Below are 72,089 nucleotides of genomic sequence, written 5' to 3'. Positions count from 1 at the left end.
GAACTTAATTGGAATGGAATTACACATCATGTACTCTTTTCACGGTGATCTTTTTAAAAACACAAAACTGGATCATGTAAATCCTCTGTTGAAAACCTTTAATGGCTCCCTACTACTCTTGGAATAAAATCCAGATTTCTCCTTGTGTCCAGAAAGGGCCTGTATCCCTCTTAATCCTCCAGCACTGCCTCCCAACTCTCTCCCGTGCTTACTATGATGGTGATCTAGCGACCCTGGTTACCCTTCCTAGCTCCTTCCTACCTGGGGACTTGGCTCAGCTGTATTCCCGTTAACTCCTACTCACTTTCAGGCGTTGTCTTAAATATTACCTCCTCTCAGAGGCATTCCCTGGTGCCCCAATTCTAAATTAGGTTCTCCTTAGGTTTCATTTCTGTCACTATCACAGTTAGTAATTATATATTTACACATACTTGTTTTAAAAAATTTTGTCTGTGCTGCATGGTATGCTGGATCTTAGTTACATGTATTTATTCTACTTTAAAACTGTCTATCTCCTTCACTTTACCCACAAGGGTAGGGGCCATGTCTGTTTTGTCCACCACTCTATTTCCAGCTCGTAGCCCAGAGCCTGAAACATATTAGGTGTTCAATAAATATTTGATAAAATAAATGAATAAAATGGTTTAATTTGACTCTTGAACCTACTGAGTTGCAAAATGATAAAAAAAAAAAAAAAAAAGAGATGGGGAAGAAAGGCAAGAAAGATGTGGGCAGGTAAGAGTGGGATTCCGAAGGAGAACTGCTCCTCTTTAATCTTGAACAGTGAGAGTGAGGAGTGTGTTATATACAACAATGGAAAGAACACTCGGGAAGAAGTCAGATCACCTAGTTTGCTGACTTCTCTGGACCTGTAACCCATCTCCTCATTTATAAAATGCAGGATCTGGACTAGAACATTTCATCAGTACTGCCTCTCCTCCACGTAGCACGTGGAAATATATGGGGGTATTTTCCACAGTTCCACAATAATTGGAGACCACTATCGGCAGTTATTAACTCAGAGCACCAGGAATGTTAAATGTCTTGCATTGTATGACACAGTCTCAACCCTGTATTTTCCAAAGTATGTGTTGAGAAACACTATAATACAATTCTATGAATCTAGTAGGCATGGCCTGTGGTTCCTCATTTCGTGATACTTCATAGACTATCATACAGGTAAAAGCTTACTGCATTTAAATTACCTTACTTAGAAAATTATCTATTTATGTCAGACTGCTTGCTTTAGTCTGTGATAAAAACTTAATGGTGTGGGACTTTCCTGGTGGCACAGTGGTTAAGAATCTGCCTGCCAATGCAGGGGACACGGGTTCGAGCCCTGGTCCAGGAAGACCCCACATGCCGCAGAGCAACTAAGCCTGTGCGCCGCAACTACTGAGCCTGCGCTCTAGAGCCTTCGAGCCACAACTACTGAGCCTGCGCTCTAGAGCCCGCGAGCCACAACTACTGAAGCCCGCGCACCTAAAGCCCATGCTCCGCAGCAAAGAGAAGCCACTGCAATGAGAAGCCCGCGCACCGCAACGAAGAGTAGCCACTGCTCGCCACAACTAGAGAAAGCCCTCGAGAAGAAACGAAGACCCAACGCAGCCAAAAACAAACAAATAAATAAATTTATTTAAAAAAAACCTTAAAGGTAGACATACTATCAGGGAATAATTGATATTTGAGGTATATATTCCACTGGAACTACGTAGAAGATATCATATTTATTAGTTTCTTCCCCTTCCTTTTTTTTCTTAAAGAGCACAGTAGTGGTAAGCATTTCTCCAAGAAATTAAAAGAGCTTGATGCTATTTCATTCTTCCTTAGTAGAAGTGTAGGTAGACGTCAATTTACATTTGGGAAACTGTTATGGACTGAATGTTTGTGTCCCCCCAAAATCATACAATGAAACCCTAACACTCAATGTGATGGTATTTGGAGGTGGGGCCTTTAGCAGGTAATTAGGTTTAGATGAGGTCATGAGGGTGTAATCCCCATGATGGGATTAATGTCCTTATGGGAAGACTTCTTATTAGAGGAAGAGAGACCAGTGCTCCCACTTTCTGCCATGTGAGGACAGTGAGAAGGTGGTCCTCTGCAAGAGAGAAGTCTCTTACCAGGGAACGAAATTGGCTGGCACCTTGATCTTGGACTTCCCAGCCTCTAGAACTGTGAGAAATAAATTCCTGTTGTTTAAACCACCCAGTGTATGGTATTTTGTTAAGGCAGCCTGAGCTAATACAGAAACTAAGGCTCAAAGAAGACAAACATTAAAATTACACAGAGAACCCTCCTGTGGTAAGGCTGATATTTTTAGTGTTGTGCTTCCTAGGCTAATGTTTTACCCACCAGAACTGACTCTCAATTATAGTAATTAAGGAGACTATTTGTTAAGTGTAGTCTTATTGTCACAATTCTAGGGCCCTTGCCCACTCTAAAATTCTATGTTGTTAAAAATATATATATATGGTGGAAACAACACAAATGTCCATCAAATGACAAATGGATTTAAAAATATTTATTCATACCATGGAATATTATTTGGCCATAAAAGGGAATGAAGTACCAAAGCATGATACAACACGGATGAATCTTAAAATCGTTAATACTAAGTGGAAGAAGCCTCTCACAAAAACCTACTCATTATATGATTCCATTTATATGCAATGTCCAGAAAACGCAAATCTATAGAGAAAGTAGATTTGTGGTTTCTTAGGTCTGGGGGTAATGGAGGGATGGGGACTGACATCTATAGGATATGGGTTTCTTTTTGAGGTGACACAAATGTTCTAAAATTGACTGTGGGGGGGGTAGGGATAAATTAGGAGGTTGGGATTGCCATATACACACTACTATATGTAAAATAGATAACTAATATGAACCTACTGTATAGCACAGGGAACTCTACTCAGTACTCTGTAATGGGAATATGGGAATAGAATCTAAAAGAGTAGATATATGTGTATGTATAACTGATTCACTTTGCTGTACAGCAGAAACTAACACAACATTGTAAATCAACTATGCTCCAATAAAAATTAATAAAAAAATAAAATTAACTGTGGTGATGGTTGTGAATATACTGAAAACCATTCAACTGTATACTTTAAGTGGGTGAATTACACGGTTATGTGAACTTACATCGATAAAGCTATTTTAAAAATATGAAAAGGTATTCAACTTCATGCATACTTAGAGAAATGAAAATAAGAATAACAACCATTTTTCATCCATCAGATTGGCAAACATTTTCAAGCCTATAATATTTAGGACTTGGCGAGGGTGTGGGGAAGTTGGTGCTCTTGTACACTGCTGGTGGGAGTAGAAACTGAGGCAGCCTTCTTGGAGGGAAATCTGGTAAGACATTTCATGATTCTATATATATATGAACCTGTATCAGTAGGTGTACATATATACACATACACACACCTATTGATTTAGTCATTCCACTCCCAGGAATTTATGCCACTGTACAGTTATCAAGCATAAAAATGATTACCAAAACATTGATTACAATAACAAAAATTGAAAACAACCAAAAGTCAATCAATAGAGAATTGAGCAAAATAAATGATAGATCCATATAAATTATGAATACCGTGCAGCTGTTAAAAAATGAAGGTGCAGAACAGTATATATATAATATGCTACTGTTTTGTGCAAAAAAGGGATGAAAATAAGAATAAAAAAATATATGTGGGCTTCCCTGGTGGCGCAGTGGTTGAGAGTCCGCCTGCCGATGCAGGGGATACGGGTTCGTGCCCTGGTCCGGGAAGATCCCACATGCCGCGGAGCGGCTGGGCCCGTGAGCCATGGCCGCTGAGCCTGCGCATCTGGAGCCTGTGCTCCGCAACGGGAGAGGCCACAACAGTGAGAGGCCCACGTACCGCAAAAAACAAAAATAAATAAATAAATATATATATGTGTGTGTTTGCATAAAGAAGGATACACAAAAACTAATATAATATAAATGGTTACCTGGTTGAGTAGGTACTAAGTAGCTATTAGGCAGAAATGGATGTCGGACTTTCCACTGAATACTTCTTACATTGTTTTATTTTTGAGGCTTTTGAATATCTAACCAGAATAAATTAAATTTAAAAATTAAGGATATGACTGAAATAAAAGAATAAGCTTATCTACAGTAAGTAAAATACAACTTATATAAGATACTTTTTTTTTTTTACATCCCCTCTCTAGTTTTCTAGTTTTCATTTTTCCCATCTATTTCATTTTTGGGGACATGCTTCCATTTGTTCTGAATTCTCTATAAACCTTATCATCTCAAGATACTTTAAGTGAATAGTATGTACAGCACTCTTTCATGTACTTATTCAATTAACAAATACTTTTAGGTCCTTAATTTATGCTCTAGATACTACTGATATGGAAGAAAATAAGGTAGCCAAGGTTCCTGCTATGATGGAGATTACAGTTTAGTAATGAGTAGGTAGGCAATCACATAAATAAACAAGGTAATTTCAAACAGTGATAGAAGAAAATAAAACATGGTGGTGGGGAGAGACTTGGGTTGGGGAATAGTTACTTGATGGGTGTCACGAAGATCTCTCTGAGGAAATAACCTATGAACTAACCCCTGAGTGAGGATAACCTGGGAGAAGAGAGTGGTCCAGGAAGATAATGTAGCGAGTGCAAAGGTCTTGAGAATGGAACAAGTTGGCAAGTTTGAAGATCTAGAATATAGTCTGTAGAGCAGGCAGAGAGTGGTAGGAGATGAAGTCAGAATGGTAGTCAGGGGACAAATCATGGGTTTAAATAAAAGAATAGTACGTATGTTTGCATATCAATTGAAAATATCTGGAAGGACACACAAAATCTTATTAACATTATTAAGTGGCTATTTTATGGGGATAATGGTTAGTAGTACTCTAATTTCCTACACTCCAGCAGGATTTGGATTTTTAAAAGTATTTTAAAGTGCATAAAAGAAATATGCTTCAAAGGAAAAAAATGTTAACAGTGTTGAAGTAGGAATCTAGGAAAGTGAATTTTGTACCTAGAAGCTTGATGATTCCTTTGGTCCTAGTCCCTCTAGTGGCGGCTGTGGGGCAGTGCTGGTGACAGTGTCTAAGCACAAGCATCTCCATGGTGAGATGCTAAAGTTAATGAACTCTGAAATACTCAGAAGTTTGAATTCTTGAAATCGTGTAATCCTTGCCACAGGGTGAGTGGGAAAAATCCAAAAATCGCTACAGTGATTGTTAGTCACCTACTGTATACCATAAAGCAGGGGACAGCAAAGTCTTCAGATTTTAAAATCAAAACACGAGGGAAACCCTCCAGTGCAGTAGTCTCACAACTGTGTGGCTTAAACATCCAGGCCCTGGTCACAGCATCTCTTCTGAGCCTTTCCTCAGGCCTATACTGCCCTGTCTTCTCTCCACCTGGACGAGCTACATCTCCCACCCCTCTTGGTCAGCTCACTCCTTCTACATAGCTTCCCCCGACAACTTGCTTTCCCCCTCAACTCATCCCTTGGCATTTCCTGACCAGGATAAAAATAGCTGACATTTAGGGAGCTGTCACTGGGTACCAGACACCGTTAATGTTACCTTGTTCAATCCTCAAATCAATCCTGTGAGGTGGTCCTGTTATTACCTGCCTCATACAGATGAAGAAGGTAGACCTGAGGCATCGGGGCATAAAGTAGGATCAGGGCTGCTAAGTGATGGCTTGGAATTGAATCCCTGTCTGACTCTAGACCACAGGCATTTAGCCAGCAATCGATACTCGAATATAGTTTTTTATTTGGATAGTGACTATATAATCAGTGTAGATCACAGGGCATAAATTCAGATGTATATAGGGACCAGGATGTGAGTACAGAGAACCTGACATAATAGTCTTATATATATATATATATAAATTTTATTTATTTATTGGTTGCATTGGGTCTTCGTTGCTGCGTGTGGGCTTTCTCTAGTTGCGGCGAGCAGGGGCTAGTCTTCGCTGTGGTGCGTGGGCTTCTCATTGCAGTGGCTTCTCTTGTTGAGGAGCACAGGCTCTAGGTGCGCAGGCTTCAGTAGTTGTGGCACACAGGCTCAGTAGTTGTGGCACATGGGCTTAGTTGCTCCGCAGTATGTGGGATCTTCCCAGACCAGGGCTCGAACCCTTGTCCCCTGCATTGGCAGGCAGATTCTTAACCACTGCGCCACCAGGGAAGGCCCATAATTGTCTTTATTTTCTCAAAGGGATATGTCCTCCCTTGTTTTTCTTGAAACATGTGGCTTTTGTGCTCTATTTTTTGTTCTACGTTTCATAAAATAGGGATCAAAAATATTTCACTTTCCTCTTATAAAGATTTGTGATAATGCCTGGCAACTGACACTTGGCCTCAGTATCAGAGAGCAACAGAGTTAGGAGACTGTGGCAAACTCAACAGCATGGGCCCCATCTAAAGGGGGTGTTCCCAGCTCAGCTCCAGACAAATGCTGCCGTTGGGAATGGTAATTGAATCCCAAATCATCAGATCTTTCAATTTCTCAAGAGAAGGTAGAAGTCTGGAATTTTATGCAAAACTTCCCAATTTAAAAATGTTGCACAGGGAGATCAGCTCGGTGCTTTGTGACCACCTAGAGGGGTGGGATAGGGAGAGTGGGAGGGAGATGCAAGAGGGAGGGGATATGGGGATATATGTATACATAGAACTGATTCACTTTGTTATACCAGCAACTAACACAATAATATAAAGCAATTGTACTCCAATAAAGATGCTAAAAAAATGTTGGCAATGATTTCACAACATTTTAGGAACATGGTTTGGTAGGACCAAATTTTGATTTGATCAGTCGGTCACAAGTTCAATCTTGTCTCTTTAATTGCAATGCAAGTTCCTTGTGAGGAACTGCTAAAACAGATTTCATTTACATCTCTCACAGTGCTAGGCACAAACCAAGTACTCAGAGATTTTTTGCTCAGCCGTGAAGCTGCTCATGAGTATTATTCTATATTTAGATTTCAATTCCTTTTGGCAAACATTTATCTGGCAAGTGTGGGCTTTTACAGAATCACAGTATCTATGAACTTATCACTGAATCAAATGGATTCTCTGAATTTACTAAAGAGAACAATGGGGCCTACGACACAGAAAGTATTCATTAAAAGTTTCTTGTTTTTTTAAAATAAATTTATTTATTTTATTATTATCATAATTTTTCTGGCTGCATTGGGTCTTTGTTGCTGCAGGCGGGCTTTCTCTAGTTGCAGCAAGATGGGTCTAACTCTTCGTTGCAGTGTGTGGTCTTCTCATTGTGGTGGCTTCTCTTGCTGTGGAGCATGGGCTCTAGGTGCACAAGCTTCAGTAGTTGTGGCACACGGGCTCTAGAGCGCAGGCTCAGTAGTTGTGGTACACGGGCTTAGTTGCTCTGTGGCATGTGGGATCTTCCTGGACCAGGGCTTGAACTCGTGTCCCCTGCATTGGCAGGCGGATTCTTAACCACTGCACCACCAGGGAAGGCCAAGTTTCTTGTTTTTATTCCATTCATATTTCCTGAGTATCAGATTAATATCCTTGGTCTAGGTCATGCCTTGATGCACATTATAATCACTGGCCATAGCTTAAAAAAAAAAAAAATCCATGCCCCGCCCCTAGAAACTCCATTTTAATTGACCTACAGAAGGGTCCTGGCACTGGTATGTGTGTATATATGTATATACATATATGTGTATGTACATGTGTGTGTGTATATACATATACTCACCAAGTGATTTCTTTTTGGCTGGGCCACCAGCTTGTGGGATCAAACCTGGGCCCCTTGCAGTGGAAGCCCAGAGTTCTAACCACTGGAGTGCCAGGGAATTCCCCACCAAGTGATTTTAATGTGTAGCCAGACTAGAGGATCACTGGTCTAGGTTCTGGGAATCAGAACTCATAGGACCAGATAATCTCAGATCTTACTGCCAGAAGTTATGAGTTATTTGGCCCAGTTTCATGCACTTAAGTCACTATTTTCCTAAAATTACCATCATATCTGATTTGACTACTATATTACCAATATACTCCACTGCAATTCTATTTGAGAAGAGAGGAAGAAAGCTGAAATGTCAGGGAGATATTCAAGTGCTTGTTTCCCAAACATAATCAAGTGACTGTTCAAGTAATTTCTTTCTGTTTAAAAGAAATCTGTTACAGTAATAGTAGGTCCAAACTAATAACTCAGTGACTTCTGCCTCACTAACGAGTGGCATATTAACCACTTTTCCATGATAATTAAAAATGAATTATTCTTTTAACGTTTTTATTGGAGTATAATTGCTTTACAATGGTGTGTTTGTTTCTGCTTTATAACAAAGTGAATCAGTTATACATATACATATATCGCTATCTCTTCCCTCTTGCGTCTCCCTCCCTCCCACCCTCCCTATCCCACCCTTCTAGCTGGTCACAAAGCACCCAGCTGATCTCCCTGTGCTATGCGACTGCTTCCCACTAGCTATCTATTTTACGTTTGGTAGTGTATATATGTCCATGTCACTCTCTCACTTTGTCCCAGCTTACCCTTCCCCCTCCCAGTGTCCTCAAGTCCATTCTCTAGTAGGTCTGTGTCTTTATTCCCATCTTGCCCCAGGTTCTTCATGACCTTTTTTTTTAGATTCCATATATATGTGTTAGCATATGGTATTTTTCTCTTTCTGACTTACTTCACTCTGTATGACAGACTCTAGGTACATCCACCTCACTACAAATAACTCAATTTCGTTCCTTTTTATGGCTGAGTAATATTCCATTGTATACATGTGCTACATCTTCTTTATCCATTCATCTGTCCATGGGCACTTAGGTTGCTTCCATGTCCTGGCTATTGTAAATAGAGCTGCAATGAACATTGTGGTACATGACTAAAAATATGGAACGCTTCACGAATTTGCGTGTGATCCTTGCACAGGGGTCATGGTAATCTTCTCTGCATCGTTCCAATTTTAGTATATGTGCTGCCGAAGCGAGCACAAAAATGAATTATTTTTTAAAAAGAGAGCACACACACATAGTAAAAATGAGAAAGGTATAAAAGTACACAGTAAAGTTTACCTGCCATTCCTGTCCTTGAGCCATCAAGCCTGCCTCCCTGAAGGCAGCTACTCTTATGGGTTTCCTGGGTATCTTTCCAGAGACACTATAAAGTTATTTTTTATTTTCATATGTTGGCTTCAGTTAAGAATCTTTACTTCTGTAACTCTTTTTTTTTTTTTTTTTTTGCGGTACGCAGGCCTCTCACTGTTGCGGCGTCTCCCGTTGCGGAGCACAGGCTCCGGGTGCGTAGGCTCAGCAGCCATGGCTCACGGGCCCAGCCGCTCCGCGGCATGTGGGATCTTCCCGGATCGTGGGATCTTCCCGGATCGGAGCACGAACCCGTGTCCCCTGCATCGGCAGGCGGACTCTCAACCACTGCGCCACCAGAGAGGCCCCTGTCACTCTCTTTTTTTGACAGATCCTTCAATATTTCCTTAAGAGCAAAGGTGCTAAGGTTAGAGGGGGGAAAGAGCGATCCACTGTGAGAGTGTTAGAACTTGAAAGGATCTCAGAGATCATCCTGCCCTCTGCTATTCCAAGTGTGGCTCCTGGATTAACAGGGACTTCACCTGGGGGCTTGTCAGAAATGCAGAATCTCAGACCTCACCTAGACATCCTGAAGCAGATGTTTTATCTTCACCAAATCACCAGGTGATTCGTGTGCAGTTTTAAGTTTGAGAATCATTGCTCTGATCTGACATCCTCCTTCTCAAATCAAGGAAGTGTGGGTCAACAAGGAGCCAGTAGAGAGCTGATACGACAAATCAGGTCTCTTAACAGCCTTGTCAAGTGCATTTTCTGAAATGCCTAAATTCTGGCCAGATAATCTGGTGCAGTGTTTTAATGCATTTTATTCACTATGAGCTTTGGAGTCAGACACAGCACGGTTCAAATGCTAGCTTTACCAATGGAACAGAGTAGGAGCTCAATAATGGTGATTATACTTCCTGTTATTACCATTATTTTTAAAAAATAAAGAATTTTTCAGAGCAGTTTTAGGTTCACAGCCAAACTAAGCAGAGTTCCCATTTACTCCCGTCCCCCACTATCGCTATTCGCACACATTAACAAGTGAATTACTAGCATTTGTCATTGCACTTTGCACTTGATTAAAACCTCAAAGCAATGTTTCGACAGCCTTTAACGAATCATTTACAGATTCTATGTCTGACTTAACACAAAGACTTTTTAAAAAAATTTTAAATATATCCTGTTCTTGTCTCAGAATGCTGTTTTACTCTGGCAGTCACGGAGGGATTTTATCAGGCAGCCTAATAAAATGCAGGGACTAAAACATAGGGAGGCTAAGGTCCTGGCAGGTTCCGTTTTCTTTCCACTGGATCTTATGTTGGAACAGAGCAGCAGGTTCTGAGGAAAAGACGTTGGGAGGTAGGAGCTAAATCGGAAACTAGGCCTTTTTATCAGAGAGCTCAGCTGGTGTCCAAAATTCCAGCCTGAGCCGGGAGCAGGGAAATCAGAACGAATGGTTGCAGGTACTTTCTGGAACTTGGGGTTTGGCGCCTTGGAAGCTCAGGTTCCGAAGAACCTCAAGGGAAAAGTGCCGATTTTGCCCTGCACGACAGAACTTAGCGTGAGACTGGAAGGAAAAGGGACAAGCAGGAGGAGAGCTGCACATCTGAGAACGACTCTGGTAGCTAGCCGCGCAGAGATCACCTATGGGCTGCCTAATCTCTGTCCTCGTTCGGAGCTTCTAGAGCTTGTAAACTCTTACCTTCCAGCCTTTCTCCTTCACTTTTGAACAGTTAGCTTTCTTCTTCCCACTTAAAGCCTACGACCTGTGACGTTAAAAAAAAAAAAGCACTTCCGGAGGGACGTTTCCTGGAGACCAGAAGTAACTGGGCTGTCTCCTGTCGCTCCTTTATACGCAGTTTTCGCGATGCCTTGTGGGAGTTGTAGGCCAGGGGCCGAGGAGACTGGGCGGTTTTTCTGGTCCTGAGGTTAGGGCCCTGACGCTGCGCGTCTTGAGGTGCAAAGAACTTCAGCGATGTTAAAAAGTTCTATGAGATTTCTATGCTATATTTTGTACTATGTATTTTTAAAGTTTTTTTTAAAACCAGCATTTGTAAGTTAAGTTATATTTGCTCTTTTAAAAAGCATACCAACAAAGCATAAAGAAGAAAACAAAAGTGGTGAGATGACTATATTGACTTCGTACAAACAGTTCAGAAAGATGTTAGCTGAAGCTAAAAGCCTTTCTTCTGTACCTGCCCAGCTCCCTCTCTGAAAAGGAATCCACATATATGATTTTTAAAGAAAAAAATCAGGTGCAAATGTACATACAGTTGACCCTTGAACAAAACGGATTTGAAATTCAGGGGTCCACTTTTGCAGGGATTTTTTTCCCAATAAATATATGAATTATGAAAAAGTGCCCAGAAGAGATAATGCTATCATACTCTTCTCAACCTTCCTTTTTCATGTGATAATCCATCATAGAGATCTCTCCATACTGCACAAAAAGAGTTATCTTACTCTTTTTTTAATGGCTTTATAGTAGTAGTTCATAACACAAATACCGTACTTTATTCATCCACTGATCTCTTCTTCTCCATCCCATTGAGGGACATTTTGGTTGTTTCCAATTTTTTTCTGTTGCAAAGAATTTTGCAATGACCTCCTTGAACATATTTTGGTGTACATCACAGGGTAAATTTGTAGAGAAAAATTGTCCAGTCAACAAGATATAAGTTTTATAAAAGTTGATAAATACCACCAAATTGCTAAATTGTACCAATTTACACTCATATCCGACAATGTATGAAGGTGTTTACTTTCTCACTTCTGCTCTAGCACCGGGTATTATCAAACTTTAGACATTTTGCTTCTCTGAGAGGTGAACAATTTATCTTCCTTTGAGTGATTAGCAGTTTCATAATTATGACTGAGGTTGCACTTATAGTTATATGTTTATTGGTTATTTATGTTTCTGAAAGTAGTCATATTCTTGACCCAATTTTCTGTTGGGTTGTTAATATTTTTTTTAAATAAATTTATTTATTTATTTTTGGCTGCATTGGGTCTTCGTTGCTGCACTCAGGCTTTCCCTAGCTGTGGCGAGTGGGGGCTACTCTTAGTTGTGGTGCACGGCTTCTCATTGTGGTGGATTCTATTGTTGCAGAGCACGAGCTCTAGGTGCACAGGCTTCAGTAGTTGTGGTACGTGGGCTCTAGAGAGCAGGCTCAGTCGTTGTGGAACATGGGCTTAGTTGCTCCACGGTATGTGGGATCTTCCAGGACCAGGGCTCGAACCCGTGCCCCTTCATTGGCAGGTGGATTCTTTTTTTTTTTTTTGGCAGGTGGATTCTTAACCACTGTGTCACCGAGGAAGTCCTGTTAATCTTTTACTTACTGATTTGTTTGCACTTTTTTTAAACTGGGGAAGTCAGCCTTTTGTCTGTTACGGGAATTGTGAAATTTTTTTCCTTGTACATTATTTATCTCCTGATTTTGCTTTTGTATTTTTATGCCACACACATGTGCTTAATTTTTTTTAGAGAAAATCCTTTCTTTATTATTATTATTTTTAAAATATTTATTTATTTATTTGGCTGTGTCAGGTCTTAGTTGCAGCACACGGGATCTTTTGTTGTGGTGCACGGTCTCTCTGGTTGTGGCGCATGGGCTCTAGAGTGTGTGGTCTTAGTTGCTCCTTGGCATGTGGGATATTAATACGACCAGGGATCGAACCCACGTCCCCTGCATTGGAAGGGGGATTCTTAACCACTGGATCACCAGGGAAGTCCTTTTTCTTTTTCTTTTAAGGTAAGAAGTGGATTTATTTAGAGAGAAACACTCCACAGAGAGAGTGTAGGCCATCTCAGAAGGTGAGAGGCCCACATGTGCTTAATTTTTGCATAGTCATGTTTATTAATTTTTTTCTATGGCTTCTGAGTTATTTGGTTATCTGTAATTTATTTTGATATAAGGAGGAATGGCTGTAGCTTTATCATTTATCATTTCTTCAAAATACTAGATAGTGGTCCCAACATGATTTTTATTACCTTTACCATTAGAGGGAAAAACCCAGTGAACATTAAAAATACACCCTATCATAAGGTGCTGCAACAAGTTTAAATTTTTTTAATTAATTAATTATTTTTGGCTGCGTTGGGCCTTCGTTTCTGTGCGTGGGCTTTCTCTAGTTGTGGGGAGCGGGGGCTTCTCTTGTTGCAGAGCACGGGCTCTAGGTGCGTAGGCTTCAGTAGTTGCAGCACGCGGGTTTCAGTAGTTGTGGTTCGTGGGCTCTAGAGCACAGGCTCAGTAGTCGTGGTGCATGGGCTTAGTTGCTCTGAGGCATGTGGTATCTTCCTGGACCAGGGATCGAACCCGTGTCCCCTGCATTGCCAGGCGTATTCTTAACCACTGCACCACCAGGGAAGTCCTGCAGCAAGTTTAAAGGTTAGTTTTGGGGAAAAGAGTAGAAATAAATAAGTGCACTCTACTTTTCTCAAAACACATGCTTACCTGTATTAAATAATACTCCAAAAAGGTGCTAATATTTATTAAAATAAGTAATGAAGACTTTTCTAATCAATATACAACTTAAAAAAGAGAATAAATTGTGAAAATGATTTAAAAAATTAAAATGATTGAAGAATTCCCAAATTGAGGAAGTATTATGTATGTTCAAATATAAAGCAAAGTTTTTCCCCAGATCATCCTTTAGAAAAAAATGTAGATACCTCATACTTGTAACCTTACAAAGTTTCTCATACAATGGAAGAATAGCACTATTCTTAAATTAATACAGTTTTTCATAATATAGTATTTTAAATATGTATAAGTAAATTTAAAAAGTTGAATATTACATGTCATTTGATCATTTTATATATAACTAAATAATGAAATTTAAGTATTACATGTAGGCATTTGACTATTTTATATATAATATATACACTATATTCATATGTAATATGTACAAATATGGCCCTAAACTCATTTTTTGTTTTTGTTTTTGCATTGTCTCATTGGTGAAACTTAGACTTGGCTTTTATTCAGGCCTGGATGATGTATTCTTGCCATTTTGTTATTGTTTGATCAAGGCTTTAGTGCGGATACAGCGGTGCAATACATTAAACTTAAAAGAAGTTCTGAAGTAGAAACATCATTTAGAAAAATGGTGAAAAATACAAGAAGAAATAGCTAAATGTTTTACCCTATTTGCCTCTAGGCAGAGGGAGGTATGAGGCAAGTCTTCCACTTTTTTGTTAAAAACTTGGAATACTATGTCCTTTAAAAAACCCAAAACTCATGAGGATGTACAACACTGATGTAAATAAAAATTAATTTGAAAACAGGAATGTGAAGTTTGTGTTAGTTTTTATAATAAGAAAAACATGAAGATGTTTGGTTGGGCACTTCCTTTTAAGATTTTCTTTTTCTCTGATTATAAAATCACACTGTAAGCATTTTCATCAAGGGCTTATCAAATTCAACGTTTTATGTAAATATATATAAATATATATTTAAATATATATAATTAAGTTATATGTAACATACAATAATACATTAGTTTCAAGTGTAAAACATAGTGATTCAATTTTTTTTTTCCCCGCACCGCATGGCTTGCGGCATCTCAGTTCCCCAACCAGGGATTGAACCTGGGCCAAGGCACTGAAAGCACTGAATTCTAACCACTAGACCACCAGGGAACTCCCATGATTCGATATACATATATATATTTTTAAATGCCAGGTGCTACTATTTTATTTTTTTAATATTTATTTATTTATTTTTATTTGGTTGCGCCGAGTCTTAGTTGCAGCACGTGTGTTCCTTAGTTGCGGCTTGGGGGCTCCTTAGTAGTGGCAGGCAAACTATCAGTTGCGGCATGCATGTGGGATCTAGTTCCTTGACCAGGGATCAAACCTAGGCTCCCTGCATTGGGAGAACGGAGTCCTACCTACTGCACCACCAGAGAAGTCCCTCGATATTTTTATACATTATAAAATAATCACCACAATAAGTCAAGTTACCATCCATTACCATGCAAAGTTGTTACAATTTATATTTTTATTTGGGGGATGTGATCTTGTAAGTAAGCCAGTCAGTACTATTATTAAAAAATAACAAAACCTCAAAGGCTTAAAACAAGTTGAGAAGGAGATTTTTACTGAATTCTGATAGTGACAATAAATATGGAGATATCAAAATGAGGAAACTAATCGGTAATGCTGTGTAAACCTGTAACATCACAATATAAAGGACACCTTCAACTGGGTGCTTATTGAATTGTGAGCTCTTTATCTTGGGATACAGGTAAGGACCTGTATCCCAAGGGGTGCTGTGAATTGGGGACACTAAGGAGGGAGGAGCCATTCAGAGCCAAGGTGTCAGATATGTAAGCCACAGTTTAGTAAATAATATGATAGATAATACAATATGATGCAGGTGTAGTCTATTACTAGAATTGCCTAATTCCAGATTTTTGAGGAAAGGAATGAAACCTTTAGTCGATTTTATTCTGTCACATACATTATGCCTACATGAAATAATAACTTTGGTAAAACTCAGTTACAAGATGTAGGGGGAGCAAAGGAAATTATCAGAATTCTTTATTTTTTTAAAGAAGCAAAAACTACAGGTACTTTGTGAGTACATATTCAATAGGCTCTCAGTAAATCCCTACTGACTTACACATGTTAAGTTTCTTTTCTAAAACATGTGCCAACATGAGTGAAAGACCATAAGAACAAGAGGATTCAGTGCAGTATTCTCTGTAAGAGCCGAAGATTGGAAGTGTCTGACACTAAGGAACTGAGATACACACACACACACACACACACACACACACATATATATATGTAAATATATTTGTAAATGCAATGACTGCAAAAATGAAACTCTGTTAGCAGTGGTTACCTCAGTTACCTTGGGAAGAAAACTGGGAGCTGGAAGACCAAGGGTGGAGGGACACTAACCTTTCATGCCTACCGTTTTGTACCCTTAAAATTTTGTTCTGACTACAGTCCTGAAGCCTGTGGAAAAAAAATCCACATTCACAGAAATGTAGACAAGATGAAAAGGCAGAGGGCTATGTACCAGGTGAAGGAATGAGATAAAACCTCAGAAAAACAACTAAATGAAGTGGAGAAAGGCAGTCTTCCAGAAAAAGAATTCAGAATAATGATAGTGAAGATGATCCAGGACCTCGGAAAAAGAATGGAGGCAAAGACCGAGAAGATGCAAGAAATGTTTAACAAAGACCTAGAAGAATTAAAGAACAAACAAACAGAGATGAACAATACAATAACTGAAATGAAAACTACACTAGAAGGAATCAATAGAAGAAAAACTGAGGCAGAAGAACGGATAAGTGACCTGGAAGACAGAATGGTGGAATTCACTGCTGCAGAACAGACTAAAGAAAAAAGAATAAAAAGAAATGAAGGCAGCCTAAGAGACCTCTGGGACATTAAACGCAACAACATTCGCACTATAGGGGTCCCAGGAGGAGAAGAGAGAAAGGACCAGAGAAAATATTTGAAGAGATTATAGTCGAAAATTTCCCTAACATGGGAAAGGATATAGCCACCCAAGTCCAGGAAGCACAGTGAGACCCATACAGGAAAAATCCAAAGAGAAACATGCCGAGACACATAATAATCAAATTGGCAAAAATTAAAGACAAGGAAAAATTATTAAAAGCAGCAAAGGAAAAACGACAAATAACATACAAGGGAACTCCCATAAGGTTAACAGCTGATTTCTCAGCAGAAACTCTACAAGCCAGAAGGGAGTGGCATGATATACTTAAAGTGATGAAAGGAAAGAACCTACAACCAAGATTACTCTACCCGGCAAGAATCTCATTCAGATTCGATGGAGAAATCAAAAGCTTTACAGATAAGCAAAAGATGAGAATTCAGCACCGCCAAACCAGCTCTACAACAAATGCTAAAGGAACTTCTCTAAGTGGGACACACAAGAAAGGAAAAGGGGGCTTCCCTGGTGGTGCAGTGGTTGAGAGTCCACCTGCTGATGCAGGGGACACGGGTTTGTGCCCCGGTCTGGGAGGATCCCGCGTGCCGTGGAGCGGCTGGGCCCGTGAGCCATGGCTGCTGAGCCTGCGCGTCTGGAGCAGGAGGGGCCACAACAGTGAGAGGCCCGCATACCGCAAAAAAAAAAAAAAAAAGAAAGAAAGGAAAAGGACCTACAAAAACAAACCCAAAACAATTAAGAAAATGGTCATAGGAACATACATATCGATAATTACCTTAAACGTGAATGGATTAAATGCTCCAACCAAAAGACACAGGTTTGCTGAATGGATACAAAAACAAGACCCATATATATGCTGTCTACAAGAGACCCACTTCAGACCTAGAGACACATACAGACTGAAAGTGAGGGAATGGAAAAAGATATTCCATGCAAATGTAAATCAAAAGAAAGCTGGAGTAGCAATCCTTGTATCAGATAAAATAGACTTTAAAATAAAGAATGCTACAAGAGACAAGAAAGGACACTATGTAATGATCAAGGGATCAATCCAAGAAGAAGATATAACAATTATAAATATATATGCACCCAACATAGGTGCACCTCAATACATAAGGCAACTGCTAGCAGCTATAAAAGAGAAAATCGACAGTAACACAGTAATAGTGGGGGACTTTAACACCTCACTTACACCAATGGACAGATCATCCAAAGTGAAAATTAATAAGGAAGCACAAGCTTTAAATGACACAATAGACCAGATATATTTAATTGATATTTATAGGACATTCCATCCAAAACCAGCAGATTACACTTTCTTCTCAAGTGCACATGGAACACTCTCCAGGATAGATCACATCTTGGGGCACAAATCAAGCCTCAGTAAATTTAACAAAATTGAAATCATATCAAGCATCTTTTCTGACCACAATGCTATGAGATTAGAAATGAATTACAGGGGAAAAAAACGTAAAAAACACAAACGCATGGAGGCTAAACAGTACGTTGATAAATAACCAAGAGATCACTGAAGAAATCAAAGAGGAAATCAAAAAATACCTAGAGACAAATGGCAATGAAAACACGATGATCCAAAACCTATGGAATGCAGCAAAAGCAGTTCTAAGAGGGAAGTTTATAGCTATACAAGCCTACCTCAAGAAACAAGAAAAATCTCAAATAAACAATTTAACCTTACACCTAAAGGAACTAGAGAAAGAAGAACAAGCAAAACCCAAAGTTAGCAGAAGGAAAGAAATCATAAATATCAGAGCAGAAATAAATGAAATAGAAACAAAGAAAACAATAGCAAATATCAATAAAACTAAACCTGGTTCTTTGAGAAGATAAACAAAATTGATAAACCATTAGCCAGACCCATCAAGAAAAAGAGGGAGAGAACTCAAATCAATAAAGTTAGAAATGAAAAAGGAGAAGTTACAACAGACACCGCAGAAATACAAAGCATCCTAAGAGACTACTACAAACAACTCTATGCCAATAAAATGGACAACCAGGAAGAAATGGACAAATTCTTAGAAAGGTATAACCTTCCAAGACTGAACCAGGAAGAAACAGAAAATATGAAGAGACCAATCACAAGTAATGAAATTGAAACTGTGATTAAAAATCTTCCAACAAACAAAAGTCCAGGACCAGATGGATTCACAGGTGAATTCTATCAAACATTTAGAGAAGAGTTAACACTCAGCCTTCTGAAACTCTTCCAAAAAATTATGGAGGAAGGAACACTCCCAAACTCATTCTATGAGGCCACCATCACCCTGATACCAAAACCAGACAAAGATACTACAAAAAAAAAAATTGCAGACCAATATCACTGATGAATATAGATGCAAAAATCCTCAACAAAATACTAGCAAACAGAATCCAACAACACATTAAAAGGATCATACACCATGATCAAGTGGGATTTATCCCAGGGATGCAAGGATTCTTCAATATATGCAAATCAATCAATGTGATACACCATATTAACAAATTGAAGAATGAAAACCATATGATCATCTCAGTAGATGCAGAAAAAGCTTTTGACAAAATTCAACACCCATTTATGATAAAAACTCTCCAGAAAGTAGGCATAGAGGGAACCTACCTCAACATAATAAAGGCCATATATGACAAACTCACAGCAAACATCATTCTCAATGGTGAAAAACTGAAAGCATTTCCTCTAAGATTAGGAGCAAGACAAGGATGTCCACTCTCGCCACTATTATTCAACATAGTTTTGGAAGTCCTAGCCACGGCAATCAGAGAAGCAAAAGAAATAAAAGGAATACAAATTGGAAAAGAAGTAACATGTCACTCTTTGCAGATGACATGATACTATACGTAGAGAATCCTAAAGATGCCACCAGAAAACTACTAGAGCTAATCAATGAATTTGGTAAAGTTGCAGGATACAAAATTAATGCACAGAAATCTCTTGCATTCCTATACACTAATGATGACAAATCTGAAAGAGAAATTAAGGAAACACTCCCATTTACCACCGCAAAAAAAAGAATAAAATACCTAGGAATAAACAAACCTAGGGAGACAAATGACCTGTATGCAGAAAACTATAAGACACTGATGAAAGAAATGAAAGATGATACAAACAGATGGAGAGATATACCATATTCTTGGATTGGAAGAATCAATATTGTGGAAATGACTATACTACCCAAAGCAATCTACAGATTCAATGCAATCCCTATCAAATTACCAATGGCATTTTTTACGGAACTAGAACAAAAAATCTTAAAATTTGTATGGAGACACAAATACCCCGAATAGCCAAAGAAGTCTTGAGGGAAAAAAACGGAGCTGGAGGAATCAGAATCCCTGACTTCAGGCTATAGTATAAAGCTACAGTAATCAAGACAATATGGTACTGGCACAAAAACAGAAACATAGATCAATGGCACAAGATAGAAAGCCCAGGGATAAACCCATGCACCTATGGTCAACTAATCTATGATAAAGGAGGCAGGGATATACAATGGAGAAAAGACAGTCTCTTCAATAAGTGGTGCTAGGAAAACTGGACAGCTACATGTAAAAGAATGAAATTAGAACACTCCCTAACACCACATGCAAAAATAAACTCAAAATGGATTAGAGACCTAAATGTTAGACCGGACACTATAAAACTCTTGGAGGAAAACATAGGAAGAACACTCTTTGACATAAATCACAGCAAGATCTTTTTTGATCCACCTCCTAGAGTAATGGAAATAAAAACAAAAATAAACAAATGGCCCCTAATGAAACTTCAAAGCTTTTGCACAGCAAAGGAAACCATAAACAAGACGAAAAGACAACCCTTAGAATGGGAGAAAATATTTGCAAACGAATCAATGAACAAAGGATTAATCTCCAAAATACATACACAGCTCATGCAGCTCAATATTAAAAAAACAAACAACCCAATCCAAAAATGGGCAGAAGATGTAAACAGAGATTTCTCCAAAGAAGACATACAGATGGCCAAGAAGCACATGAAAAGCTGCTCAACATCACTAATTATTAGAGAAATGCAAATCAAAACTACAAAGAGGTATCACCTCACGCCAGTTAGAATGGGCATCATCAGGGCTTCCCTGGTGGCGCAGTGGTTGAGAGTCCGCCTGCCGATGCAGGGGACATGGGTTCGTGCCCCGGTCCGGGAAGATCCCACATCCCACGGAGTGGCTAGGCCTGTGAGCCATGGCCACTGAGCCTGCGCGTCTGGAGCCTGTGCTCCGCAATGGGAGAGGCCACAACAGTGAGAAGCCCGCGTACCGCAAAAAAAAAAAAAAAAAAAAAAAAAGAATGGGCATCATCAGAAAATCTACAAAGAACAAATGCTGGAGAGGGTGTGGAGAAAAGGGAACCCTCTTACACTGTTGGTGGGAATGTAAATTGATACAGCCACTATGGAGAACAGTATGGAGGTCCCTTAAAAAACTAAAAATAGAACTACCATACGACCCAGCAATCCCACTATGAGCATATACCCAGAGGAAACCATAAGTCAAAAAGACACATGCACCTCAATGTTCATTTCAGCACTATTTACAATAGCCAGGTCATGGAAGCAACCTAAATGTCCATTGACAGACGAATGGATAAAGAAGAAGTGGTACATATATACAATGGAATATTACTCAGCCATAAAAAGGAACGAAATTGGGTCATTTGTTGAGACGTGAATGGATCTAGAGACTGTCATACAGAGTGAAGTAAGTCAGAAAGAGAAAAACACATATCGTATATTAACGCATATATATGTGGAACTTAGAAAAATGGTACAGATGAACTGGTTTTCAGGGCAGAAATTGAGACACAGATGTAGAGAAAAAACGTATGGACACCAAGGGGGGAAGGCGGTGGGGTGGTGGGTATGGTGGTGTGATGAACTGGGAGATTGGGATTGACATTTATACACTGATGTGTATAAAATGGAAGACTAATAAGAACGTGCTGTATAAAAAAATAAATAAAATAAAATTCAAAAATTCAAAAAAAAAAAAAGAGCGACAGTATAACATGGGAAGTCTCCTCAACACTCTGTAATAACCTAAATGGGAAGAGGATCTGTAGATGAATAGATATGTATATGTACAAATGAATCAGATTGTATATTCCTAGAACAAGCAATATTGTAATCAAATTACTCTGATAAAAAATTAAAAATAAAAAAAGCGAAAAATAAGTCATGAGACATAAAAAAAAAAAAGAATTGCAGGTGTATTAGGGTTCTCCAGAGAAACCGAACCAATAAGATTTGTGTGTGGATAGAGACAGAGATAGATAGATAGAGAGAGAGAGAGAGAGAGAGAGAGAGAGAGAGAGAGAAAGAGAGAGAGAGAGAGAGAGAACAAAAAAGATTTTTTGTTCTATGTGAATGTAGTGCCCATTAAAAAATAAAATTTAAAATAAAATTCAAATTCAGGGTTAAACCACATTTGTCATTGTTTTCCAGCTATTCCTTCCTTCAAATGCACACAGCCACCAGATTTAATCTTCATAAAACTTCACTTTTAACATGTCACATGCTTGAGAAACTAGAGCAGTTCCCTGTTACCTCCACACTTGCTCAGTGTTCTTGGCCTGATCATCAAGGCTCTCAACATTCTGGCCCAGGGCTCATCTTCAACACTAGTCTTAAAGGCTTTTCAACACATTCTGCTGTAAAGTTGTTTTCCTCACCTTTCCCTGAACATGCTATGGACATTTTCATCTCTCTTCGACAGCTTTTGCATTTTGCCCCTTCCTCCTTTTTTCCATGTAATTTGTGAATGCGTCTATGAATTTCTTTTAAATTTTCCCTCAAAACCACACAATTTAGCATCTGATTATGTAATGTGCTAAAGCTTAATTTGAGTTAATCTTGTGTTCTCAACGAAATTAATTTTCTGGTATGTGAGGTGTGGTGATTAAAGCATAGTCCTATTCAAGGAATAAGGAGCAGGGTTCAGCATTGTTTCCATTGCACTGTGATTCCTGTAAGCAAGGGATCACTCAGAAGAGACAACAATTGGACCTGCCAGTGGCCAAGACCCCTGTGAGAGGGGAAGCTCTGCGATGGCAGGATTCATTTCGTTCTTCTTTGTTCAACCCACTGCACAGTGTTAGCTGCTTCGAAGGGTGAATAAATTGGCTTATTACATGCAGTAGAGCATGCAACAAACCAAAGCAACTGAAGAACAAATTCTTGAATAGCGCCCTCTGAATTGTCATCTCTACTAAGTCAGTAAATAGCTATGTGATGTTTGGTGTTTTGTAGTTTTTACTGACTTATTTTTTTATATCTTTATTGGATTATAATTGCTTTACAGTGTTGTTAGTTTCTGCTTTATAACAAAGTGAATCAGCTATATGTATACATATATCCCCATATCCCCTCCCTATTGCGTCTCCCTCCCACCCTCCCTATCCCACCCCTCTAGGGGGTCACAGAGCATCCAGCTGATCTCCCTGTGCTGTGCAGCAGCTTCCCACTAGCCGTCCATTTTACATTTGGTAGTGTATGCATGAACTGACTTGTTTTTTATTGCTTTTTTCTTATTACTCGAATATTACATGTTTATCTTAGCAAATGAATGAAATATAAACATAGGTGACCCTGTTACCTAGTGACAATTGGTCTATTTTGGTGTATATGCTTCTGCATATTTTATAAATATACATACCATATACAGATGGTCCCTGACTTACAATGGTTCAGTTTAGGATTTTTCAAGTTAACAATGGTGTAAAAGAGATACGCGTACAGTAGAAACCGTACTTTGAACTTTGAATTTGGATCTTTTCCCAGGCTAGTGACATGTGGTATGATACTCAATAAGTATTTAATAAGTTACATGAAATATTCAACACTTTATTATAAAATAGGCTTCTGTTAGGTGATTTTTCCCAACTGTAGGCTAATGTAAGTGTTTTGAGCACATTTAAGGTAGGCTAGGCTAAGTTATGGTGTTCAGCAATTTAGGTGGGTTAAAAGCATTTTTGACTTAGGAGGGGTTTATCGTGTTGTAACCCCACGGTAAGGGGTCAAGGAAGATCTGTATATTTATAAAACAGGAATCATACCATACTTCTAAAACTTAACTTTTATATTTTTTTCCTTTTTAAATTATACCCAATAATGTGCATAAGTCTCAATGCTCAGTGAATGTTTACAATAATGCATATTGTTTGTAACCTTTTTATTCATCTGACAATGTGTGAACGTTTCCCAGGCATTAAATATTTTTCTATATCATTTAAAATGACTACACGGTGTACTACTGTGGGTCATTATTTAAATGATTGTTGGACATTTAATTTTCCTAAAAAATTTTCATTATTGTAACTGTGTTTTGGTAAAGATAACCAGCTGTATCTTTGTACACATTCTTGATTATAATCTTTGCATAAATTCCTAGGTATGGAATTGCCTAGACAATATTATGTAAAATTCTGACTTTTGAAATGCCAATTTCCATTTCAGAAAGGATGTACCAATTTCTTCTGCTGCCAGTAGATTTTTCTTTTAAATATTCATTTATTTATTTGTCTGTGCCTGTTCTTAGTTGTAGCACGTGTGATCTTCGTTTTGGCATGTGGGATCTTAGTTGAGGAATGTGGGATCTAGCTCCCTGACCAGGGATCAGACCCAGGCTCCCTGCATTGGGAGTGCGGAGACTTAGTCACTGAACCACCAGGGAAGTCCCCTGTTGCCGGCAGATGTTGAATGTGTCTAGGACTCTTTACTAACTTTAATATGCAGAAGGTGAGAACAATATTGGTCTAGGAAAAGAGCCTTCCATTGCATTTAATAAAACATGAGTGGCTGCTTTACCAAAATTCCTTTCTTAATCATCTTTTCTCTTTGTTCTTTAGAACAACATCAAAGCATTGTCCTGCCTGTTCTCAGGATAGAGAGTAACGGCAGCAAACTTTTTTTTCTGGGCAAGGTTGTCTAGTGTTCGAGGGATATAACTTTTCTTTTTGATTGTGGTAAAGTATATATAACATAAAATGTACCATTTTAAGTGTACAGTTCAATGGCATTAAGAACATTCACACTGTTGTGCAACCATCATCCCCATCCAACTCCAGGACTTTTTTCATCTTCCCAAACTGAAACTCCATACCCATTAAACAGTAACTCCCCATTTGTCCCTCCCCCCAGCCTCCTGGTAACCTCTCTTTTTCTTTCTGTCTCTATGAATTTGACTACTCTAGGTATCTCATATAAGTGAAACCATACAGAATTTGTCTTTTGTGATTGGTTTATTTCACTTAGCATGTCTTCAAGGTTCATCCATGTAGCATGTGTCAGAATTTCCTTCCCTTTTAAGGCTGAATAATATCCCATTGTATGTATATACCACATTTTGTTTATCCTTCTGTTAATGGACACTTGGGTTGCTTCTACGTCTTGGCTATCGTGAATAGTGATGCTATGATCATGGGTGTACAAATATCTGTTTGAGTTCCTTTTTTCAATTCTTTTGGGTATACCAGAAGTGGAATTGCTGGATCATATGGTAATTCTATGTTTAATTTGTTGAGGAATCACTACTGTTTTTCACAGCTGTAACTTCATATCCTTTTAAGACCATTCTGGTCATGATTTTGTGATGCCCAAATGGGCCTCCAAATACCTCAAGGGTTGTGAAATTTCCAAAACAAAATTTGTACTTCGTTTTAAAATTCCACACCAAACTTTCAGCAAGAAATGATATATAATGAAGGATTAGTAAAAATGGGACTTCAGTGATTTCTCTTTAGAAATAAACCTTAAAAAACGTATATTGGTGAGCTCAATGAAAAAGTATTTTTTTAAGGCAATAGTTTATGGAGGCATTTAAAGGGTTAAGGCAGTTAAAATGTATCCCTGACCACTCACTTTCTTCTCTAAGTCCTGCATTTCTTAGGGCCACAGTGAGCTGAAATACAGGCACCCTGGACCCACCCTAGGCCAGACACACTCCTGAGTGTGGAGAGAGCCAGCCCAGGAGAAATGGCCCAGTGATCAGACCCCAGTCATCATACAGTTCTCCTTCTCACTGGCATATTTTATTTCCTTTATGACACAAATCACTATTTTAAATAATCCTCTTTGTTTGCATGTGTCTTGTCTGCCTCCCTCTGTCAGAATGTAAGCTCCCTAAAAACAGAGACTTGTTTACCACACCTTTTTCTACAATTGTGCTGAACATAAAATAGGTCCTCAATAAATATTTATTGAATGAATAGATTGTCAAATGAATACAAATTTGCCTTCTTAGTCTATTTCTTTCTACTCTTAAACTATTTTAAAACTTATGAAATACTGTAAAAACACTCAGAAAAGCGCCTACTACTCATATTTAACAAACCCTAAGATTTTACCATAATGCTTCAATTTTTTTTCTATCCCTTAAAAAAAATGGAAAAAGATAAAAATATATAGGAGATGAAGAGATGGCCAATTTGGGGAGTGTGTAAAAATGGACAGTCTTTGTCGACTCATGAGAGGAATGGTTCATCTACGTCGCTTACATAAATTCAAACTACAGATCCCAGGCAGCACTGCAACAGTTCTGCTCGTGGGCTATTCTTTTCTCTTGTATAAACAGCCAATGAAAGGTAGAGTTTACAAAGGTCTAGGATGACATCTGGTGTGTTGACTGTGGCCAGACTTAAATCTAGTTATTGTCGTTTGGAACGCGCAGCTGTAAACCAGACCTCATAAGGCTTTTCCTGTTAATTCGCAGCTCATTGTGCCTCTTGTTTCAGAGGGAAGAAAAGCTGATTTAGTAATCTAAATGGACGCGATACTGAATTACAGGTTGGAAGATACTGAAGATTACTACACGTTACTGGGATGTGATGAACTGTCTTCGGTAAGGCAGTGAATAATGCCGTTCTTTTTCACAACAGTATTTCAAGTTTTTATTTAAGGTTTTAATTTGGAACTTGCGTTGCCTAAAAATCTAATCTTGTATTATTTTAAAGCACTTTTGGCTCAGAGAAAGTTAAGGACTTAAATATTTGCTGGGTCTTTACTTGAATAATGTCCTTTTTCAGTTTTATGGAAGCTTCTGATTGAATATGTGTATTCTGTCACATGGCCATAGACTATTTCAAATATACTAAAAATACATATTTGAAATTTAATTGTAATTGCTATTGGCAGTGTTTCATAGTATACATAAGCTATTTCTTTATTATGGTAATTTACACTGTAATTGAGATGAGATGTAATTTTCCAGTAATTAGTGATTTTAAAATGTTTTATTAAAATATGTAGTTTTATGTGAGCAGTTAAATTATATAAACCAAGAAACATCGTTTTATGTTAATATTTCAAATTGTGTGAGAGAAATTACTTCTTTAAAGTCTGGCTTCTGAAACAAAATGTGTGAAAACTCTGTAATTGTTCACTTGATCTATAATGGAACAATGTTTTTAAAAGTCCCCATAGATAATTATAAAGGTTGTAAAAGTTTTTTAAATTATGGAAAGCTCATTTATAATTCTACCTCCCAAGGGTAACACTATTAATGTCTGGTATATTAATCACCAGTCTTTTTCCTATATATGTATTTTTGAAGACAAGTTCGCTTTTTATCTGTTAACATTATAACAAGGATTTCTCCAGGCTACTAAAGATTCTTCATATATATGTTAATGATTGCATATTTCATTTTACTATTGTACCACAATTGGTTATTCTCTTATTGTTAAATATTTCATTTATTTACAGTTTTTTAATATTTTAAGTATTGAGATGAATATGAAATATATTTCAATTATATTATTAAATATGTTCATATTATTTTATATTTATATAACAAGTATGAAAATATTTATTTTATTTTATTACTAAAATATAGCTATTAATATTAAAATAGTTTAAAGCAAATTATTTTTCTATTCATCTTTGTTTCATAAGGCTGGAGTTAAGTAATAAAATGTACTTCATTTTGTTTGGAGAATAGAATAATATTGGACACAAAGGATTATCTCTAATTTCGTCACCCTGAGGAAGTTATCTTAGGTACCTTGTAGTTAAACACACTTAGAGCAACTGAGAAAGCTTATTATGTGTTATTCATACTTTGGATTATACTCTTGCCAGATAATTTTTGAAGGAATTATTTGAATCAAAGGAACATAATTTAATTTGAAAAGTTTCACAATTTGGATTTATGAAAAATATTGTCATGCTAGGTTATAAAGTAAAGGTTGTAATATCCCCTTAATAAATCTCTTGACCCTTTAGTCAGTCTTTTGTAGTTTTGTTATTGTCTTTTCAATCTTTCTACAAAGAAAGATTAGTCTTGAATAGACTACGGTGTATACCGTAGCATATATTAAAAGGAGAATAAAAGCATTGTCTTGACATTCCTTCTTCCGGATGTATTTTACTAATTCTGTCAATGGCATAGCATGTGTAGGTAACAGTCATTTATTTAAAATGCAATGACCTGTCACAATTTTGTCGATTCTTTTTATATATATCTTCCCCCCCGCCCCGCCTTTTTGTTTTGTTTTGTTTTGGCCACACCGCTCAGCTTGCGGGATCTTAGTTCCCTGACCAGGGATCAAACCCGTGGCCCCTGCAGTGGAAGGGCGGAGTCCTGACCACTGGACTGCCAGGGAATTCCCCTCTCCCCTCTTTTTATATGTATCCTTCTCACCGAAAAATATTTTAATGCCTTTTTTTGAGTATTACTATGACATTTCCTTTACTTAAATTGTGTTGCATGGATTTTCTTTACTTCAAATATTCCTTGATCTGATGCTCTAAAAAATTAACCAGAACTGTTCCTATCCAAGAGCAATTTAGCAGTTATAATTTAAAAGCAGCTTGATATTTTGATTCCACTTACAACAGTTGAGTTAGATACACACATAATTCTTTGCTTTAGTATACAGTTGTTACACTTTAAAGTGTGTGTTGGAAATTAATTAAATGACATATATGAGGCCACGGGAGGATTTCCATGCTGTTGAGTAGGAAACAAATACCCCCTGTTCAAAAACATTTACTGAAATTTGAGCCCAAATCAGTTAGCTTTTTCTCCCTATATCAGATTTTACATAGACGCATGCTATGAAATCTTCTGAAGTCCTTATTGATGCATATACCACACACTACTGGTGTAAGGCATCCTCTTGGGTGTGGATCTTAATTGATTTTTTAATATCTGGTCAACATTTCAGTAGTAATAAGACTTTCTCATTTCAAGATTTCATGGACTTGAAAACTGAGCATAAACTCAATAAATAGAAACACCTATTTTTTTTCTAGTTCTCTTTCTTATTGACTTCAGACCACCTGGGTTTAAATCTTAACAATTTATTGGCTATGTGACCTTGGGAAAATTATTTCACTTTTCTATGGCTGGGTTTCCTAATATGCAAATGGGGATAATAATAGTACTCACCTCATGGAGGTGTTGTTGGGATCAAATGAGACATGATACGTAAGGTGCTTAGAATAGTGCCTGGCATATAGTAAGTTGTCGTGGTTGAGGGAATTGTTTTGGCCTCACAGTAACACTGTACACTTGGAACTTCATAAATTCATTCTATTCTTTTAAAATCATTTAATTAATTTATTTTTGGCTGCGTTGGGTCTTCGTTGCTGCGCATGTGCTCTCTCTAGTTGCTGCAGGAGGGGGCTACTCTTCCTTGTGGTGCACGAGCTTCTCATTGCAGTGGCTTCTCTTGTTGTGGAGCATGGGCTCTAGGTGTGCAGGCTTCAGTAGTTGTAGCTCGCGGGCTCTAGAGCACAAGCTCAGTAGTTGTGGTGCACGGGCTTAGTTGCTCCGCGGGATGTGGGGTCTTCCAGGGCTCGAACCTGTGTCCCCTGCATTGGCAGGTGGATTCTTAACCACTGCACCACCAGGGAAGTCCCCATTCTATTCTATAATTCACATTATTTTAAAAATATTTTATTTTGAAATGATTTTTAATAGAAGTTTTTGAAGAGCAATTTTAGGTTCATAGCAAAATGGAAGGCAAGATACAGAGGTTTCCCATATACCTGCCTCCTCCACTGATGCATAGCTTCTCCCATTATCCACATTCCCACCAGAGTTACAACTGATGAACCTACATTGACACATCATCATCACCCAAAGTCTATAGTTTACATTATGGTTCACTCTTGGGTTTGTACTTTCTGTGGGTTTGGACAAGTGTACAATGACATTTATCCACCTTATCATAGTGTATCATAGAGAGTGGTTTCTCTGCTCTAAAAATCTTCTGTGCTCCATCTATGTTGGAATAATTTTTGGCTTACAGAAAAGTTGCAAACATAATAGAGTTCTTGTATACACTTCACCCAGCCTCCTTAATGTTAACATCATATTTAATGGTAGTACCATTATCAAAATCAGAAAATTAACATTGGTACAATAGTATTAACTCAACCAGTGGTCATCAAGCATTTTTTGTAAAGGACCAGATAGACAGGGTCAGCACTAGGGTGAGGCAAGCAGAGTGCTTATGATACAAAAATTTAAGGAGGCACTAACTCTCAGGGTTTCTGCAAGTGCAGAGACCTGAGAGAGAGTGAGTACTTCCTTAAACCCAGGTGTCCTGCTTGTCTCTCTCTTTTTTTTTTGGCGTGTGCGGCAAGCGGGATCTTAGTTCCCTGACCAGGGATCGAACCCGTGTCCTCTGCATTGGGAACGCAGAGTCTTAACTGCTGGACCGCCACGGAAGTCCCTGCGTGTGTCATCTTGGTGCTGACCCTGATTTTAGATTTTGCAGGATTTATGGTCTCTGACACAACCACTCAATTCGGCCATTGTGAGAAAGTAGCTAAAGATAACATGTAAATGAATGACCATTGCTGTCTTCCAATAAAACTTTATTTTAAAAACAGGTGGGGGCTTCCCTGGTGGTGCAGTGGTTGAGAGTCCGCCTGCCGATGACGTGGGTTCATGCCCCAATCTGGGAAGATCTCAATAAATCTTAGCAATTATTATCATTATCTTTATTTTACATATTCACATGTTACATAATTCCTTTTGAGAAAACATTAAGGTTTTATATCGTACATAATACTTTGTAGCTTATCTTTTCTCATAGAATGCATTATATAAAATTTCTCAGATTATTGTCTTCTACTAAAAGATTATTTTTTTAATGACTGCAAAGTATCCCATCTTAAAGCTATATTACAATTAACTGTAACAAATATCCTATTACTAGGCACGTAGGTTTTTGCTTAAAATGTATAACTTTTTAATTTAATTAATTACTTAATGAATTTATTTTTGGCTGCACTGGGTCTTTGTTGCTGCGTGCGGGCTTTCTCTAGTTGCGGCAAACGTGGGCTACTCTTCGTTGCGGTGCACAGGTTTCTCATTGCGGTGGCTTCTCTTGTTGCAGAGCATGGGCTCTAGGTGCACAGGTCTCCGTATTTGTGGCACGTGGGCTCAGTGGTTGTGGCTCGCCGGCTCTAGAGTGCAGGCTCAGTAGTTGTGGCGCATGCGCTTAGTTGCTCCGCGGCATGTGGGATCTTCCCGGACCAGGGCACGAACCTGTGTCCCCTGCATTGGCAGGTGGATTCTTTTTTTTTTTTTTTTTTTTGCGGTACGCGGGCCTTTCACTGTTGTGGCCTCTCCTGTTGCAGAGCACAGGCTCTGGACGCGCGGGCTCAGCGGCCATGGCTCACGGGCCTAGCCGCTCCGCAGCATGTGGGATCTTCCCAGACCGGGGCACGAACCCATGTCCCCTGCATCGGCAGGCGGACTCTCAACCACTGAGCCACCAGGGAAGCCCTGACAGGTGTATTCTTAACCACTGCGTCACCAGGGAAGCCCTAAAGTGTATAACTTTTAATTCATTGAACTTTCTTATAACTAAATCCATTTCCTACCTCTGATTATCCTCTTAGCCAAATTCCTAGAATTGAAATTGTTGAATCAAAGAGTATGAAAAAAATTACAGGATTAAAAATTTTTTTTAAATTTATTTTGTTGGCCGCGCTACCTGTCTTGTGGGATCTTAGTTCCCTGACCAGGGATCGAACCTGGGCCCTCGGCAGTGAAAGCGTGGAGTCCTAACCACTGGACCGCCAGGGAATTCCCAAGGATTTTTATATATGTGTATATCCCAGTTGATTTCCAGAAAATCTGCACCATTTACGTCCTCACCAGGAAAGCATGAGAGAGTTCATTTCTTTGCACCCTCAGTGACACTGGTCATGATCATCCCGTGGATGTTTTGATTTATTTAATTATGAGTAAAGTTGAACCTTTTTTTATGTTTATTGGCCAATAGGGTAGACAGCTTTCCAGACCATTGGATATTGGGTCTGGAAGGCAAGATTCAGTGGACCTTGACATGGAGGGCCTCACTTGTCCATGGGCCACACTTGGCACCAGGCACGTGGGGTGGTGATGCCAGGAGATAAATAGAACATGCCCAAGACAAACTAAGCCTCTTTACTGGTTAGTTTACCCAGAACCAGCCGTACATAGGAGATTTGTGATAAACTTTGTGACAGTAAAACTATGAAAAGTAATGAAATACAGATATGGATTATTCTTAATTTTTAAAGATGGGATAGGAATTAAAAAATAAAACAACAACAAAAACTCCAAACTTTCTACCTTTGATAGATAGGTATAATTTTATCCATTTGTGTTGTTAAATCCCCCCAAAATATATACATAAATATGTATATAAGTGTGTAAAAATGTGTCTTGAGGGATTCTGTTATCTTAGGGGAAAAGGAGTAAAGGTTTTTTAAAAAAAATCTGTATTGATAGAAACTTTTTCAAAGAGAGTTCGTGAGTATTCACAAATTACTTGTTAATTAAAAATGCTTACTAGTAGGGCTCCCCTGGTGGCGCAGTGGTTGAGAGTCCGCCTGCCGATGCAGGGGACACGGGTTCGTGCCCTGGTCCGGGAAGATCCCACATGCCGCGGAGCGGCTGAGCCCGTGAGCCATGGCTGCTGAGCTTGTGCGTCCGGAGCCTGTGCTCCGGAACGGGAGAGGCCACGACAGTGAGAGACCCGTGTACCGCAAAAAAAAAAAAAAAAAAAAAAAAAAATGCTTACTACTAGATTCTTTAAAATATTTAAAATTTAAAAACAAGTACCAATCTCAATTTTCTTCATTCTATTAGCAGGTTATGGTGACTAAGGGGTAAAGGGAGCACCCAGGAAGAGGAAACATAATTAATTACAGTTCTTACTAGGAAATCTATCTCTTCCTGTTATTCCAAGTGTTTCCCAGTACATGCTTAACATGGAAAAGAGTAGAGATATCAGTCTGGGCTTTAAACATACTCATATCTAATACAGCCTAGCCTGTCTTTGATTGTAAAAGTGAAGATTTTTTAATGAGAATTGATTAAGGATGACGTGGAGCTGATAAAAATGTTTCTCCCATGAATCTTCTGACAATACTGAGCTGAACTGCTTGAGAATTCATTTCTCAAACAAGAGGCAATTTGCTTTCATTAATTCATGTATAGTAAATATAGTACTTGATAATAGGTCCCTAAGTCTGAAGAATTTGGCCACATAAAACAGTGGTTACGATTATTGGATTTGAATTCCATCTGCTTAGTTAACAAAAAACTCAGCTTTTATAGTAATAAGCTAAATGAGTTCAAGTTACTTAACCACTGACATTTAATAATAGCTACTATTATTGAGTTCTTACTGTGATTGGGCTTTGTGTTAAGTGCTCGACTTATTCATGAAACGTAAAGATGAGAGAACCTAGGCACATAGAAATTACACAACTTGCCTAAAGTCTCAGGGCAGAACTGGGATTTAAAACAAAGTAATCAGAATCCAAGAGCCACATAACCACTGTTGTATCCTGCTGTTGACATTGCAATTATAATTAATGAAGCCAAGTCTTGATAATTCATGATAATAAGGATTAGATGGGTGAGTGAAATCAAATAAAATCATAAATGGCCCTCAAACCTCATTTTAGTTTGGGTTGAAGTTTCTGTTTTCCCAATCAAAATCTCTAACCAAACTGTTTATTGGTAACAAAATTATCAGGTTTATCCTTTTTTTTTGAATTGTGAAAATTTTTTCCTTCCAATTTTATTGAGATATAATTGACATATAGCACTGTATGAGCTTGAAGTGTACAGCATAATCATTTGACTTACACACATCATGAAATGATTACCACAGTAAGTTTATTGAACATCCATCATCTACATAAATATGAAATAAAGAAATAGAAATTTTTTTCCTTCTGATGAGAACTCTTAGGATTTACTTTCTTAACACTACTTAACATACAGTAGTGTTAATTATATTTATCATGTTGTACATTGTATCTCTAGTACTTATTTATTTTATAACTGGAAGTTTGTACCTTTTTAAAATTTATTTATTTATTTATTTATTTTTGTGGTATCCAGGCCTCTCACTGTTGTGGCCTCTCCCGTTGCGGAGCACAGGCTCCGGACATGCAGGCTCAGCGGCCATGGCTCACGGGCCCAGCTGCTCCGCGGCATGTGGGATCCTCCCGGACCGGGGCACGAACCCGTGTCCCCTGCATTGGCAGGCGGACTCTCAACCACTGCGCCACCAGGGGAGCCCTGGATTCCTTATTTTAAACACTGATTTTTGTTTTAGGCTGAACAAATCCTGGCAGAATTTAAGGTCAGGGCCCTGGAATGTCACCCTGACAAGCATCCTGAAAACTCCAAAGCTGGTAAGTATTTAATAATGGCTGTTTCTCATGAAAATGTAGAGCATAGAGATCTAAAAAGGCTTTAATAGTAACTTCATTTTCTTTTATCTATTTACACTCAAAATTATTCTTTCATTCAATGCCAAAGAATGTTTTTGCACTATCAGATGGAAGGTGAGGAGGGAATTGGGTAGGGTTTTTTTCTAACAGTAGTCATTTGATATTCATTTATCTTTCTGCTATAATGTTCTGCTTCATGGTTTCAAATCTGTCCAGTTTATGCTTTATTTCACCATTTCTCAAATGTTGACATGACTTAAATATGTTTGTAACCAGGTGGCTGTCTTGATGAGAACCTTGCTGTGTTTTCTTCATTTTGAAGACCTGAATAGGTCCATATATATTATATAATAATATATTCGTACATTTGTTTTTTCTTTATCATAATTTACATTTCATGATCATAAATTTATGCATAAATGCTTTTGTGTATCTCAGCTTGAAAAAATACAAGCAAACCAATAATCCTTCCTTAACCTGTCGCCCTCCTGCTCCTTCCCTATCTCTTGCCTTCCCTTTAGAGCCAAACTTCCTGAAAGAGAAGTCCACAGTTGGTATCTCTACTTCCCTTTTGCCATTTTCAATTTATCCCAGTCTGACTTCCTCCTCACCTTTTTAGGAAACAGTTCTTGTAATAGTCACCAAGGACTTCCTGGCTGCCAAATTCAATGGTCCACATTGTAGTCCTTACCTTCCCTGAGCTTGCATCAGAATTTGGCACTATTGGCCATGCTCACCTTCTTTTTTTTTTTGCAGTACGCGGGCCTCTCACTATTGTGGCCTCTCCCGTTGCGGAGCACAGGCTCCGGGCGTGCAGGCCCAGCGCCCATGGCTCACGGGCCCAGCCACTCCGCGGCATGTGGGATCTTCCTGGACCGGGGCACGAACCTGTGTCCCCTGCATCGGCAGGCAGACTCTCAGCCACTGCGCCACTAGGAAAGCCCCATGTTCACCTTCTTGACACTCCTTTTTCTTAGCTACCAGCATACGTACGCCCTTATGCTTTTCCTCCTACTTCTTGGGCTGCTCTTTCTGTCTCCTTTGTGACTTCCTTCCCTTCTGTCCTGAGGTTCCCTTCTAAACTCTCTTCTGGGTTTACTCCCCATTTTTTCTCTGGAGTTTTGTCCAAGTCTGTGGTTTCAATCATCAGCTATTTGTTGATGGCTCTCCAATCTATCCTTAACTCAGTTCTCATTCCTCAGTTTCAGACTGTAGCTTCAACTGCTTCTTGGAAATCTCCTTTTGGAGACAATTCAGAGTCACTCTGTCAAAAACTGGACTCGTTATTCATCCTCCTCTCACCTCTTAAAATCATGCCCATTTTTCTATGTTTCCCCATCTCAATAAACGGCACCACCATTCATTCAGTTGGTCAGGCTGCAGTAGGTAAGCCACTATCATTTCATGCCTGAATCCTTACAGGACTCCTTTAATTGCTTCACACTGCAAATAGTGGTCTTTCTTTCCAGTTATGGAAAGAAATAAAAGATTTAATATGTACAAAACAGTACAAAGAATACTATAACAAATGCCCATGTATGTATCACACAGCTTAAAACTTTACCAGTGCAGTTGAAATCTCTTGTGTATTCCTACCCTGATTTTACCCTCAGGGTAGGTAATACTATCTTAAATTTGATGACTGTGTTTACTATATGTGTATACTATAGGTATGTGTATAGTATGTGTATACATATGATTTTTCTATAAGGAAAATATTATGATTAAGACCTGTCTATAACTCCATATTTCACAAATGGTAAGACCCAACCCCTCTTCATTAAAAAAATTTTTTACCTTATCGTATATCTCTTAATTAATTTTCTATAGAAATCACTGATCCCTTTGATTTGTATAAACAAGTCATTTTCCAATGTATGAACTCATCTTTTGTTAGATACTTAACTATTATTTCTGCTCATTTGACCCTCCTCCTTTTTCTTGGCCACGACACATGGCTTTCAGGATCTTAGTTCCCTGACCAGGGATTGAAGCCAGGCCCCCTGCAGTGGAAGCATGGACTCCTAATCACTGGGCCACCAGGGAAGTCCCTCCCCTTTTTCATTAAGGCAGTATGAACAAATCATAAGTGTAAACCTGATAAATTTTTGTCCACATATAACCAGTTTAACCACTGCCCAGATGAAGATGTAGAACATTTCCACCACCCCAGGGAAAGTCCCTTTTCATGTCCTGTTCAATGTCAGCACCCTCTCCCATTTTTGGATCTTATCATCATTGATTAGTTTTGCCTAGTTTTGAATTTCATGTAAATGGAATCATACAGTATGTATTCTTTTGCGTGCAGCTTCTTTCGCTTTACCTTATGTCTGTGATATTTACCCGTATTGTACATGTAGCGATAGCTCATTCTTTGCCATTGCTGGGCCTTTAGGTACAAGCCCCTTCATGCTGTGTTCCCCCCACCTATCTCTCTATCCTCATTTTCTCTCCACCACCATGCTTACAACCCCATGTTTCAGCCACTCAAAACTACCTTGGTTCCTTGATGTGCCCTGCTCTCCACTCTTTAGACCTTTATACCTATTGCTTTCTCTGCCTGGAACATCCCCAAGGCCTGCCCACCTCCCTGCCCTGCTTTTGATTGGTTGCGTCTTACTCCTGAGTCAGGTCTCAGCCTAGCCATCACTTCCTCTGGGATTTATGTGTGCCCCAGCTACCCAGAGCACCCTACGTATACGTCAGGTGGCCAACTGTGTATCATATTGTCCTCTTGTTGACAATTCGCTTATTAGTCGTACTGGAAGCTCAGTGAGCCTGGCTTCCTGCTTATCTCATTCAAAGTGGTATGCCTTGCACCTAGCACAGCACCTGCAGTGGAGGACAGCTACTTTGTGCACATAATTTCTTGAATGAGTGAAAGAACGAATTCGTGAACATTTCTGTAGGAGACATATGAATTACCTCTCTAAACTAGAGTTAATATTAAGATAGATGTCCTAGCATAAAAGTATAAAAATTTGATAAACACTTAAAAAACCCACCACCACAGATTATTCTTTAACTGGGCTCCTCTCCAGTGAAGCATGGCTTTGAGTTGTTTTTCTGTCCCCAGCAAACAATTTCTATTCAGGATGCATGATGAATCATTGTGCAATCATTGCCATTCTAGTTGCCATAGTGTTGGGAGTTTTCATGTATGTGCTACCGCAAGACTTCTTGTTTAGAGAAACACTGGACTGTGTAAATATTGTTTAAAATGAAAAGGTACACAGACATCAATATCTTCCCTTGTAAGGCTTGCAGTAGATAGATGATTCAACCTTTGGGTAGAAATTGCTTTGAAATCTGTTTAAGCATCCATTTACTTAATTTGGATTAATATGGTTTTCTGAAAATTTAAGTGGTTCTTTACACACTTGGAGAAGGGTTAAGGTTACTGATAAAGATATTTTAAAATGTGAAACAAAAATTCACCCTGATGCTGATTTTTGCTTGACTGAAATCCAGAATATATTGGACAGATTTTGAAACATATTTCCTTAAGGTGAAAGGCTAAGCCTTTAGAACAACTGCAGGTAGAAGAAATTAAACTTGTATATACACTTTTTTGGTTTGCTAAATGTAGTCTCAACCGCTGCCACTGAAATGACTGATTTGGTAGCATGACGGAGTAGTAGATATGAACACAGGTTTGTCTGTCTGGATTGCTCCTAGCTCCCACTTATGAGCTAGTTGATTTTGGTCAACCTCTTTGAGCCTCAACATACTCCTAGGTAGAATGGGTAGACTAATAGCATATTATTACTTCATGTGTCTGCTGTGAGGATTAAATGATGTATCTTTCATGTAGGAAGAACTCAATGAATGTTGGCAATTACGAGTCAGTGGACTTTCTTTTCTTGTTTTTATGCAGCATTCCAAGATAAAAATTTAACAAAATGGGATAGTTTTCTCTTTGTAAGTAAACATTAGGTTGTTCTCACTCTCATTAAAAAAAATTCTAAATCTAAGGCTTTTAGAGATCTTTGCTCTGCAGTTGTGGGTGATGTAGGCAGGACTGGTTGTGCTATAGAAATTGTGTCACTGAGATCAAAAGCCTCTGGCTGGTACTCATGCCAGTCCTATGTGCACATAACAGTAATGGTTTCAGGCCAATGCTTTATTAACTTCTCTTTGAGCCTGAAGAAAGGGATTTCAAACTAAATTAAGGACCCGTGAAATGGTATTTTTGTTATTGATTTGCAGGCTTCAAAGACATTTGAATATTTGAAGAAGGGGAACTCTTTGTCTCTTACTGACTGAAATATTTCAATGTTTCAATGTTTTCGTACTTTAAAATCTCTTTATTGCTTTTCCCCCCTTGGAATAAAAATAACATACAGTGTTAAATAATTTTGAAAGTGAAAGTCTGCTCTTATCTCTTTTTGCTAGAGAACCACTATTAACAGTTGCTGTATTTTCCTCCAGATTGTTTTCAAAGCATGTCCTGATATCATATTATTATTATTATTTCTCAAGTAATTGTAAGTGGCCTACATTTAAATTGTGGCTATAATAATAATAATACAAATTATACTATGAAATATGAATTAAAAGAACCTCGTATTTTCAAAGTAGACCTAGGAGTTAAATCAGAATGTCTCTTAAAGGTTCCATCATCGTTTGCTTGTATAAGCTTATAAAATGAGATCTCTCTTCCCAGAACTGGTATATGTTTATCTTGTATGATTCATTTGATTAGTGAATATATTAAAGGACAAATATAAATCCAAACTCACTTTTATTAAATGTGGTGAAGGGTATGGAACAAGGAAAAGGCCACCTAACAGGAAAGGTAAGGTCTCCTTTGCTTTCTGCTTATCAACTGCTGTTGAGGGATTGATATTAGAATAATTCTTTCATTCCGGAAACTCTGGAAAATGAGGCCAAGAATAATGTGCAAACAGAAGGTAAATCATAGATAAAAATGTAAACCTTTAAAGCCTCTGCTCTAGTAGTAACTGGCATGTGCATCCATGGTGATAATTTAATGAGCTTTTTATCCTGTTGGAAAAAGTGACACGTCATTTATACATCGGGACATTTACACTGTCGTCAGCAACAGGAAGGATTTTACTCACTGGAGCTAGCAGCTATTGCAAGATGTTTTTTATGTGTTTGTTTTCCTCAGCTTTTTTTTTTTTTTTTTTTGCGGTACGCAGGCCTCTCACTGCTGTGGCCTCTCCCGTTGCGGAGCACAGGCTCCGGCCGCGCAGGCTCAGTGGCCATGGCTCACAGGCCCAGCCGCTCCGCGGCATGTGGGATCTTCCCGGACCGGGGCACGAACCCGTGACCCCTGAATCGGCAGGTGGACTCTCAACCACTGCGCCACCAGGGAAGCCCCTTCCTTAGCTTTTAATAACCCCATCTTTAGGGTCTTCCCTTTAATCTATTAATTGCTACTACCTCCAGCAGTGATATTAAATATTCAATGACCTATTACGTACCTGTGCTGCCCAGCTTTGGACAGGGTCCTGGAGGTGCCCTGCCATGGTTGGCAGTATCTCTGGCTGCTGGAGGAACACTTGAAGTGGTGGTGTTTGGGGGATTAAAGCTCAGGAACAGCAGCTCTGTACCAAGTGAGGTACAGAAGTATTTCAGTAGTTTCACAATTGGTATGGTGGTACCATCAGTATTGACTGTACATTTGCCCTAACATCTTCTGTACCAGAGGATATTGACTACTTCCCGTGAGGTATTTTTAAGCACCATCAGGATAATTTTAATTATTTTTCCCAGTTATACTATTAAACGTGCCTAATTCACAAAATGTTTTAAGGGCATGTGTCATTTCTTTGGTGCTTAGAGCTCAGGGAATAGCATTATATGAATATCTTTATATTCACATCCAAATTGGAAGCATTCACTCATTCATTCATTGAACAAATACTTTTTGAGCACCTACGACACTGCTCTAGTACAAGGGATGCAGCAGAAACAAAACAAAGTCTCTGCCTTCATGGGGTTTGTATTCTCATGGAGGAGATAGATCATAAACAAATAACTATATATAATGTCAGGGGGTACTATGAAGAAAAGTAAAGCAGGGCAACGGAGATAAAGGAATGGGGCTGATGGAGTGGGCAGTTATTTTATGTAGCGTGGTCAGAGAAAACTCCATCGACAAGACAACATCTGACCTGACATCTGGAGGAAGTAAGTCATGTGAGTGCTTGGGGTTAAAGTCTTCTCGGTAGAAAGGACAGCAAGTGCCAAGTCCTGGGGCTGGAGTGTGTCTGGTGTACTCAAGGAACATCAGGGAACCTACTATGGCTGTAGCAAGGGAGATGGGAAAAATAGGAGAAATAGGAGGGGACTTTCCTGGTGGTCCAGTGGTTAAGAATCTGCCTTCCAATGCAGGGCATGCAGGTTAGATCCCTGGTTGGGGAACTAAGATCCCACATGCTGTGGGGCAACTAAGCCCACGTGCCACAACCACTGAGCCTGTGCACCACAACTAGAGAGCCTGAGTGCCACAACTACTGAGCCCATGTCCCACAACTAGAGAGAAGCCTGAGCACTGCAATGAAGAGCCCGTGTGCTGCAATGAAAGATCCCGCATGCCGCAACTAAGACCCGACACAGCCGAAAATAAATAAATAAATAAATATAAAAAAAACTGAGGTCAGAGAAGGAAGAGAGGGGCAGAGGGCAGGCAGAGCATGTCAGACCTAGTAGCCACGGTAAGAATTTTCAATTTAATTCTAAGAGAAATTAAAAGTCAAAATGGAAGTAATTTTGAGCAGAAGAGTGACATTATGTGACTTTTTTTTTGGGCCATGTGGCTTGTGGAATCAGCTTCTGGGATCTTAGTTCCCCGACCAGGGATTGAATCTGCACCCCCTGCAGTGAAAGTAGAGTCCTAACCACTGGACCGCCAGGGAATTCCCTATGTGACTTATTTTTAAAAAGATCACTCTGACTGCTGTGTAGAACACAGACTGAGGCAAAGGCAGGGAGATCAGTTGAGAAGCTAGTATAATAATCCAGCCAAGAGAGGATGGTGGCTTGGACCAGAGTGATGGCAGTGGAGGCGGGGACAAGAGGTCAGGTCTCGGATACATTTGAAAGTAGAGCCAACAGGATTTTCTAATGAATTAGAAATGAAATGTAAGAGAAAGAGAAGAGTCAAGGATGACTCCAAGTGTTTAGAAAACTAGTACAGTATGTCCTGACTCCCCATGCAGAACCAGTCTTGCTTCTATATTTCTCTTTATCACACTGTATTGAAATGATTTGCTTATATGTCTGCTTCCTTACTAGACTCTGAGATTCTCAAGGGTACAACGTGGATCTTAGTGATTAACAAGGAAGATTTTTATTATCCCTGGAGATTAAGGAGAAAGTGGAGATTAGAGGGCCATATGTATTGCAGGAAAATGGAAGGGGCAGGAAGGTAGTCAAGTGTAGCCTTCCCAGCTGGGGAGACTGGCAGGCTTGGGTTTGAATTGTGGCTCCATCACTTGTAGCTTAGGGACTTGGGGCAAGTTATATGAACCTCCTTCAGCCTTAGACTATGTAAAATGTGAATAATACTAATAATATCCACCTCATAAAATTGTTGTGAACACAAAAGAAACTCTATATTCATTAGCAATCACTTCCCATTTCCCCCTGCCCAGCCCCTGGCAATCACAAATCTAATTACTGTATAGATTTGTCTATTCTGCCTATTTCATATAAATGGCATCACACAGTAAGTGGCCTTTTGTGACTATCTATCTTCTTTCATTTAGCATAATGTTTTCAAGGTTCATCCATGTTGTAGCATATACCACATTTTGTTTATCCACCTGTTGGCTGACAGACATTTGAGTTGTTTCCACTTTTTAGCTAGTATGAATAAAGCTGCTATGGGCATTCATATACAAGTTTTTATATGTGTGGACATATGTTTTCAGTTCTCTTGAGTATATACTTAGGGTTGAAATTCTTGGGTCAAATGGTAATTCTATGTTTAACATTTTGAGGAACTACCAAACTGTAGTTCAAAGGAGGAACATTGTTTTACAATCCCACCTGTATGAGGCTTCCAATTTCTCCACATTCTCACCGACACTTGTTATTATCTTTTTTTTTTTTTTCGGTACGCGGGCCTCTCACTGTTGTGGCCTCTCCCATTGCGGAGCACAGGCTCCGGACGCGCAGGCTCAGCGGCCACGGCTCACGGGCCCAGCCGCTCCGTGGCATGTGGGATCTTCCTGGACTGAGGCACGAACCCGTGTCCCCTGCATCGGCAGGCGGACTCTCAACCACTGCGCCACCAGGGAAGCCCGTATTTTATTTTTTTGATGCTATTGTAAATGGAATTGTTTCCTTAATTTCATTTTCAGATTGTTCATTGCTAATGTATAGAAACACAATTGAGTTTTGTATATTGGTCTTGTATCCTGCTCTATAGAAAGTTTTAACTTCACTGAGGAGCAGAAGACATATTGGAAGTGTTTCCAACAGGTCTTGAAAAGTTCCTATTATATGCCATCTGGTCAAATAGATCAGTGACAAAGCTACTATTTATCAACCACCTACCATGTTATTTCCTGTGTTTAAAAACTCCCAGGAGCTTCCCATTGCTCTTACAAGAAAAAACAGACCAGAATCCTTAGCATAACCTCTAAGGTCCTGGGTGACCGGCCCTTGTCTACTCTACAGGCCCACCCCTGATTGTTCTTCCCCTGACCCGTGTCTTCCTGCCAAATTGGCATCCTCTACTTCCTCTAAATAAACATGCTTTTTTTTTTTTTTTTTTTGCCTTAGAGTCTTCATTTACACTGTTCCTCTAGCCTGCTCATTACCCTCTATCACACTACCACTAGAAAAGGTAGTTTTCTTCCTAGTAGACAAGATTGTAATTTTCCCAATGTTTATAAACGTCTATCCCGTGAGGTAGATTATGTCTATTGTTCACATCTGTGTCATCAGCACCTGGGAGAGCACCTGGCACATCACTGGAGCTCAGTAAAGGGAGTGGATAAACAGTGAGCCAGGTACATTACGTACAAAATCTCACTTGTCCTTATGATGCACTTTACAAATGAGGAAACTAAAGCTTGATGAAGTGAACTGGCCCAAGGTTACACAGCTGGTAAATAACAGAGACATATTTCAGTGAGATCAGTTGGATTGTATGGGAGTTTAAAAATAACTCCTCCGGGAAAGTAATGCTCATTTTAAAATTTGTTTTCTAGTGGAGACTTTTCAGAAACTGCAGAAGGCAAAGGAGATTTTGACTAATGGAGCAAGTCGAGCCCGCTATGACCACTGGCGAAGGAGCCAGATATCGATGCCATTCCAGCAGTGGGAAGCTTTGAGTGACTCGGTGAAAACGGTAGGTTTCTCTCTGGGATTAACTGAATTTATGAAGCTCAGGCTGCCCCTGAATTAGACTCACATAGTAGCTTAAAGAGTCAGCAGACAAGAGGAGAGAGAAGACCAAGAGGCTGGTAGTATCTAGATATAACACAGTGTCCACAAAATCCTGTGAAGGGAAAGTCAGTACATCAGGGCCAGAAGAGCCTCTGACTACATTTGTCAGTCTCTTTGGCTGTTTGATTCAGTATATGTATATGCTCCCCGTTATCATTTACTGTTTTATACATTCTGATAACTGTGCTTCTCAAGTTGCTCATATAATACTGCCGAACCTTGAACCATTGCAAATTCATATTCTCCATCTTTTTAGTTCATATGAGCCTGTTCTCTTCTCAAGGCTTAATAAATTCAATAAAAAATAGGACCTGGGCTTCCCTGGTGGTGCAGTGGTTGGGAGTCCGCCTGCCGATGCAGGGGACACGGGTTCATGCCCCGGTCCGGGAAGATCCTACATGCCGTGGAGCGGCTGGGCCTGTGAGCCATGGCCGCTGAGCCTGCGCATCCGGAGCCTGCGCTCCGCAACAGGAGAGGCCACGACAGTGAGAGGCCCGCGTACCGAAAAAAAAAAAAGGACCTAATTAACCAAAGAAAGCTGTAAATTATTTGTAAATTATTCCCATTATTAATTCTGGTGAAAGAATTGTTGGATAGATGCAGAGAGACTTTTTAAACCATTGTGTTATTTTCCTTCATGGCATTAGAAAAGCTAAATACAAAATAATCTCTGTAATTACTGTGTTATGTATTTATTTTGTTCTTCCATGGACCTTTGTAGATTGTAGAGAAAATATAATTTTAAAGGTTTTTACATTCTTTTTTTTTTGTGTGTGTGGTACGCGGGCCTCTCACTGCCGTGGCCTCTCCTACTGCAGAGCACAGACTCCAAACGCGCAGGCTCAGTGGCCACGGCGCACGGGCCTAGCTGCTCCGCGGCATGTGGGATCTTCCCGGACTGGGGCACGAACCCGCGTCCCCTGCATCGGAAGGCGGACTCTCAACCTCTGTGCCACCAGGGAAGCCCAGTTTTTACATTCTTAGACATGATTTATTTTCTGGCTTTTTTTTTTTACAGGGACATTTTTCAATAACATGAGACATAGAATGCATAAGTTACCTTATAAGGAAGTCTTAAGGGACATATTAGAATTAGTGTATAAAGTGATTCACATCTCTTGAATTATAGCTCTTCAAGGTTACATTTAGATTCCTTCTGGATAGTTTTTATTTTAAGGAGACTTGAGCAAATTGTTTTGTCACTGATAAAAAACCTGCAACAATGAGGGAGGGTCTTTGAAGTAATGGGGAAGAACAATGAAAAACTCTCAAAGAATGTAGTTAAAGCCACTCTACATAACATGTAAACTGTTTTCTTAATCTCATTTTGGAATGCAGTGTATATTCAAATGGTTTAAGGTGGGTTAAGTATTTATGAAGGACTAACCATAAGATGGTTGAATATATACACAAAATAACTAGAGAGAATCTCTAAAAAAATAGTGACAGCTTCACATACACAAAAATAAGATTTTTTTCTTTTACATTGTGTATATCCAAAATTCCTTGTTAACACTGACTAAATAAACATTGTTCTGCCACCTCTATATAACTATTTCTAGTCTCTTGAGTGCTACACACTGTAACTGCTACTGAATTAGTGACCCTTGTTATTTTAATGCCTTTTGATTTATAGTTCATTTTGCTTGATGATCCACTGAACTCTATTACTTAACTTTAACTGCTAATATCAAGTTAGCTGTGGATTTTTCAAAAACTCTTCTCCAAGCCCCTGCTCTAATTTATACTGCAGACGTCTTTCCATTAAATACTAATGTCCTGTCTCCAAACACATCGTTTCTGCTTAGAATTTAGCTTAACTATGAACTCTTTGAGGTCTTACAATAATTACGTATCAGATCTTACTGGCTGCATCATTAGTCTTGTCAGCAAACTTGAAATATTATGCTGGGCTAGCACTTGGTTCAGGATTATTTTTATTAGTGGTACAAAAATGATGACATGCATATCCTATTTTAAATCAGCAGTGATATTTTTCCTTGCGCAGTCTTCTTTGGGCTCAACCTTGTCGTTTCTGACTTACTTTTGTTCTATTCCTCAGTGAACTTTGAAACCCCTATACCAAATTTCATGTGTTTTGTACCTCATTCGATAGATTTTCTGAAACTTCCTTTCATTCCTTTCCGTTCTAATCCTCACATTGACTTCTGCATGTGAAAACCTCACCTCTCTCTATAACATTTTAGTTGTTTTTTTTTGTGTGTGTGCATTTCATTTGTCCATCCTTTCACACTCACTACTCTAGAGAAATTAATAACAATTGCCATACCTAGTATTGCTCATCACCTATTAGATCACCATCTTTTTGTAGATAAACATCACCATTAGGGTCTTTGGATTAGGTATATTACATAGGTCATTCTGACAATAAAATGGTTATAATTTAGGATTATAGGTGAAATTTTAGGTGACGTTTATCTAAAACACATCTGCATGTTCTCTTGCCCTAAAAGTGCAGGACAAATCACAATGTACTTCTGCAGCGTCACACAGGTTCATATTACAGGAATCTCCTTGGGAGAATTCCTCAAATGAACCATAGCTTCAGGGTGGACACATTTCTATCATCCAAGAGTGATGAAACTCTAACTGGTATTTTTTTTTCCTCACACCAAGTCCCTGTCACTTCAATAGCTATTAAGTTTTCTTCTCCATTTTAGAAGTTCCTCCTGATAGTCTAATTTGTAAAAATATTTTAAGAATTCATTCAGGTCAGTGAATATGCTGGAAATTTAAGTCTAGATATGTGATGTTGGTTTAAAAAAAGGGACTATGAAGTGAGGACTTCAGTAACTGTGGCCTTTGGGATCTTGGAATAACTTGAAAACAGACGCCTTTCCAGCTCAAAGAATCTTAGCGAAATCATCGTTGTCTTGCTAAATGGTTTTACCCCAAGGGATCCAGGGTATGAATGGCTCTCCCTCTTGCTCCAAAATATATGGCTTTAGGATGGTTGTGGGAAAATGGTTGCAGTCAAAATAAAATTCTGAGAAAAAATTCTCATAAGCCGTTAAAAATGTCCCATGCTGTACCAATTGCTACAAATGTTTTCAAAGTGTTTACTATAGGTCAGTCATTAACCCTCACCACCCATCTAAGGCAGACTGTAGGCATTTTTATTCCAAAAGAAAAGTACTGAGGCAAGAGTTGAGGGCTTTCCTGGTGGTGCGGTGGTTGAGAGTCCGCCTGCCGATGCAGGCGACACGGGTTCATGCCCCGGTCCAGGAAGATCCCACATGCCGCGAAGCGGTTGCGCCCGTGAGCCATGGCCGCTGAGCCTGTGCTCCGCAGCGGGAGAGGCCACAACAGTGAGAGGCCCGCGTACCGCAAAAAAAAAAAAAAAAAAAAAAAGAGTTGATACATTGTATACAGGCCACCTAGCTGACCTGTGATACATACATCCAACGTTTTCAGCTCTTGATACATTGTATACAGGCCACCTAGCTGACCTGTGATACACACATCTAACGTTTTCAGCTCTTTTCACTAACTTTCTCAATATCTTTCCCCCTCCACAAACGAAGCCACTGGCCAGCCTCCTCTATTCCGCTCACATGCAAAAAACCCAAGAAACTAAGCAAACAAAACAACAAACCAAACCAAGCAGATTATATTTTACACTAGCTGAGGCCATTGCCTCTTTTTAAAATTAACATTTTTATTTTGATATAAAACCTACAGAAAAAAATGCTTAAAACCTGCATTTACAGTTTAGCAAGTGGCTGTGAAGTGTATACTCTGTATACACCACCCCTCACCCCAACACACATATTACTGGCACCGAGAAGGTCCCTCCTTATATTGATATATTTTGGCAACCATAACTCTATCTAATTTTTAAACTCTAGTTGTACATATGTATAATCTTGTCACAGAAAATTTAGAACACACCAAAAAATAAAAAGAAAGAAAAGAAAAAATAACTTCACAATGCTGCCATGCAAAGATAACCCCATTTGTATTTTGGTGCATTTCCTTCCAGTGTTTTCTGTCCTTCATTTGTTAGTGTGAGAGCCGGTTACACTGAATGGTGGCAGTAACTGCTTTATGGGGTCTTTTTTTGGGGAAGAGGATTCAGGATGACGCTCCTTTGCAGTTGGTGAGAGATAGGTTGAATGTGGGAAGAAGTGAGTTTTCAGGTTGGATTAGGGCAGAAGGCTTGAATATACTTAAGGTTTTAGGCTGTGTACAGGCTATATTGCCCTCCAGTCTGTATATTTTATGTATATGTATCTATCTATATATTTATATATCTATATTTGAATATATCTTTCCAGCTTTTAATTTAGTTGAGATCATGCTATTTGTGATCATATTGGCTATTATTTATAAACACGTCATTAACATTTCCCAATTCTCTTAAAAAACGATGATGAACAGATTTATTTAAAAGAGTCCAAGAAGGCATTTTACCCCTTTGTACTTTCTTTGTACCCCTTTCTTCATGGTGAGGTACTTCTCCTGGCTCCTGCCTGTGTGCACAGTGTTAATGCTCCTGAGACAGGTGGTAAGAAATTGTGGTATCTCTCTAAGCTCTTTAAGGTGCTAGTGATCTCTGCCCCTTCCCCGCCACCCCCCACTTCCCACCTCCCTCCACCCCACGTAGTGAACTTGGCCAAATACACACATAATGGGCCACCGCCTGCCTACGTTGATTTGTTTAAACTAGCAAATAAAGTGGTGCTCTGGGGAGAAGCTGGCAACCACAGTATTTTGAGATAGTTCAGACCTCAGTGTGCTAAAGATGAAAAGCCCGATGCCCCTTGCAACATGGGGCACGTGTGTAGCAGAGGCAGTGGCCCCTGCCATGGTTTGTGGCACAGTTTTTTTTTGTGTGTGTGTGGCAGTTTTTAAATGTCACAACTTCTGAGCTTATTCGCTAAGCCTTGGACTTTAGAAAAATCAATGTTTTATTTGGTTTGGTTTCTTTGCTTTGCTTTTATTCTGTTTTTTTTTGCAGCACAGGAAAAGAATATCCTGGATATTAGGAGGATAATATATTCTGGGTTTTAAAGTTGCCCAAATATGTGGCTTATGGATTTTTCTTGGTTTTCTGAGCAACAGAGGTAGTATGTTACTGTTCAGCAGTGCTTCAGAAATAGCATCCCACAATATCCAGATGAGGTTTCAAGAAACAGTTATGTTTATTATTTTGGTTGATGTCAGGGCTAATTATTCTACTTGAAATATTCTTGACACAGCAAACTCTCACTCTTTCTTACTCTGTATTCATCTGTTTGTATTTTCATTTATCTACCCATCCATCCAATTTTAAACATTTTAATAGGAAACACAGGGAGTTTCCTGACGGTCCAGTGGTTACGAGTGGTGCTTTCACTGTTGTGGCCCAGGTTCAATCCCTGGTCAGGGAACTAAGATTCTGCAAGCCGCACAGTGCAGCCAAAAAAAAGACAAAGGAAATACATATACAGGACACACGTGAAAAAGGTACAAAAGGATGTACGGGGAAAAGTAATTGTCTTGTGCTTTTGTTCCATTTTGAAGATCCATTTTTCATTTTTTCCTCACTCCTGACACTACCATCAGAAGCCAGAGCTAGGCTGGAAAAATTACACCATTAAGTTACTTGGCAAAGGACCACCACCCAAGTATATTGGACGCATTTCTAGGATGTCAGGTTTCTGGGGGGTGTTTTCAAGTGTTTTGGATCTTGTGTTTGTCTAAAAATATAAAAGTTTTACCAGAAGTTAGTGGGCAATGCCCAACACTTGATTTATGGTCCCTGATTTTTTAAAATTGTAAATTAAAAAAATATAATAAAACAACACTTTTGTTAAAAAAAATCAAAATAGTACAATAGGATATGTAATAAAAAGTGAGTCCATCCTTATTCCAGACTCCAGTTCTACTCCCCTCTCTCAGAAAGCCACCATTGCAGTTTCTTGTGTTTCCTTCCGGAAACCTTCCATACAGTATACACATACACATTCATATTATTATTAAAAAATGGAAAGATATTTAGAAAGTTCTCATTATTTTGATGATAACTGGACTTTAAGTGAATCCACTTAAAATTAGGACAAATATTTCACAGTAAATATTGATTGACTTTCTGCTTTGTGCCATGAGTTCTCTTAAAGAGAAGATGTATAACCCAGAATTCTAATATTTGCCAACTCTTCATTGATCATGGCTGGATGGAAGGTCACAATAGTAGAGTGGGGATAGTAGTTACAACAGTAGTTAGGTTTAATCTCTGGCATGGCTCAAGGTACACAGCCCAATTGTCTGTTTTTTGATAGTAAAATACACAGAAAACTTACCATTTTAACCATTTTAAAGTGTACATTTCAGTGGCATTAAGTACCTTCCCAATGTTGTTTACCCATCATCACTATCTAGTTCCAGAACTTTTTCACCACCCCAAAAGGAAACCCTGTACCTGTTAGCAGTCACTCCCTATTCCCCTCTCTCCAGCTTCTGGTAATCACTAATCTGCTTTCTATCTGTATGGATTTGTCTATTCTGGAATTATACAATATGTGCATTTTATTTCTGGCTTCTCTTACTAAAGCATAATGTTTTCAAGGTTTATCCACTTTGTAGTACTTTCCTCCTTTTTTATGGCCAAATAATATTCCATTGTATGAATATGCCACATTTTTGTTTATTCATTCACAAATTGATGGACATTTGGATTGTTTCCACCTTTTGGCTCTTGAGACTAGTGCTGCTATGAACACTTGTGTTTAAGTTTTTCTTTGAACACTTGTTTTCAATTCTTTTGTGTCTAGGAATTGAATTGCTGGGTCATATGGTAATTTTATGCCTAATTTTCTAAGAAGACATCTCATTCTTTGAATCTCTCTGATGCTGGTCCCTTTGCTTTCTACCAGGATATGGATTTCTCCTTATATCATTAGTTTTCCAAATCAGTGAGGATTAATTGATTAACATCTGAATTAATTGATTAATATCTGGCTAATAGTCAAGTCTAACATTTTGTTAATCAGCACTATAACAGTAGGTTAGGTGTTACCACATATTGAACTTCAAATATAGAAACTATATAATATTGATTTTATATTATACATCTGCTTTCAATTAATGTAGTCAATGCACTGGGCTGCCAGAGGTAAGAAAGATCTGATGTTGGAAGAATCTGACCAGACTCATACTGATACAATTGAAAATGAGGAACGGAATGAGCAAAAAGAGATAAAGAATGAGGAGTTCGGTCCAACCACAGAGAAAATGGAGCAAAAAGAATCCAAATCCATGGAGAAGTCATTCTCCTCACAAAATCCAGATTCTCCAGGTAAGTCATGTCATGTAGCTTTGCAGAACAGAGAAGGTGTGAAAGTAAAAGGCTCGTTTTATATTGTATTTATTCTCAACCTTTCCAGCTACATAGTAGTGCCAAATATAAGGGTTGGTTTAGCACCTTAAAAGATACTTACCTAGCATTGACACAGAAACTAGAAGATATATTCCTTAATACATTCCTTGCAAGGGAAAACTTGAGACATTTCTGGGATCGTCATCTCCTTTACTAAAACAGTACTAGCTAACACGTGTTGGGAATTTACTATGTGTTGTTCTTTACATACATTACTTTACATCTATTATCTTGTTTAATATTAATTTTACATATATTAATTTATTTAATCCTCATTACAAGTTTGTGAAGTTGGTACCAATATTATAAATTTATTTATTTGTTTTTATTTTTGGCCGTGTTGGGTCTTCGTTGTTGTGCGCGGGCCCTCTCCAGTTGCGGCCAGTGGTGGCCACTCTTCGTTGTGGTGAGCGGGCCCCTCACTGTGGTGGCCTCTCTTGTTGCGGAGCACGGGCTCCAGGCGTGCGGGCCTCAGCAGTTGTGGCACGCAGGTTCTAGAGCGCAGGCTCAGTAGCCATAGCGCACGGGCCCAGTTGCTCCATGGCATGTGGGATTTTCCCAGGCCAGGGATCAAACCCATGTCCCCTGCATTGGCAGGCAGACTCCCAACCACTGCACCAGCAGGGAAGCCCAGGTTGGTACCAATATTATTCTCATTGTATAGATGAAAAAACTGAAGCCTAGAGAGGTTGAATAATGTTCTCAAGGTTATCCAGCTTGTATGTGGCAGGGAAGGGGTCTGAACTGAGGCAGTTTGGTTGCAGAGTCTGCATTCTAAGGCATTGCACTATCCTGAGAAGATACCTTACCTGTAAGTAGATTTATAGACATCTGACCCATGTATATATCCATTGAAGCAGGGTATTACAGAGGTTAAACTCTCGGCTCCCCAGCTATACTACCTGGGTTCATATCCTAGCTCTACCATTTATTATCTGTATTACCTGGTAAAAGTTACTTAACTTCTCTACACTTCAGTTTTCTCATCTACAAAATAGAGATCAGAATGGTACCTTCTCATAAAGTTACCATGAGGATTAAATGAGACGATCCATGCAAAATAGCACAGTGATTTGCCTACAGCAGGTCCTGGATAATTGTTAGCTATTGTTATCATTTCTTTGTCTATCTGGCCATCCCACTGTATTTATCTTGTACAGGTGTGTTATGTACACACACGTTAACTGTCCTCCAAATTCTTGATTCTCATGGTTGTGACACAACACCCCACTAGAATTTAGCCTTTAAGTAAAAGGTTCCTGAATGTTCTCGAACACTTCTTACAAAAAAGAAGATAATTCGATAGTTTGTGGTGAACTATAGTCTTTCTAGAGACAGTCACTTCAAAACTCTCTTTGGGGAGAACTTCTACATGCTCATTACTTGTTGGGAATAAAGATTCTTAGAGCTTCATTCAGATGCCTCTGCTGGTTACCCAAGAGATCCTTTCAGAGCCTGCAGTTGACTGCATCAGCCGTATAACTGGCAGTGGTTATAATATAACAAACCAATCAAAGCAGAAGCTCGAATGTCCCAAAAACAGTGTTTTAGGCAAACATACACATACAAACACCCACCCACAGGCATTCACAGGCAAACACGTGAATGTTTCTCCATTTAGCCTTGGAATGTTCAGATCTGGGCTTCCGGAACCCTTGGGGCCTCCATGTGACTATATGTTTCAGATTCAGGCCTATTCTGAGTTCACCAGGGTTGAGGGGGTTGATCACGTCAGATTCTCACACTGAGGCCCCACTTAAATCCCTTTCATAAGATTCTATAAAATTTTCTCTTTCTTTTCAAAAAAAGTTATTTAGATATTTAAAAACCCCAAAGTAATACGAGCTTATCATTAAAAATTCAAAGAATCACATATAGACAACAATTTAGTGTCTACCCTAGTCTCATCCTTCTCTGCTTCTACTTCCTGAAGTAACCAATGCAGATGCCCAGGTGTGTCTCCTTCCATAGCCTTTGTTTGTCTATGCTAACAAAGGCATGTATAAGCATACGTTCGTTTGTGAGGGCTTTACAAATAAAGAATGGGGTTATACTGTGCACATTCCTCTCTGTTATACAGTAGCTAAGAGCACAGACTCTGGAACCAGAGCCTAGCTTTTCCCACTGATGAGTTGTGTGACCTTGGGCAAGTGAGATAACCTCTCTGTATTTGCATTTTCTTATCTCTATATATTAGTTAAAATGTTTGTGTCTACCTCTACCTTGTAAAGTCTTTTTTTTTTTTGGCTGGGCTGGATCTTTGTTGCTGTGCGTGGGCTTTCTCTGGTTGCGGTGCGCGGGCTTCTCATTGCGGTGGCTTCTCTTGTTGCAGAGCACGGCCTCTAGGCATGCTGGCTTCAGTAGTTGTGGTGTGCGGGCTTCAGTAGTTGTGGCTCATGGGCTCTAGAGCGCAGGCTCAGTAGTTGTGGCGCATGGGATTAGTTGCTTGGCGGCATGTGGGGTCTTCCTGGACCAGGGATCGAACCCGTGTGCCCTGCATTGGCAGGTGGATTCTTAACCACTGCGCCACCAGGGAAGCCTTTTTTTTTTTTTTTTGTAAGGTCTTTTTGAGAAGTAAATAACATATGTAAAATATTTAGACCTGGTACATGGCCATTGCTTTTTTTTTTTTTTTTTTTGCGGTATGCAGGCCTTTCACTGTTGTGGCCTCTCCCGTTGTGGAGCACAGGCTCCAGACGCGCAGGCTCAGCGGCCATGGCTCACGGGCCTAGCCTCTCCGTGGCACGTGGGATCTTCCCAGATCGGGGGACGAACCCGTGTCCCCTGCCTCGGCAGGCGGACTCTCAACCACTGTACCACCAGGGAAGCCAGGCCATTGCTTTTTTAATGTTAGCTTTTATTACTATGGGACTCCTCCTTAGACCCTTATATTTAGAATGAACTCATTAGAATGAACAGCTGATAAATATTCCACAGTGTAGATATATTGTAATTTACTCAGAACAAATTGTGATGCCAGTTTTGATACCCTCACGTTGTGAAATGTATTCTCTTACTGTGGTTGAGGAATGAAGCAGAGGGGGTGAGAGGAGGGAGGATCACTGTTTTGAAAGCTGTTGTTGGAGAATAAGAATTACGCAATTTTGCTGAAAGCTGCATTTACCAGTATTTTCTTAATGTTGTCTAAGAGATTATTGGCTGTTTTGAGTAGTGCCTTAAAGTTGGGGTTTCATATGTCAAAGCACAGTTGCCTGATTATAATTTCATTTGACCGCAGTGTAAATTTTTATAACATCAGCATTTAAGAAATATTATTCATGTCAGCTTTACCAAGCCCTGAGTGGCTTCCCACATAACTTTTCAGCATTTTTGTTAATTTCCTCAAGCAGTGCTTGATATTTACTTTGAAGTTTGCCTTTTGATGCCTCTTCTGTGATGAGCTTCTATTAAATAGTCCCCATGATTTTCTGATTCATTGCAACCAGGAAAATAAGGAGCACGGCATCTGAAAACCCATGTGCGAGACAATCTTACTTTTACTTTCTTTTCATTTAAATATGCAATAAGTGTGCCTTCTGATGAATATAATTCTAGAATCAAACATCCTGGAGTAAAAAAAAAAAAACAAATGTAGCAGATGCTGTTGATGTGCTAACATATCCTCTGGGCATTGCCAACCCTACGGCTCCCACCAGAGTGCTTTCTCTGGCAGTGGGTCCGGCTTGGCAGCAGTGAACGGGCAGTTAAGTACCAGGGAGTAAACACGCTGTGGGTGTAGCCGTCAGATGATAATGAATGGGAGTGGGAGGCTAAATTCCCCAGCGCCTTCACCCCTCAAGTGGAATAACTCTCAGGGGTCTTTACAAACTTGGTTCCTTTCCCTACCAGGGTCTCCTGGGATCAACTCCCCAAGTTAGCCACTTGAATTCAAGTTCTTGTCCGGGGTCTACTTCTAGGGGGACCCAAACTCGAAAACATCTTTTCAAACTACAGAAATAACATGTATTTAGTGTAGAAATGTGAGAAAATATGGTCAAGCAAAAGGAAGAAAATACAATAACTTGTAGTCTTACCACTTAGGGAAATATGTATTATTGTTATTTTGGTATATTTTAAGATATGTTAGTATACCTAAAATGAAAAGGATATTACTGTACATATTTTCTGTGTGTGTTTCAATTACAGGTTGTCAGAAACAATTTCCTTTTTGCTTTTTCCCCAAATGGCAATTCTTTAGATTTTTTTCTGCGATAGTTCTAAAGAAAGTGCAGATCCTATTTTCCTGGGATAATCACTGTCAACTATTCTGTGTATATTTTTCCTACTACATATTTAGATAATATTTCAAATATTGATGGAGGCATATTTAATATATTATTTTGTAACCTGCTTTTTCATTAGCAATATTATAAAAGTAAAAAATGATACAAGGCATACTTGTTCATCGCAGAAAAATAAGAAAATACAGATAAACAAAAAAAGAGTATAAAAAATGAAAATCGTTTCTATTCCAACTCTTCAGGAATAGTTACTGTTAACATTTAGGGGTAATTACTTAGAGACTTAAAAAAAATTTATATAAATACCCATGTAAATATGAATTTATGAATGAGATCATGCTGTCTAAACTGTTTCGTAACTACCAGTTACTTAGCAATATGTTACGAACATTTCTCTATGATGATAAATATTAAAACATTGTTAATGACTATATCTAAGCCTTTTAACCAATTTTCTATTACTGAAGATTTAGACTATTTCTTTACATTTACAAATGGTATCATAATAAACATCCTTAGAGTTAAGCCCTTGAGCACATCATGATTATTTTATTAGGATAAATTTCTAGAAGTAGAATTATTGGCTTAAAGGTTTATACATTTTAATGAGTTTGATAAATATTGCCAAATTGCCTGCTAGAAGTTTTGCCAGTTTACACTTCCTCCAGTAGAGAATGAAAATGACCTTTTCTCTAATTTTCCACAAAGTTGTTTATTAGAATTAAAAAAAAAATCTTACTACTGTGGAATAAATTATTTGTATTTCCAGGGATCCTTTCCATTGACCTTCTACTTTTGACAGCTGTTTGAAAGTAGTTTCTAATTTGCTTGCAGATAAATTGTCAAAATTCCCACCACTGGAAGTATCTATAAATATCTTTTTATTAATAAGCATTTAAACACGTAAGGCCCTCTCATCCATATAAACCAATTCCTGTTCATAAGGATTCAATAGTCTGCTTATCCATTTCTGTAAGATATTAATAATTCACACCAAAGACTTACCCTTACATTTCACTTATTGCAATGAAATCTAATCAACAAGCTGTTTTACTATTATAAATAAGCTTGACTTTTCCTACCTCTGATTTTAAAATATTCTCTTCTCTCTTCTATAGGTTTTTCAGATGTGAACTGTTGGCACCTTCGTTTCCGCTGGTCTGGGGATGCTCCTTCAGAACTCCTGAGGAAATTCAGAAACTATGAAATATGAAATGTCCCTGCTCCACAGGGGGGAGAGGGGGAGGGAGAGAGAGAGGGAGGGAGGGAGAGAGACAGAGAGAGAGAGAGAGAGATCATTCCCTGCGCTGCCAACATACAGCCTTTGTTCAAATCTTAAAAATGTCATGTTTGTGAATTGCTGAGTACCAATTAATTCCTCCATCCTTGATCCTGTTCTCTCAATATGTTTTCTAAACAAGAAAATTTTCAGCCTAGTTTCTTTCAATATTTGAGTAAATTACGGCTCTTAGATCCAGAGTAGATTGTATTATGTGCGTTTTCCTGTTAATGTTATTTATAGAAATCCATTAAAAATCTATCTCTATATTTAAATATTTCATTGATATACCATGATCTTTATGAGTGCTAGATGTACAAGAAATGTTTTCTGACTCTGGATTTAAAATGAAATGTGAAATTACTTGTCTAAACTCCATTGAATGAAATAAATAATTTTCCCAAACTTCATAATGAATTTATAATTCAACTGTATTTTGAAAATAATTTGAATAAGTATTTCTACTTCAATCTTAATAATTATAAATTTAAAAGGTTATTATTCATTTGAGAAAATGTTTTTACAAGATTTCTTTTATTATATAGCAGGTGATAAACTTATAAACTATGTTCTAACTATGAAAATGGGCCTGTTACGTAACACATCCTTTTTAGGTTGGAATTACTAGGTTTGCCATGTGTAGTCTATGGTTATTTTTTGTTTGGAAACAAGTGAATGAAAAATTAAGAAGAAAGATGATTTTAGACCAGGGGTTCCTTGGTCAAAACAGAGTTTTCACTGGTCTATAGCAAAATGAAAAAAATACAAATATAGGAAGTTTTTTAAAAAATAAATCTATTTATTTATTTATTTATTGGCTGCGTTGGGTCTTCGTTGCTGTGCGTGGGCTTTCTCTAGTTGCGGCGAGCGTGGGCTACTCTGTCGTGGTGCGTGGGCTTCTCATTGTGGTGGCTTCTTTTGTTGCAGAGCACGGGCTTTAGGAGTGCAGGCATCAGTAGTTGTGGCGTACGGGCTTAGTTGCCCCACAGCATGTGGGATCTTCCCGGACCAGGGCTTGAACCTGTGTCCCCTGCACTGGCAGGCGGATTCTCAACCACTGCGCCACCAGGGAAGTCCCAGGAAGTTTCTTTAAAAAGCAAAATTATTCAAAAATTATGTCCTTCCTACCTTTGTGGTTTAAAATGTGCTTTTTTTTAAAAAAATTATTTATTTTTGGCTGTGTTGGGTCTTTGTTGCTGTGCGCGGGCTTTCTTTAGTTGCAGTGAGCGGTGGCTACACTTTGTTGTGGTGCACAGGCTTCTCATTGTGGTGGCCTCTCTTGTTGCGGAGCACGGGCTCTAGGCACGTGGGCTTCAGTAGTTGTGGCTTGCGGGCTCAGTAGTTGTGGCTCATGGGCTCTAGAGCATAGGCTCAGTAGTTGTGGCACACGGGCTTAGTTGCTCCACGGCATGTGGGATCTTCCCGGACCAGGGCTCGAACTCATGTCCCCTGCATTGGCAGGCAGATTCTTAACCTCTGCACCACCAGGGGAGTCCCTTTATTTAAAAAAAAAAACTATTTATTTATTTATTTTTGGCTTTGTCGGGTCTTCATTGCTGCGTGCGGGTTTTCTCTAGTTGCAGCGAGCAGAGGCTACTCTTCATCGCAGTGCATGTGCTTCTCATTGCAGTGGTTTCTCTTGTTGCAGAGCACACGCTCTAGGTGCGCGGGCTTCAGCAGTTGTGGCACATGGGCTCAGTAGTTGTGGCTCACGGGCTCTAGAGCACAGGCTCTGTAGTTGTGGCGCACGAGCTTAGTTGCCCCGTGGCATGTGGGATCTTCCTGGACCAGGGCTCAAACCTGTTTTCGCTGCACTGGCAGGCAGATTCTTAACCACTTCGCCACCAGGGAAGTCCCCCAAAATGTGCTTCCTTTTATGAAATAGTATCATAGTAGATTGTAGTGGTTTGTTGGGCTGCCATAACAAAATACCACAGACTGGGTGCCTTAAACAATACTTCTCATGGTTCTGGAGGCTAGAAGTCCAAGATCAAGGTGTGTGCATATTTGGTTTCTTTTGAGGCCTCTCTCCTTGCTTTGCAGATGGCCACTTTTTCCTCACAAAGTCCTTTCTTCTTATAAGGACATCAGTCACATTGGATTAGGCCCCCACCCTAAAAGCCTCCTTTAACTTCATCTCTTTAAAGACCTTATCTCCAAATAAGGTTACATTCTGAGGTACTGGGAGTTGGGACTTCAATAAATGAATTTTGGGGGAACACAATTCAGTCCATAAAATAGATGAAAACTTTTTTTTTTTTTTAACAAATACAACCCTGTATTGGTTCCCTTAATATTATTATTATTATTATTTTTTTGCGGTACGCGGGCCTCTCACTGTTGTGGCCTCTCCCGTTGAGGAGCACAGGCTCCAGACGCGCAGGCTCAGCGGCCATGGCTCACGGGCCTAGCCGCTCCGCGGCATGTGGGATCTTCCTGGACCGGGGCATGAACCCATGTCCCCTGCATCGGCAGGCGGACTCTCAACCACTGCACCACCAGGGAAGCCCCCCTTAATATTATTTGAAGTTCTGCTGTTTTGTCAAATCCAAAAGTCAGGGCCAGACATTTAGAGAATTTTTCTACCACCATTTTACTACTTCAGTAAAATGGGATTTGTTACTATATCTGCAAATTTTATTTCAAAGATAGAAAGTAACTGCAAAAGAGATAGCACATTAAATGAATAAAATGAGCTTTAGGACTACAGTTGCCTGTCATAATGCCTGCCTGACCCAAGTGGGCACTCAAATAAATGCCAGATTGAATAAGTGAATTTTTCAATCTAAGAATCAAGGTTTTAATTTTTTTCTCTTTTTTTCCCCAGTCTGTCTGATTTACAGCACTGATGACTTCTAATGACTTGTCAAGGGGAAAAACACTCCCACTCCCATGATCTGCTCTGCTTTTGTCGCAGACATATTTCCCAATTGTTGACAAGACTGAGCGCTCGCTCTGTTTACTTTCCTCTCCCATGATGTTTGAAGCCTCCACATAAGAAATAAGAAATAGTGTCACTTGAATAGGGGTTTCTGATGGGTCAGGCTTGCGCTAAGCACTTTATTTACTTGATCCCGTCTAACTTAGTAGACCTTTCATTCTTAAATACTCTCCTGAACTCAAAGTTTAAAAAGGGAGGGGACTGTGCTTTGATAATAGTGTTTCTCTTTGAATGAAAAGTAAGAAGAAAACTGGACAACTTTTCCTCAGTAATTTGTTTGAATGCCCCAGTGTGTCCAGCACAGCCACAATTGTATGCATGTGTAATAGCACATTTTCAAAGCCATTTATTTTTGGATTATGGCTTGACTTCATGGCATAGCAAACTGATTATGAAAAGATAATTTTATATAAAGGTGATTAAACTCTTGAGTCAGCTCTAAATGGTAAAGATAATTAGTTTCTCTCATATTTGATGTTGAGTGAGTGAATGAATGAAGCATATATTTCTTGAGAACATTATTATGTGATATATATCATACCAGTGTTTGTGTAGGATATAAAAAATGCTTAAGTCAAGTTTATGCTCTCAAGTAGTTGATAATTTAGTGAAATAAGACAGGTATCTGAATATCTTATAGTTTAAAAGGAGCACTTTGCATTAGTTTAAGTATGTAATGTGCTTAGAACATGCTGGGCACATAGTAAGCACTATGTGTACTAGTTACTATTCTTATGTGTTAAACCTTGTGATAATCAATTAACAGAATTGTGGCCTCCCTCCCTCCTCAATCCCTTTCCTCCAGTTCTCCATCTCAGAGGCACTGTTTCTTGCCTATCCTTCCATAGATATCCTGTGCTTTACACACGTACATGTGTTTCTGTTTTTTTCTTTACCCAAATGGGAACAGTACCCTGCTGCGCATCGCCCATTTATTCAGTTACTATGTACTGGAGATTTTTCCATTTTTAATATGGAAGTGCTACCTTGTTCTTTTTATCTGCTACATGGCTTTCCATTGTGTGGATGAACCATAATTTACTTAATTTGTCTTCTATTGAAGCCTTTCCAGGTTATTTACAGGCATTTTTTTTTCAAACACAAATAGCAATGTAGTGAATAGCTTTACACACAGTATTCTTATATATGAAGTATACCTGTAAGATAAATACCTCTTACTGGAATGAATCAAAGAGCATGTATGTACATTTAGAATTTGATTACCATATTCTTAAGCAAACAACAGATGCAATTTGGCAAGTTTCAGAGATCTTAGGGCCATTGGATTGGAAAACCCAGAAAACAGTGTGCGTTCATTGGGATTCTTGTCTTTAGTCTTTTTCACTCTAGGATAGACTCCGTTGAGTGGCTCAGTTTGAAGCACTATGCTTATGGAAACATTTACCCAGCTGGCCCCCCACTGCCGTCTTCCTAGGGAGTGCCCAAGATATAAAGCAATAATAAAATCAGAGTATACTTTTCTTCTGGTACCTTCCACAGAGACAGCACAAGATCAGGGTGTTTTTTCAGTGTTATGGCTTCTTGTCTTCTGGGTGTCCCGAAATGTTGAAACACAATTCTAAAACATTTTTTGCTCTTTTAAGTTAAGGGCAACTCAGTAGAGCAACTCTGGAAAACCCAGGCAGAATTCACAATTTCCTATGATCCCAAACAGTTTCCAGTCTCCCATGGACATATACCAGCCTGTCAAAAACATGTCCTTTGACGAGCAAATTAGAAATGCAAAAAAGACTGCAGATATTTCTTGTAAAGAGAGGGCTGCATCAGGGGAAGATAAGGTTGTTTTCCCGCTTGTGAATTTTCATATCCTTTCCGTGCCCAGATCTGATGGTGGTTACAAGATCAATCACAGCAGCAAGTGTCAATGACTAATGCAGTTATTGAGAGGGGTCTTTAATTTCCTGGAGGCAAACACCATCACCCACCACGTCCACATCACAGACGAGAAGATGCCAGGGCTACTGCGGAGTCAGTGATGGAAGAAATTACAAAACTGATGCAATTACTGAGAAAATGATGAAATGTCTCACAAAGAAAGGCTTCAATTTCCTTCAATTTCAGGTTTTGTGATATGCATCAGTGTGGCTGTGTCTCTAGTATTATTCTCAGCTCCCTGTGTCTTCTTACCCTCATGGTGGGAGAACATTTTGTAACAGGAAGATCATCCTCACCCTTTCTCCTCCCACCCTGGCTCTTTCATTCCTTCCAATGTTTTTTGCTATGATGATTTCTTTTATTAATTAGCAGCCAAGAGTAAATGTTTTCACAGTGGAATCTAGGTTAGGTTTATGGAGAACTAGATCGTTTTGTGTTTTTTTTTTTTTTTTTTTCAGTTCTAACTGATGGTGGGATTTAGGGCAAATCACTTAAATTCTCTGATTCACTTTCTTGTACCTGTGGCTGAAATTAAGAATCTTCTCTTCATAGAACATAGGCTCTTGGCTCAGGACCAGGTCCAGAGTTGGCCTGTTTAGGGCCTTGGGTGGGAGCCAGGAGAGCATGGAAACTGATAAGGAGTATGTAGTCCAGAAGTAGAAGTCAAGGGTTAGTGACGACAGAGAAGGCAGAGAAAGCAGACATGTATTTTCCCATCATTCTTTCTAATAACTCTTCTTTTCTTACTGTTCTTTTAAGTAAAAGGGCTGAGATAGAAAACGAGAGATTACAATTAAGTATGTATACCTAGATGCACAGCCTTAAACACCTCAATTATCTTTTTTACATTCAGCTGAGTTCGATATCATTCTTGATAGCATCCCGCCTCTGAAGACAATGGTGATTTGTTTTCGGAGTATAGTACAATATTTAAATACTTTCCAGCTTGTTAGACTATCAGGGGAGGCTCTAAAACAGGGATAATAAATAACAACAACAACAACTCCTACCTTTACCAGTTTCCAAAGCATTTTCTCATGTATCCTGTTGTCCAAAGCATTTTCTCATGTATCTTGTTGTCTTGTTGTCACAACTAACTCCATTTTCTTGAGGAATTTGTACCTTTTGCTACATCCTAAAACCCACAATAGAATGGAAAACAGATTTTAAAATTTAATTAAGAAAAAACACTTTTTTTAAACCAGTGTTCTCAATCTTGGAATCCACCTGGGGAACATGAAACCCCTTATACCTGGGTCCCAAACCCAGAGGTTCTGATTTAATTGGCCTCTGTGTCAATCCCAAGGGCGTTGGGTTTTCACAGCTCCAGGTAACACTAAAGTGCCATGTGGTTGAGGACCACGTGGCTTAAACAAATAGGTTATACGTGAAACGGTTAACGTCTTGATGTCTCTACCTGTATACAGGAGACCAGAGCTCTCCCTTCCTGCCACCAGTTATTTCTGGGGCTCCCCACGGCCCCAGAAGAACCTCATTTGGGCTCCCAAACAGGTCTATGAGCGGCAGCCACCGCCTTGCCTTCGCCAGGGTTCTCTCTGGCTCTCATCCAGCCCACGAGGCTGCTTGGAGCGCCCCCTGCTGCCGCTGACGGGCGCTGAGCGTCTGTCGGCGGGAAGAAAGGCCTCCTCTGGGTCCTGTTTCCGAGGCTGGTTCTCCCGGTTTTCAACAGTTCCCCAGCGGCTAGGACTCGCCCCCTAACCTAGTGGTCAAAGATCCTGACTTCCCGGCTTGACTGGGAGCACCGACCTACCTCTCTCCTCCCGTCCACCTACTCTCTCACTTTGCCCTCACCCCAACGCCTTTCTTCTGCCAACTGGGGGCGGGTTGGAGGGGCGGGGCGGCGGAGGAACACCTGGACTGATGACGCACAGGATTCTGGGGGTTGAGTGTGTGGAGGGGGGTGATGTGTCTCCACTAGTAGCGACTAGCTAAAAGTGCTCAGTTTTAGGAATTCCATCTGTGTTAAAGCAATAGACATGTGGTATAGAGACGTTTAGAAATAGAAGCCCAGCAGTGGGCTCTGAGGTCCCGCGGATGTGTCGCTTGCTTCAACAGTGTTTGGACTGAACCGACCCGGTGACGCCCCTTGCTCCAGGCCCCAACCACCCTCTAAACTTTTTTCCAGTTGCAGCCTTCAGAATCAGCCCTCAGCTATCCTCGGCAACCGGGATTGGCCAACACCATTTTTTGAGCTTAACTCCTTATTACTGATCAACCATGAGCGCCCATATTCTTCAGAATTATTCCGCGGAGGTAGAGGCTGTCGTCAACCGCCTGGTCAACATGCATCTGCGTGCCTCCTACACCTACCTCTCTCTGGGCTTCTATTTCCACCTCCACCATGTGGCTCTGGAGGGCGTGGGACACCTTTTCCAGGAATTGGCTGAGGAGAAGCACGAGGTGTCAAGCCTCTCTTGAAAATACAAAACTATTGCGGCTGCCGCAAGCCCTTCCAGGATGTGCAGAAGCCATCTCAAGATGAATGGGGTAAAATCCAGGACGCTATGGAAGCCACCATACTCATGGCCTGCCCGCGCAGACTTCCACCTCTGTGACTTCCTGGAGAGCCGCCTCTTAGATGGGCAAGTGAAACTCATCAAGAAGATGGCAGCCACCTGACCAGCCTCTGCAGGGTGGCTGGTCCCCAGGCGGGGCTAGGCGAGTATCTCTTCCAAAGGCTCACCCTCAAGCACCACTAGGAGCCTCCGAAGCCCAGCGGCCTTTGAGGAGTCCCTCTGGTGTCAGGGCTTCTCTCTGAAGCCCCTCTCTAGAACCACTAGGCAGCTTTTTAAACACCCTGCAGCCCTCTCCCAAGCCTTCGACCAAATGGAAACAGTAAAGCTTTTTGCGGGGTGGGGGGTGGGGGTGGGGGAGGGGAAGAAGCCCACGTGAAGGTCCTTTACCAGATAATACTTAAAGTGAAATGATTAGCTATGTGGCCTCAGGCAAGTCCTTTACTTCTACTTTTCTGAACCCATTTCCTGCCTTGTAAAATGAGGAGATGTGAAACAAAAGCAGGAAAATTGGGACTCAAAAGCAGACTGCTCTGGATTTGATTCTTCTCTTCTGGTTTAAATTCAAGGAATTAGGGAGTCTTTGCATCAAGGCAAGGACAGTACACTGGCAGACATCCATGGTGACATCTTCCATGGTGTGAAGTGTGTGGTTAAGAAGGTGGCTCTGGAGACAGCAATTACCATCAGGGTAACCTTAGGTAAGTTCATTAATCTCCCTGTGCCTCAGTTTCCTCATCAGTAAAATGGGATAGTAACTACCTTTATTAAAGGACACAAATATTAACTATTAATAGTAACGATTGGGAAAGAAAATCAGAGGGTGAATAAAAAGATTTTTTTCCAACAGCATCCCATTCTCTAAAATGGTACTCCAGCATCACCCAGGTGCTTGTTACAAATTATTGGACCCCACCCCAAACCTACTCAATCAGAAACTATGAGGGGCAAGGCCCAGGAATCTGTTTTGGAATCTTTCTGGAATCTCTAGGGGATTCTTATGCATGCTAAAGTTTGAGCAGCACCGTTCTAGAATCTTCCTCCCCAAAGTGTGGTCCAAACCCCAGAATCATCAGCATCTCTTGGGAATTTGTTAGACATTCAGAATCTTCGGCCTCACTCTGGATGTGCTAAATTGTAATCTGTGTTTTAACAAGATCCCCAGGTATTTCTATGTATGTTAAATCTTGAGAAGCACTGCCCTAGAACTGCATCTTTAATTTAGTAGCCACTAGCCATGTGTGGCTATTAAAATTAAAACTAAATTAATTAAAATGAAATAACATTAGAAATTCAGTTCTTCAGTCACACTAGCTGTATTTCAAGAGCTCAAGAGTCACATGTGGCTAGTGGTTACAGTATTGGACACTGCAGATTACAGAACATTTCTACCATCTCAGAAGGTTCTATTGGACAGTACAGCTCTAGAATAATTATTACTATAATTATTTTTTTGTGACCACAGAGCATCTAGATGAAGCAGATTACCTGGGACAAGGTTGACAGACTCTAATGTTTAAATGAGCCAAGCAGGCGAAGTAAGTGAATGAAGTAGACCAGTTATAAGAGAATCAAAAGCACGAGGGCAATGGTAAGTGGCCAGTGATACTCCACATCCATGCTGGGACTACAACTGGGAGTGCTGGTGACTGTGGTAATCTGAGAAAAGCATGTTTAGATACAGCCAATGTTACCATGGAGGAGGCTAAGCCCAGGCTAGGATAGATTGTTCTATTTTTGTTTAAGAAGCTAGACATCTGGATTTTTATGTGATTCTTAAATTTTGATTACTAAGTCAAAATTTTAAAAATGCTGTGCTAGCCAAGGAAACATTCATGAAAGCCTCATTTGGCCTTGATGTTGTGACCTTGAAATCAAGCTGTCTAGTTCTGCCTTGCAAGGTCAGTTGTTTGCCTTGTGCATGTCCTCCTTTCTTGCCTCTGTTTCTTCTTTCTTCTCTTCTTTTGATCTTTTCTTTGCTTTCCCTTCCCTTTTTTCTTTTCTCTCTCCTCCTTTAATTTTTCTTTCATTCAGTAAGCATTTATTGAATGCTGTCTTTGTGCCAGGTATGGTGCTAGAGACTCAGGATACAAAGATGAATCAACATTGCCAGTCCACTCAAAGAGCCCACAGTTTCGTGGGAGACTCAGCTATGAGCATAGATAATGACAGTGCAATTTGAGGAGTGTTGTAGTAGAGGTATGTCCAAAGCCTTATGGAGTGGTAAATAATGGAGTAAGCCAACTTTGAGGGGGAGGGATCAGAGAGGTCTTCACACATGTGGGATATCTGAGCTGAGTGTTGAAGGATGTGCAGGAGTTTTCCAGGTTGAAGGGCTGCGATAGAAGTGGGAGAGGGTATTTTTAGTGGAAGAAACAGCTTGGAGGCTTGACAGTACTTTGTGTATTTAGCAAGAAAATTTCTGGGTGGCTGATGTGTAAAGTATTATATATAAAGTGATTTACTAGACCTCCTTGTTCTTAAAAGTTTGTCTGCTAGCCACTCTCTGCCACTATTTGAGCCACTTCCTCCTACCCCCCAGGCTCCTTTCACCCCAGCCTTGTACCCCTGAATCTACAACCTGCTTCTAGAACCTCACCCTCCACCTTTCCCTTCCCCTGCTGTCTTTCTACTCCCTTCTCCCTCCTGCCAACATCTTTCTCCATCCACTTAAAATTCAGAGTGCCCTTTACATATTCAAAACCATCTGGTGCTCAACCAACCAGAGGGAGAATAAAGATGCTGAGATTGTTAATCCATTTAAATGTCAATGACTCTGAGGTTTTTATTTGGATCCTGATTAAACAAAGTGTTAGAAACCTAAGACAATTTTTTTGAAGTATAGTTGATTTACGATGTTGAGTTAATTTCTGCTGTATAGAAAATTGACTCAATTATACACATATATATATATGTTCTTTTTATATTCTTTTCCATTATGGTTTATCTCAGGATATTGAATATAGTTCTCTGTGCTGTACAGTAGGACCTTGTTGTTTATCCAACCTGAGGCAATTTATGAGATGATTGGAAATTTGAACACTAACTGGATATTAATGATTGACATTTTTAGGTGTAATAATGGTATTGTGCTCATGTTAAAATGAAAGTCTTAATCTTTAGAGATGCATCAGATATTTATAGATGAATTGATATGAAGTCTGGGATTTGCTTCAAAATTACATAGGAGTGAGGAGAATTGAGGTACAGATGAAACAAGATTGGCTATGAATTGGTTATTGTTGAACCTGGGTGATAGGTACATAAGGGTTCATTATGTTAGACTCTCTAATTCTCTGTATGCTTGCATATATATAATATTCAAAATACTCCATGCTATTTGTTGAATTGTGTCTTTCAAAAAGATATGCTGAAGTCCTAACTCCTGGTACCTCTGAATGTGACCTTATTTGGAAATAGGGTCTTTTCAAATGTAATCAAGTTAAGATGAGGTTATTAGGGTGGGCCCTAATCCAGTATGACTGGTGTTTTTATAAGAAGGGGGAAATTTAAACAGTCAACTAATATTTGACAAGGGAGCCAAGAATACTCAACAGGGAAAGGATAGTCTTATCTATTGAAATAAATCGTGTTGGGAAAACTAGCTAACCACATGCAGAATACAGTTGGACCTGTATTTTAGACTGCTTAAACGATTAATTTAAAATGGATTAAAGACTAAAACATAAGACCTGAAACCATAAAACTCCTAGGAGGAAACATAGGTGGTAAGCTCCTTGACATTGGTCTTGGCAATAATTTTTTGAATATGACACCAAAAGAACAAGTGGGACAACAACAAACTTAAAAGCTTATGCACAGCAAAAGAAACAATCAACAAGATTAAAAGGCAACCTATGGAGTGGGTGAAAAATATTTGTAAATAATATACCTGATAAGGGGTTAATATCCAAAATATATAAAAAATTCATACAACTCAATAGCAGAAAACCAAATAATCCCATTAAAAAATGGTCAGATGATCAGAATAGACATTTTTCCAAAGAAGACATAAAGATGGCCAACTGGTACATGAAAAGATGCTCAACATCACTAATCATCAGGGAAATGCAAATCAAAACCACAACGAGATACCACCTTACACCTCTTGGAATGAGTATCATCAAAAAACAAACAAAACCCCGAGATAACAAGTGTTGGTGAAGATGCAGAGAAAAGGGAACCCTTGTGCACTGTAAATGGAATGCAAATTTGTGCAGCCACTATGGAAAACAGTATGGGGTTCCTCAAAAAATTAAAAATAGAACTGCCATATAATCTAGCAATCTCACTTCTGGGTATATATCCAAAGGAAATGAAAACAGGATCTTGAAGAGATATCTGCACTCCCATGTTCATTACCTCTTTATTCATAATAGCCAAGATGTGGAAACAATCTAAGTGTCTGTCAACAGATGAATGGATAAAGTAGATGTGGTACATATACACAGTGGAATACTATTCAGCCACGAGAAAGAAGGAAATCCTGTCATTTGTGTCAACATGGATGCATCTTGAGGGCATTATGCTAAGTGAAATAAATCAGACAGAGGAAGACAAATGCTGTATGGTATCACTTTTATATGGAACCCCCAAAAGCCAAAAATCATAGAACAGAGAATAGAATAATGGTTTACCAGGATAGGGGAAATAGGGAAATGTTGGTCAAAGGGTACAAACTTCCAGCTATACGACAAATAAGTTCTGAGGACCCAAGGTATAGCGTGGTGATTATAGTTAATAATACTGTATTATATACTTGAAAGTATATAAAAGTAGATCTTAAATGTTCTCACCACAAAAAAGAAATGGCAAGTATGTGAGGCAATGGAGGTATCAATATTAGCTAATGGTGTGGTGGTAATCATTTTGCAGCATATAAGTGTATCAAATCAACATGTTGTACACCTTAAACTTTAATAGTGTTATATGTCAGTTATATATCACTGAAGGTGGAATAAAACAGGAAGGGGGGAATTTGGACGGAGACACACAGGGGAAGTTCCATGTGACTCGTGGAGGCAGAGACTAGAGTGGTTAGCTGCCAAGAAACCCAAGGATTGATGGCTACCGCCAGACTAGTAAGAGGCAAGGAAGGATTCTCCTCTTGAGTCTTCACAGGGAGCATGATCCTAACAAGACCTTGATTTCTAGCCTCCGGAACTGTGGGGCAATAAATATTTGTTGGTCAAGTTACCCAGTTTGTGGTTCTTTGTTTCAGCAGCCCTAGGAAACTAATGCACTCCATAATAAAAAGTTAAAATAGTAACTACATAACTTAAATTCTTTTTTTCTTTGCTTCCTCTTCTGCCACATCATAATCTAAACATCTTCAGGTAGGTCCATCTTGGACATGATATTCTGTTACTTTGAATAAGGACAATGACAGAGAAGTGAAAATCTAAATAAGAGGGAGGGAGAGGTTGAGGTAGAAGTAAAGAAGGTGGGATTAGAAGAAAACTAGACAAATGCATAAACCACCGCACAAAACTACACAGCCCCACAAGACCCCTAGAATTTCCTGAATAAGCCAAGCCCTTCTGGGCCTCTGTTAGTTCCTTCCTGGGGTCACAGACTTGGCTTTTGGTCTTGGATCTGCCATTTTCTAACTCAGAGACATTGGGCGAGCCATTCAATACAAGATTTATTTTCTCCTCAGTAAAGTAAGGGGGCTGGGTTACACCAGGAAGCCTTCCTTGCTTGCCCTACATTGGCTCAGGTGCTCCTACATCATCTGAACCAATCTGTGCCTACTGTAGCTGCATCACCTGCTTGTTATTGGTTACTGTTTATCGCTACTACAAGACTGTGAACTTCTTGAAACAGGACCTGTCTTGTTCACCACCGGATCCCCTCACTGAGTCCCTGACCTCACGCACAGTAGACCAACAAAAGTAGCTTGGTACAACGACACTGTATTTGTGATAATCTTATACAAATCTATGATAAAAATTCTCTTTCAGAGAGCTAGAGAAAAAGCCATTTGTTTGCATGTAACTCTTTAGCTCTTTACTCTGAGTTCTGCTAGGGACTGATCTTCTATTTTCTATTTGGCAGTCAGTCTCTGAGAGCCTCCCTCCCCACCGGGGCTTCCACCTAACTGAGCTCTGACATTGCTTGTGCATTTAGGTACAATGCCCAAAACTGTGCTGAGGACAACTAAAGTGCTTGCCCAGGGTAGATTTTTTTTTTTTTTTTAAATATTTGGTTATGCTGGGTCTTTGTTGCTACATGCAGGCTTTCTCTAGTTGCGGCGAGCAGGGGCTACTCTTCGTTGCAGTGCGCGGGCTTCTCATTGCGGTGGCTTCTCTTGTTGCGGAGCACGGGCTCTAGGTGCGCAGGCTCAGTAGTTGTGGCACACGGGCTTAGTTGCTCCGCGGCATGTTGGATCTTCCCGGACCAGGGATCGAACTTGCGTCCCCTGCATTGGCAGGCAGCTTCTTAACCACTGTGCCACCAGGGTAGATATCTTTTGGGTTGAAGTTTTGTGCTTTTCAATGATGAGAGTTAAGGCTTACAACTAGTTTCAGAGAGGAAACAAGAAAGTGACACAGTACTGTAGGTGTTTAACAAGGGCTTGGAAAGAAGGACGTTTGTTTGCTTAAGGGAAGACATCAGAACTGCAGATATGCATGTATTGTTGAAGTCCTGAAGAAAAATGAGTCAGGGAGAGCACTTCAAACACAGGCAGGTTGGTTTCTGCAATGAGTATCAAATGAGATCTTTCTTTAGGAGTGGTTTCATTTCAGGATAAAGGGGAATTTCACAGTGCACAGTTACTGTGTGAAAAATGTGTAATCTGGTTTCTAGCAATTTTGGCAGAGTGGTAGATACGTCAAGACTTTGGCATTTTGGTGAACTAGTTTTACAAAAAGCGTGGTTATTTCTTTATAAGGTGATTTCTAAGATCTTTTCTATTCTAAATTTCTGTGCGTCTCTGAGTAGAATTTTTTTCTATTCTATTTTCAAAATTATCCAAAGTAAGTTCTATCTAAGCTAAAAATTGATGGAAGGTATGACAAGAAAGTGTTAAGACTTTTCTTCCATCAATATATTCACATGGTTCCCTTAAAAAAAGTTCTTGAAATCTGCAAGCTTGTGTCACCATTCCTCAGATGGCCACAAGATGGCTGCCTTGGGCTAGTAGTAGGAGAAGGGTTCCCCCCCGACCCCCCAAAAAAAGCACTTGTTAGTTGCTGTGATGTTGCAAGAAGAATCCAGATCTGGTTGTTTCTTTGCCTCTGCACCTCTACAGTGTGGTCGGCTGGTATCCTTGTCCACCACAGACATTTCATGAATAAAACCTAGAAGAAATCTTAAGCAATCCAGCAATTCTGAAAGTTGCTCAGGCCAGTATGCTGATGTCAATGCTGTGTGGAAGAGAAACACTTTGCTCACAAAGGGAATGTGTGTGTGTGTGTGTGTGTGTGTGTGTGCGCGCGCGTGCGCGCACGCCAAGGACCACTGGTTATCTGAAACTTTGTGGTCATAGGTAGGATTGATGCAGAAGCTTAGAGATACATTTTAGCATGTTAGGAAATAGGGTGTAGGGAGGAGTAATACTGAAAATATAATTAAATATCACCAAATGATGTTAATAATGAATTAAGTGTCACTGTATGGTAGCCTTCAACAGGATAGGGACAGGTTGTTTTGTTGACCACTGAATCCCTTGAATATAAAAAAGTTGCCACACTTTGACTACCTTCTCCACCCAATTCTGGTCTTATTTGAACTGTTTCCTCCACAATGACACTTTTGGAGAATGGACCCAGAAGGACCTCTTACTGGACTATATTCCCCCTCCTCCCCATTTCCAGACTCTTTTCTGCCTCTATCTTGACTATTTTCAGTACAGATACACTTCCTATCCCAAGGATCTGTACCAGTGTTTTATTTACAAAGTGTGGTCCTTAGACACCCCTGCATCTCAATCATTTAAAAAAGTGTAGATTCCCGGGCTCACCTCATATTTATTGAATCTGAATCTCCAACATTGAGGTGCAGGGATTGTGTTTTTACTGATCTGTCATAGGTGATTCTTCTAATGTTTGAGAATCTCTGACATAAAAAGAACCCCTCACTGCCCTGGATTTTGGTGGGTCAAGGAAGATACTTCCTCAAATAGCCTGTAAAGTAAGGAAAGAGAGAAGATGATGACGATTGATTGTG

The 72,089-nt window shown here is 39.5% G+C and overlaps 1 protein-coding gene and 1 non-coding gene across 2 annotated transcripts; one reads left to right on the top strand and one right to left on the bottom strand.

The window, feature by feature from the left end:
- Window positions 1-8,864: 8,864 nt before the first annotated feature.
- Window positions 8,865-8,971, bottom strand: LOC114883494. Its single transcript, XR_003790592.1, has one exon. It is a non-coding gene; the product is annotated as a U6 spliceosomal RNA (small nuclear RNA).
- Window positions 8,972-26,155: 17,184 nt separating this feature from the next.
- On the top strand, window positions 26,156-56,480 carry DNAJC12 (DnaJ heat shock protein family (Hsp40) member C12). The gene is made up of 5 exons (XM_029200976.1): window positions 26,156-26,360; window positions 34,099-34,177; window positions 43,408-43,547; window positions 50,741-50,945; window positions 56,386-56,480. The coding sequence occupies exons 1-5, from the start codon at window positions 26,283-26,285 to the stop codon at window positions 56,478-56,480; spliced, it is 597 nt and encodes a 198-aa protein (XP_029056809.1). The 5' UTR covers window positions 26,156-26,282.
- The last annotated feature ends 15,609 nt before the right edge of the window (window positions 56,481-72,089 follow it).

Source organism: Monodon monoceros, unplaced genomic scaffold, assembly GCF_005190385.1.
Source record: "Monodon monoceros isolate NGI ecotype Baffin Bay Population unplaced genomic scaffold, NGI_Narwhal_1 Super_Scaffold_4, whole genome shotgun sequence".
Taxonomy (NCBI): domain Eukaryota; kingdom Metazoa; phylum Chordata; class Mammalia; order Artiodactyla; family Monodontidae; genus Monodon; species Monodon monoceros.
Note: the sequence above shows the minus strand (reverse complement) of the source record. Positions and strands in the feature narration are given on the sequence as shown.

What these genes read in the sequence shown, in the direction of transcription:
- DNAJC12 (XM_029200976.1), top strand. Translation starts at nt 26,283, where the DNA reads ATGGACGCGATACTGAATTACAGGTTGGAAGATACTGAAGATTACTAC. An exon ending in TCCTGAAAACTCCAAAGCTG is followed by an intron (nt 34,178 to 43,407) that starts GTAAGTATTTAA and finishes TTTGTTTTCTAG; the next exon opens with TGGAGACTTTTCAGAAACTG. An exon ending in ACAAAATCCAGATTCTCCAG is followed by an intron (nt 50,946 to 56,385) that starts GTAAGTCATGTC and finishes TCTCTTCTATAG; the next exon opens with GTTTTTCAGATGTGAACTGT.